At 45.4% G+C, this 72,089-nt stretch overlaps 1 protein-coding gene across 1 annotated transcript; it reads left to right on the top strand.

Moving 5' to 3' along the window:
* Nucleotides 1-16,342: 16,342 nt before the first annotated feature.
* ATP1B3 (ATPase Na+/K+ transporting subunit beta 3) lies at nucleotides 16,343-67,185 on the top strand. The gene is made up of 7 exons (XM_073576599.1): nucleotides 16,343-16,675; nucleotides 45,392-45,520; nucleotides 59,657-59,761; nucleotides 61,139-61,329; nucleotides 63,119-63,169; nucleotides 64,750-64,833; nucleotides 66,306-67,185. Exons 1-7 carry the CDS (start codon nucleotides 16,567-16,569, stop codon nucleotides 66,474-66,476), a joined length of 840 nt encoding a protein of 279 aa, XP_073432700.1. The 5' UTR covers nucleotides 16,343-16,566; the 3' UTR covers nucleotides 66,477-67,185.
* The last annotated feature ends 4,904 nt before the right edge of the window (nucleotides 67,186-72,089 follow it).

Below are 72,089 nucleotides of genomic sequence, written 5' to 3'. Positions count from 1 at the left end.
GTGCGCCCGATCAGAGTGGGGCTGCGGGTGCTGCTGATAATGGGCTTGCCCCGGTTCTCTGGCTCCGATACGCTGTTGTGGAGCTGGACAGAGCGTATGCGAGGCCTTTTCCGCATGCACCCCATGACCCCCGATTTAGAGGCTGAGGTGGCCCATATGGCGCTAGATGGGGAAGCCCGGAAGTCAGTGATGTTGAGACCCCCGGGACGCCGCAACACCTTCGCCAGGGTCTTGCAGATCCTGGAAGAGACCCACAGGGATCCAACAGACGTGAGGGAGTTGAGAACCCGGTTGTTCAGTCGGATGCAGGGGGAGGGACCATCACCCAGTATATGAACGCCCTCCAGGAGCTATACACAGCCATAGAGAGGACAGACGGAATAGGGGTAGGACCCATCAACATTACTCTGCGCGACCGGCTAGTGAATGGACTCCGGGACCCGCTAATCAAGCAGGCATTGCGGAACAGGTCCGAGTGAACCCACGTATAGCCTTCTCCGAAGTGGGGAGTCAGGCCCGGGTACGAGAGCAAGAGCAGGGGATGACGGCTCCAATGGGGAAGGCCCGGAGCATGGAGGCTTCCGTAAGCGTTGTCGAAGAGCCTCAATGGATTGAGGAAATGAGACAAGAACTGAAGAGTATCCAGGGCGAGCTGGCTGAAGTGAAGAAGAGAACGGAGCCCGCGCCCGGCCTGGCTACAATCCCAGGCCCTGGGGGCCTCACAATGCCCGGGGTGGCCGAGCCTCATCGCCCCGGTGTTATGAGTGTGGAGAACTGGGCCACTTCGCACGGGAGTGTCTGCGGCGTGGGAGATACCCACCCCGGCGGACATTAAACTAGAGGGCTCCGGGCATGGGGGACGCCGCTCGGAGCCGGAAGCCACAACAAGGGGTGGTGGAAGTCCCGAAGAACTGGTCACTAAGTGCCCAATAGTATGGGCCGAAGTCGAGGGTCGTGCTTTAGGGTGCCTAGTGGATACGGGGTCGCAAAGAAATGACCATGCCGGCAGCTTACTTCCGGCAGCATTTCCCGGAAGCGGCGAGGCCCCAGTGGGGGCCCATGATACGACTAGTGGCCGCAAACCAACTGCCAGTAGCTGTCGCCGGAGTGGTGTGGCTCCAGATGACATTGTGTGGTAAATCCCTCGGCCGCCGGGGAGTGGTCCTAACCCAAGGAGAGACTAACGACCACGATCCCACGCAGGAGACCCTAAGTCAGTGGGGTTCTTGCACGACCCAAGGGCAGGTCTTCCAGCGGCTGGTGCGGGAGGCGCGAGTGCTCCAGGAGTGCTAGGAGGGTGAGGCGCTGGACAAGGTCATCGCGCCGGTGGCCCCCCCCACTCGTGCTTCCTCCAGGGCAGACGGTGGTGGCACTGCCGATCGGCGTCCCGATGCCACTGGAGGGCGTGGAGGTGCAGGTGGAGCCATGTTACTCGGAGCGCCTGCACCCTGGCATCCTGGTGGCCCGCTCTCTGGCCACGGTGCGGGAAGTGACCGTCCTGGTGCGTTGTGTCAACCTGGAAGACAAAGATATCGCCCTGAAGCCCCGGGCCGAAATGGCCAAACTAGTAAGGCCATTGGAGGAGATGCTGCCAGACCCCGCGGTCCAGTTGAAGGTGCAGTCCGAAAATGCCTGGGCAGTAACGGTACGAACCCAACAGACTGCCGCATCCTCGGCCCAAGAGAAAGGTCGAGCCATCCTGGAGAGAATGCGGGCCGAACTTTCGGGCCTAGCACCAGCCCAGCTTCTCCAGGTAGAGACACTTCTTGGACAATATTACAGTGCCTTCACCAGCCACGAAGACGACTTCGGATGTACCACGGCCATCACGCATGGGATTCCTACGGCAGTAGCGGCCCCCATCCGGGAGGGATATCGGCAAATACCACCGCAGCTATACCAGTAAGTGAAAACCCTATTATCCCAAATGCTTCGGAAGGGGGTCATACGAGAAAGACAGAGCCCTTGGGCGGCCCCTATTTTCCTGGTTTGTAAAAAAAGATGGCACTCTGCGTTTTTGTGTGGATTATCGGAAGTTGAATGCCTGCACAATCAAGGATTCGTATCCACTGTCCCGCATAGAGGAGTCTCTGTCCGCCTTGGGGAACGCAACGTACTTTTCAACTCTAGACCTGGCCAGTGGGTACTGGCAGGTGCCGATGTCGGAGGAAGACATAGCCAAGACGGCATTTATCCTCCCCATGGCACTGTTCGAGTTTAATCGGATGCCGTTTGGGCTGGCCAACTCCCCAGGAACCTTCCAGCGGTTGATGGAGCGGTGTCTGGAGACCTCAACTTTGAAGCCACATTGATATACCTGGACGATATCATCTATTCTGCCACGTTCGAGGACCACCTGTGGCGGTTGGGGCAGGTGCTCGGCCGGCTGCAGAAGTATGGGTTAAAAGTAAAGCCCCAGAAATGCCACCTGTTCCGCACCCAGATCGAATATCTGGGACATACTGTCTCGGCGGAAGGTGTCAGACCATCCCTGTAAAAGGTCGCTGCCATCCAGGGGTGGCATACCCCCCGAAACGGTGAAAGACGTGCGGGCCTTCTTGGGGTTGGCCGGCTACTATGGTCGGTTCGTGAAGAATTTTGCACGCCGAGCCCGAGCCCTGCTGAAGGGGGCTCCCGTCAGGGTGAATGGACGGAAGTTCCAGTGGCAGCAACCGCAAGAGGATGCCTTTCAAGACCTCAAAGCTGCACTCTCGGACGCCCCGGTATTGGCGTATGCGGATTTTTCGCAACCGTTCATCTTACATACCGACGGGAGCCTACAGGGACTAGGAGCTGTGTTGTCACAGGTGCAGGACAGGTGCAGGACGGCCGGGAGAAAGTGATCGACTATGTTAGCCGGTCGCTGCACAACTCAGAATGCAACCCGGACAATTACAGCTCCTTTAAGCTCGAGCTCCTCGCGGTAGTGTGGGCAATGACGGAGCGATTCGCAGAGTACCTGGCGGGCTCCGAAGTAGTGGTGCGGACTAATAACAACCCGTTAGCCCACTTGGAGAAGGCCAAACTGGGGGCCCTAGAGCAGCGGTGGGTGGCTCTTATGGCCAAATTCAACTATAAGATCATCTACAAACGGGGAGCTGAAAACATGTATGCCATTTTTTGATCGCTGGTCTCCCGCTGGCCAGCACGCATCGCGTGTGGCAGCGGGAGACGAACGATCAGCGACACTGCATGCTGTATCTAAGGTAAACAGCGGGTTTCTAAGAGCCTCGCGGCTCTTGGATACCCGCTGTTTACCTTAGATACCAGCGTGCACGCTGGTTTCCAGGGTAAACAGCGGGTATCCAAGCGGGGATTTATGTGACAGCTCACCAGCAATCAGCCTCACGATGTCCCAGCGATTCCATCCATGTCGGATCGTTGGTGGGATCACTGAGACATCGTTGTGTGTAACGGGGCCTTTATTCATCGACAGTGACATTTTCTTCAGGACTGTATCATTTTGGAAGAATCTATATCAATTTATCCCAAACTTCTCTAATAGCAGAATTATCTGATGTTAGCAGAGGACAATATTCCTGCCTGGGCAGAAGGCTGCAATTTCAAAATTACATTTTTTTTTAGCCTGAATTTGTTGCAACGACTAGCTGCCTGACTATCGTGCCCCATCAGATTCAACTTCAGAATCAGAAATCTCGTAATCACTTTCCCCACCACTTAGGTGGTCCTCATCTTCAGACACTTTCTCCAGTTGGGTATCTTCTGGATGTTTTCGCCACCATTTTTATCCAACTTTCCAAATAATGGACACTCACCACTTTCACAGGGTAAAAGCATTGTGGAATAAAATAGAACAATATAAATAAAGAATAATAATAATTATAAAATCGCAGCAAACACTAACCGGTTTAGCAACAATAAGAGCTTATATACTACAACAATACAGACCTGTACTCAAAGCCCATCCATCTGCAGTAACTTACAAATGTATCGAGTACACGGACCGGCAGAACTGGAGAAATCGATAAACAATAGTAGATGTAATAGATAATCCACAATGATAGTATAAATCATGTACAGTGGGGGAAAAAAAGTATTTAGTCAGCCACCAATTGTAGAAGTTCTCCCACTTTAAAAGAGAGGCCTGTAATTGACATCATAGGTAGACCACTATGAGAGTCAAAATGAGAAAACAAAGCCAGAAAATCACCTTGTTTGATTTGGCAAGATTTATTTTGCAAATTATGGTGGAAAATAAGTATCTGGTCACCTAAAAACATGAAAGATTTCTGGCTCTCACACACCTGTAACTTCTTCTTTAAGAGGCTCCTGTCCTCCACTCATTACCTGTAGTAATGGCACCTGTTTGAACTTATCAGTATAAAAGACACCTGTCCACAACCTCAAACAGTCACACTCCAAACTCCACTATGGTGAAGACCAAAGAGCTGTCAAAGGACACCAGAAACAAAATTATAGCCCTGCACCAGGCTGGGAAGACTGAATCTGCAATAGGCAAGCAGCTTGGTGTGATGAAATCAACTGTGGGAGCAATAATAAGAAAATGGAAGACATACAAGACCATTGATAATCTCCCTCGATCTGGGGATTCACGCAAGATCTCACCTCATGGGGTCAAAATGATCACAAGAACGGTGAGCAAAAATCCTAGAACCACACGGGTGGAGGGACCTAGTGAATAACCTGCATAGGATCACCGCAACAAAGGCTACCATCAGTAATACACTACGCCGCAAGGGACTCAGATCCTGCAGTGCCAGACGTGTCTCCCTGCTTAAGCCAGTACATGTTCGGACCCGTCTGAAGTCTGCTAGAAGCATTTGGATTATCCAGAAGAGTATTGGGAGAATGTCATATGATCTGATGAAATTAAAGTAGAACTGTTTGGTAGGAACAAAACTCGTTGTGTTTTGAGGAGACAGAATGCTGAGTTGCATCCAAAGAATACCATACCTACTGTGAGGCATGGAAGTGGCAACATCATGCTTTAGGGCTGTTTCTCTGCAAAAGGACCAGAATGACTGATCTGTGTATATGAAAGAAGGAATGGGGCCATGTATTGTAAGATTTTGAGTGCAAACCTCCTTCCATCAGCAAGGGCATTGAAGATGAAACGTGGATGGGTCTTTCAGCATGATAATGATCCTAAGCACACTGCTAGGGCAACGAAGGAGTGGCTTCGTAAGAAGCATATGAAGGTCTTGAAGTGGCCTAGCCAGTCACCAGATCTCAACCCCATAGAAAACCTTTGGAGGGATTTGAAAGTCCGTGTTGCCCAGCGACAGGCCCAAAACATCACTGCTCTAGAGGAGATCTGCATTGAGGAATGGGCCAAAATACCACCAACAGTGTGTGCCAACCTTGTGAAGACTTACAGAAAACGTTTGACCTCTGTCATTGCCAACAAAGGATATACTGCATAACAAAATATTGAGATGAACTTCTGTTAATGACCAAATACTTATTTTCCACCATAATTTGCAAATTAAATCTTGCCAAATCAGACAAGGTGATTTTCTGGAATGGTTTTCTCATTTTGACTCTCACAGTTGTGGTCTACCTATGATGTCTCTCATCTTTTAAAGTGGGAGAACTTGCACAATTGGTGGCTGACTAAATACTTTTTTCCCCACTGTATGCAACTGAAAATATGGCAGGAGATCAGTATAAAACACTATTCGGTCACATTGATTGACCCGAACAGTATTATGTAACCATCATTATTTTATACAAAAAAAGTAAGAAACAAAAAACAGCACTCAATAACAACACCTATCCATAAACAATCTCGCCTAACCACGATTTGCAGATCCTCAGAATAAAAAATCTGCAGTTTCACAAATGCGCTTACGCAAATCGATCTCCCTGCAGTCTTCAGTAAAATGGCGCCATGGTGGGACATACGCAGATTGATGTCCCAGCGGCCTTCAGTAAAATGATGCCGTGGCGTTGCATACACAGAATGACCTCCCAGCGGCCTTCAGTAAAATGGCGCCGTAGCGGTGCATATGCAGCTTGACCTCCCAGTGGCCTTCAGTAAAATGGCGCCGCATTCACAGATTGAGATCTCGTTCCGATGTATGGGCAAGTCAAGAGAGACAGCGGTCAGCCAAACTATAAGCTATCTGATGCCTATGGGGGCCTTTAGACACAATAGTGAGGATTGCTTACACCAATGAAGTAATTCAATTATATTGACCTGCATTTGAACTGACCATGTTCCTCAGACTTTATGAAATGAAAGAATGTGCTTCTAATCAGTTGCCCAATTCTTGGCCAGTGAAGTCCTGTCATTGGCAATATAAAGCTGGCGATATTTCATTTTATAAGAATCTGATTTTCTAATGCCTGTAATACAAATAGTATATTGTGAAGAAGAGAAAAGCACAAGAGGCACGGAGCATTCCTCTTCGTGAACCTAAGCCATGTTATGCTGGCAAGATTCAATCGGCCTGAAATTACATCCTTCTGAAGAAGATCGAGGTGTTAATGCAAGATATTAATGAAATGGTGTCCTGTTCTCATGCAGGAATCCAAAGAATCGAGTAAAGCCCCCGTTACACATAGCGATATCGCTAGCAATATCGCTGTAACGTCACCGATTTTGTGACGTAGCAGCGATATTGCTAGCGATATCGCTATGTCTGACACTTACCTCCGACCGCTCCCCCGCTGGTTGTCGCGCGAGAACGTCCTGGACCATTTCTCGTCATCAGCTTCCTGCGACGCGTGGACGCAGGCGGGAGGACGTCAGAATCACAGCGTCTGACAGGTAAGTAGCGACCCCAGCTATGTCACTGGTGAGATCTGCCTGTGTGGCAGCTCACTATCGACCTCTTAGCAATGCACCAGCGATCCATATCATTGTCGGGATCGCTGGTGCATCGCTAAGTGTAACGGTACCCTTAGCTGAAACACATTAAGGGAAATTCATCATGGGAGGAACATTTGATGTCACTTTTACTTGTGGTTGCATTGTTGCTGTTTGCACAAAGTAATCAAAGTGTCACACAATAGTTGAAAAAGAGAGTCCTAAGTGGTTGATACCTTTTAATGGCTATCTGAAAAGATGGTAACAAACTGCAAGCTTTCGAGACTACTCAGGTCTCTTCATCAGGCATAGAATACAAAATCTGAAGAATCACATTTATACACAACACAGCACAGAAAAAATGCAATAAATAAGACAAGTGACAGTGAAGCAGAGCTATCATTATGGGGGAGTGATAGACAGTTATGGCCATAAATATTGGACCAGTTCATAGTTCTACTTCACATCACTTGTCTTATCTATTGCATTTTTTCTGTGATGTGTTGTGCATAAATATGTCATTCTTCAGATTATGTATTAGTCTAGCCTGATGAAGAGACCTGAGTAGTCTCGAAAACTTGCAATGTGTTACCATCTTTTCGGGTAGCCATTAAAAGGTATCAACCACTGAGGACTCTATTTTCCTATCTACTGGCTAACACGGTACAAAGATATACATCTTTCCTGTAACACAATAGTTGATACATTTACCGCATCTTTAGATATAAGAATTCTCTGCACATCTGATTCTTCACTTTTAAATCTTCCCTCTTCTACTGTAATGAGATTGACATTTTGTACAGCATCTTAAAAAAAGACTCATGTAATAAATATGTAAAAAACTATGAAAATGCCTGTTTTTGAAGAGCTCAAAATAATAAAAGAAAAAAGCAAAAACAAATAAAAAGTAAAATAGTTTAAACCATGTACTTTTATAAATGTCTTAAAGTTAAACACAACACAAAATGCACCAAAATTATGCACAAAACATTTAATAAATTCCCATCACTCACTGATTCTATGATTTCAGGGTCCGTTTACATGTTATTTTTTTCTCATTGTCTAACTAGCGACGGTAAGTTTTAAGGACTTCAGATGTTCAGTTACAGTTCCAAATATGCAATGAAATAGCATCGCGATCATACTGTTATATACAATTTCTTGCAAACGTATTCATGTCTTTATAGATGAGTGGGCAGAAAAAATGCCTTTACTTACACACAAAAATTGTAAAGCTCTTTTTGAGTTTGCCAAAAGACAAGTAGTAAACTCTCCAAATATTTGGAAGAAGATGCTGCTGTGGTCAGATGAGATCAAAATTTAACTTTTTGGCCACCAAGGTAAACGCTATGTCTGGCGTCAAATCAACTAATTTCATCATCCTAAGAACACCATTCCCACAATGAAACTGTCACGACTGCGTCTGCAGACACGGCCCAGCAGGCGCCTCCACGCCAACGGCGAGGGTGCGGGCGTCCCCCGGGGACGCAATATGGACCCTCTATACCACAGAGGCGGACCCGGGCCTACTCGAACTAGGGAAGGGCAGCGACCGGGATTCTGTGGCAGCTGAGCATGTGGACAAAGAAGACACGTAGGCTAGATAACACCGCACAACTTCAGGTATAAATAAAGTAAAGTTTACTTAAAGTAAAGTCACAGTACATAGACAAAACAGGGCTAAACCAGGCTCCCGATTCCACACCTCCCAGAAGGGTACCACCCAGTGGACCCCAAGGCACCATTGGATCACCGAGGCACTCATAAGCGGGACATCGGGACACAGGCAGGATGTCAGGACACACGAGGTCATCAGGACGTCAGGACACACGAGGTCATCAGGACACACGAGGTCATCAAGACGCAGGCAGGACATCAGGGTACACGAGGTCATCAGGGTCACAGGCAGACATCAGACGGGAGTCGTTTGGTTCCGGACATCCAACACGACCTACAGGCACCACTGCAGTCATCCAGCTCCAGGCAGCGGTCATCAGGTTCCAGACTGCGGTCGTCAAGCTCCGGGCATCGGACCTAGGAAGGAACTCAAGCGTGATGGTGCTAACACCGCAGGATTGCTGGGCCTGCATGGAGCTAGCACCGCATGATAGTCAGAGCACAGCATAGTAGATGCTCAGCAGGAACACTGGTTACAAGAGTCTCAGAGTCACTGGGTGCAGGGCTCCAAACACAGAGGGATTCCAGGAACATAACACAGCAGACAGTTCAGACATGGTCAGGTACAGGATCTAGGATTCAAGCCTGGATACACCGCCTCCAGGCCAGGGCGAATTTAGACAGGATCAGGTTCAGAACAGGTACAGGATCAAGGATTCAGGCCCGGATATACCGCCTCCGGGGCAGGGCGAGGGTACAGGACAAAGCAGGAATCAAGGCAGGGACTTTGGTACAATAACCGAGACAGACGAGGTCCAGAGACACAGACACGAGACACACATGGCAAAGTCCAGGAGCTTTGTTAGTTGTGAGTAGCTCTGGCCCCGCCCATAGGGCAGGGTAAGTTTATAAAGGGGCTGCCCCTCAGCAATTGGCTGGGGACAGCATTTCAAGTACACACACTAACCCTGATAAAAGCAGGGAAGGTGTGGCTGCGCACGCCCTAAGCACACACAGAAACCATTGCAGCACAATCAGTGCAGGAACTGCAGCTTAGAGTACCTGGCATTGTCTGCAAGCCTAGACACACGTGGAAAGTCATGCACCAGCTGCAAATGACCTCACAACCCGCGGACAGCTTCCACAGTGGCGACAAGGGACTGCACATGCGAATGGTCAAGCAGCAGAGCAAAGACCTAACACCACATGTGCAGCTACGCAGCAGAGCCGGGAACTGAGCAGGCTTCATACAGGTAACAGCCAGCAGTATCCCAGCTCAATTAGGGGGAAAGTAGTAAGGGGTTAAAGCAAACACATGCATTGTCACGCCGACAAGCAGATACAGACAGAACGGCGTGACAGCATCATGCTGTGGGGATATTTTTCAGTCTGTGATTTCAGACTGGGACGAAGGTTCACCTTCCAACAAGATTACGACCCAAAATACACTGGTACAGCAACTCTCAAGTGGTTTACGGTGAAATGTCTAAATGTTTGGAGTGGACTAGTCAGAGCCCAGACCTTAGTCCAATTGTGAATCTGTAGTCAGACTTAAAGATTGCTGTTCAAGAGAGGAAACCATCTAACTTGAAGGAGCAGTTTTGGGCAAAAATCCAAGTGGCAAGATGTGGAAAGCTCATAAAGACTGATACAAAGTGACTTGCAACTGTAATTGCCACAAAAGGAGGTTCTACAAAGTACTGACTTAAGAGAGGGTAAATAGGGGGTGCACACTGAAGTTTTCAATTATTTTGTCCTAGGCAGCACTGTGGCTCAGTGGTAACCATTGCAGCCTTGCACCGCTGGTGTCCTGGGTTCAAATCCAACCAAGGACAACATCTACAAGGAGTTTGTATGTTCTCCCCGTGTTTCTGTGAGTTTCCTCCGGGTTCTCCAGTTTCCTCCCACACTCCAAAGACATATGGAAAGGGAATTTAGATTGTGAGCCCAAATAAGAACAATGACAGTAATGTGTGTAAAGCACTGAGGAATTAATGGTGCGATATGTGAGTAAAATAAATAAATAAAAAAAGCGTTGCTTGTTTCACAAAAAAACAAAAAAGAAACAAAATGTTCACAGTTGTAGGAATGTTCTTTACTTGAACTGATGCAAACCCTCCAAAAAAGCACAGTTAAATTCCAGGTTGTGAGGTAGGAAATCAAGGAAAATGACAAGGGGTGAATAGAAGATTTATGGGGTTAAGGTCAGGCGAGTTTGCTGCCAATCAAGCACAGTGATACTGTTGTTTGTAAACCAGGTATTGGTACTTTTGGCAGTGTGACAGGTGCCAAGTCCTGCTGGAGAATGAAATTTCCATCTCCAAAAAGTTTGTCGACAGAGGGAAACATGAAGTGCTCTAAAATTTCCTGGTAGACGGCTGCACTGATTTTGGTCTTAATAAAATACGGTGGACCCAGCAGATGACATGGCTCCCCAAACCATCACTGATTGTAGAAATTTACACTAGACCTCAAGCAGCTTGGATTGTGGCCTCTCCACTCTTCCTCCAGACTCTGGGGCCTTGATTTCCAAACAAAAAGCAAAATTTACTTTCATCTGAAAACAACACCTTGGACCACTGAGCAACAGTCCAGTTCTTTTTCTCCTTGGCCCAGATAAGACACTTCTGGCCTTGTCTATTGGTCATGAGTGGCTTGACACAAGGAATGCGACACTTGTAGCCCATGTCCTGGATACGTCTGTGTGTGGTGGTTCTTGAAGCAATGACTCCAGCAGCAGTCTACTCCTTGTGAATTCCCCCCAAATTTTTGAATGGCCTTTTCTTGAAAATTATCCGAGTTGCTTGTGCACCTTTTTCTACCACACTTTCTCCTTCCACTCAACTTTCCATTAATATGCTTGGATACAGCACTCTGTGAACAGCCAGCTTCTTTAGCAATGACCTTTTGTGGCTTACCCTCCTTGTGGAGTGTGACAGTGACTGCCTTTTGGACATCTGTCAAGTCAGCAGTCTTCCCCATGATTGTGGAGCCTACTGAAACAGACTAAGGAGCTTTTTAAACGCTTAGGAGGCCTTTGCAGGTGTTTTTAAATAATAATAATAATCTTTATTTTTATATAGCGCTAACATATTCCGCAGCTCTTTACAGTTTGCACACATTATCATCACTGTCCCCGATGGGGCTCACAATCTAAATTCCCTTAACTGTATGTATTTTGGAATGTGGGAGGAAACCGGAGTACCCAGAGGAAACCCACGCAAACACGGGGAGAACATACAAACTCATGCAGATGTTGTCATGGGTGGGATTCGAACCCAGGACTCCAAAGCTGCAAGGCTGCAGTGCTATCCACTCTACTAAATTATTCTAATTTAACTGAGATAATTACTTTTGGGTTTTCATGGGCTGTAAGCCTTAATTATCAACATTAACAGAAATAAACACTTGAAAAAGATCACTCTGTTAGTAATGACTCTATATATCAGTTTCACTGTATTGATGAACTGAAATAAATTAACTTTTTGATGATATATTAATTTAATGAGAAGCACTTGTATATGGTCAAGTGACCACTCGCTCTCACCAGCAACACCGGGGTAAACTGACAGTGTGCGGTGCACATGCTGTAAGGATTCAGAAGTCTGTAACGAAAGACTGGTAAACCCGTTTAAAGGGGATCCCCAAGTTATAAATCGCATATCAACGAGACAAAACATCACTTTTTTGAGAGTGCGAATCCAACGTCTTGAGACTCCCAGCAGTAAAGGGGATGCAGTGCTGGTGGACACTACACCCTATTTCTATTTTTCCCTGAGCGACTTCACGCAGAGCAGAGCTATGCTACAACTCCCTGCACAGATGAATGGTCAGGCTCTATTGTTTAGGGAAAACCAGAGATCAGGACACAGTGCTGTCCCACCTCTGCATAATTTTCATTTTCAAGACTGCTGTTGGTGGATCTAGAGGTCAGAAGAACCCCATTAATCATTACGTGATGGCATACCCTCCCATACCATTGCTTTATGCATAATTGTCAACAATCCTGAAATGTCTGGGAAAATTCCAAATAAAGGATAGCTCTATGGACTCCTGGTAAAATTGGCAAATCTCCACTTTGACGCCTCAGCCAGAAAAAGGTAAAACTAAAAAAAATATGTTAAAGAATTCACTTTAGCACTGGAATGTCACATAGTCATGTGATCTCATTGCTTGTGTCAATGACGCTGTAAGGGTCGGCCAGGACTATAGTCGTGGCCCGAGACACTAAAGCATCAGTGTCCAGGCCTTCCCTCACAGAAATATACAATTCACTGTACGGCGTAACAGCGTCTCCAGATTCGGGTCCCCCTGGGCACTTCCCACTCGGCGATGGCCCCTCTCCGAGGCGACTCCCAGTAATTGAGACACAGTCTATGGTAACTTGAACGGTTTCTTTACTGACAACTTCACACAATATATCCACAGTTGGCACATCATAGATAACACATTCGCCTTTACTTCCTTCCTCAGCTTTCCCTACTTTGCTGACTCTTCTATACGGGACGTACCCAGATCGGACCGTCTTAGACTTCTTCCCAGCTTCTTCCTGGCCTAACCTTGCCATGATGACAATTCCTTCTGCCTGTTTCGCCCCAGACTTGAAATCATCCGGCACCTGGTTTGGTTGCCTCTGGAAAAGCATCCGACCCGTCTGTTCTGCTCCCTGTGAAGCTACAGCATCCCTTCTGTTCCTCACTCCATCCGACTCCCGCCCCAAGAGCGTCCACCCAGGCTACAAGTCGCCACATCTTCTTTACTGCTTTGGCCCACTATAGTGATGTCCAATAGCCGTGGATAACTTGGAATGACGCTGCTTAACGTTGTGTGGCTGCTGAGCTGTCCAGGTCCTATAGCCCATGTGAACACTTCAGCACCCTGGCCCCATCTCAACTAACTTCCTTCTAGTCTAACCTTAACTCCCGACAACCCCTCATACACTTAAACCTATCCTACGAAGAACTCTATATACTTGAGTGCCCCCCTCTAGTGTCCCAAAGAGTGCACTACACTTTCCCTATCTAAAACATATCATTATGCAATGAAACACAACATATTTACAGCAAATGGTAACACATATAACAGTGTGGCAATACCATTAATTCTCGGTGATAATACATGATGACATGTAGCAGTACCATCAGATCATTATATAAACATTAAGAACATTAAGAGCAAGGGAATAGTATCATTCCACCCCCTTACACTTTTTTTCCTTAAATTTGGTCATCCCCGACCAATCATTTCCCAAACTTTATTATTTACAACGCATACTCTGCGCAGGGAGATCATATAAGGTAGTCACATCCGTTACGCACCGAAGTTTGTGTCCTACGCGTGGGACAGCAGTCCTGTGGGTAAGCTCCCCCTTTCCTTGAGGGAAGTACAGTCTTTCTCTAGTTTGGCTCTAGCCGAGAAGACAGTCTTTGCTTTTCCAGCAGAATGGGCGCAACAGGCACAACAAAAACAATAAAATAAGAGTAAACAATGCTTCGCTTCAACGTTGTTAATGGGACGCAACAGCTGTGTGGCTCTTTGACTGCAGAGCATAGCAAGGCTCCCTAACCAATGGGGATGCATAACAGTCCCAAATTAATTAGGTTGCAACGTGCACAACTTTTAGCAAATGGACAACTTGCTCAAATCAGAAATGTTGAACGGGGCACGCATCACGTGTCACTCATATTATATCCGAGGACATCTCTGCGGCTGCAGAGGATGCAGACTGCTGCAAAGCAGCAACAGCGGTAGTGATGGCAGGTTCCTGGGTGCCAGCTGACGTTTGGGCCTACACCGATTTCGGGAAATGCCCCATGTCGTATTCGTCATAGTAAGTGACCGCTACCGCGAAGTATCCACGAGGGACAGTCCTCCTTAAAGGAGACCTTGGCGTTAGTCCCTTCCTCCCTGATGAAGCCATAGCCTCGCTCGGTGTCGGTATAAACCAGCCATCCACGGGTACGTCGCCCTGCCAGTGCGCCCACACTAGGCCGCCACAGCTCCGTCCAGACTTTCCTCTCCCTTTGCGTCTTATCTTTGATGACTCCTTCCACACAGGCAGAGTGGGAAAGGGACCATCTGTTGCCGGGTGTGAGTGGGTGGCTCCCAGTGCCATAACGGAGTAAGAGGAAGGCTGAACCTCCGACAGCTGGGGTTGAGGGGTGGACCCTCCTATGGGGACGCGGGGGCGGACGACGGCCTCCGGGACAGGGCTCTGCGGGGAGGACCTTCCCTCAGGGATAAAGGTACACTCACCCGCTCAGACGAGGATATGATGGACGTGGCTTTCCCAGGAATGCTGGCACCCTCCGCGGAGACGCCCGTGCGTTTGGCGGAAGAATGAAGTGCCGGCTCGTTCTTCACTTCCAGGGCAGATGCCAGTTCCGGTCTCCACTGCACAAACAGCAAGAGCTCCGGATCACCCGCTCCTTGGGTCCGACGCTGGACCGCTGGCTCTGCACGCGAGAAGTTCAGCTCCCGAGTAGATGATGGCTCCGTTGGCTGCCGACTCCGCGGCTGAGGAAACTCCGAGGGCGGACAGGTGGGAATCTCTGCCGTTTCCTCGCTTTTCTTGCCAGGCTGGGCTCCCGCTCTCTTCTGCTGCCACTTCCACTCAATGCAGCCCACTCCCTGGCAGCTACGGATGCAGTAGTGCTGCATCATGACCGGTTCAAGTTCACAAAATGGCGTCACACAGCTTCTTCCAGGATTTCCTTCTGGGCCCCACCCACTTCCAGGTGGGTCCGCCTCCGACAACTCCACCCATTTGTTGTTAGTCAGTGGAGGAGGGCAGGGTTTTCTCCTCTTCATCTGCACCCACTAGGGGCAGACTGGGGCATACTGACAGGCAGATTTTGAAACCAGGGGACAGCTGCAACGCCCAAAAAGTATGCGGTTCTTGTTGTTATCTCCTTCATCGCCATCTCCCGCCAATTCCACAGCCGCCATCTTGGTTACAGTAATGGTGTCAGACTTCATCAAATAAGCCAAGTCCAACTTGGTAATCAAGTAATTTTCAGCAGTCAAATTCATTGTTTCGTCCATATTTACAAAATCTTCTCCTTTCTTTTCTCCAGATACAGCAACCACTTGCTCCCTTTTCCTGTCATTTTTCAGGGGCACAGCAGTCGCACACACATCATTAGCTCTTCTCTTCGCGGGTTCTCCGCATTGCGAGGTAGTCGCATCCTGCCGACTGCGCCAAATGTAAGGGTTGGCCAGGACTGTGGTCGTGGCCTGAGACACTAAAGCATCAGCGTCCAGGCCTTCTCTCACAGAAAAATACAATTCACTGTACATCGTACCTGTGTCTCCAGGTTCGGGTCCCCCTGGGCACTTCCCAAGCGGCGATGGCCCCTCTCCAAGGTGACTCCCAGTAATTGAGACACAGTCTATGGTAACTTGAACGAAGGTGAGCAATTGATGGAAGAGATGAAAATAGCAGAGACTATCACTTACTAAGTAACCAGTCTCTGCTATGCTCAAGGGCATTACTTTGGGGTGTGACTTATATTGAAAGGGGTGGGGCGTTGTCAGAAAACTCCCTGGATAGAATAGGCGGGTGCCCCACACACAGGCAGCCGGTGGTCTCCAGGTGTAAGCACATATTACACTCACGTCAGGAACCGCCGCCGGTGCCGGGATGAGGACACACGTGACCAGGCTGCAGATGTTGGAGGGCAGCACCAGTTCCCGCTACACGATGACGTGCTCAGGCGGGGACCCGCACTGCTTCATTCTACCAGGCTCGTCCCCGCGTCCAGCTACACAAACCGCCCGCTAGCAGGCTGGGCGCGAGCCCCGTTATGCAGCAATAATTCTGATTGGTCTGTAGCTCTGTGACCCCGCCCTCCTGCGCAGGGCTTCCCTCCACTAGTCGTTAAAGTCACGCCCATAGTTGCCTATTACTGGGTTTCCAAAACGTTAGACTCCGCCCTAACGTTCCCTAACTGGATCCTGATTGGCTAAACATCGACACGCCCTGAATCTGCTGTGCCGGGGAATTGCGTGCTAGTGCCGCAGCGGCCTCACATTGGAAAGCGGCCGGCGGGGACGTAGTGGTCCAGGCTGCAAGTCCGCGTTATCGAGCGCATCGCAGCTCCGGGAGACATTGCTTCACCCACCCCGCCATCTCCAGCAGCAGCAGCAGCATCATCATGGCCAAGGAGGAGAACAAGGATGGGGAGCAGCCATCGTCTGAATGGAAGCAGTTTATCTACAACCCGAGAAGTGGGGAGATCCTGGGCCGCACAGCCAGCAGCTGGGGTGAGCGCTGCCGCCGCCGTCATTCATCGGGGTGGGGGAGAGCGGCTGCAGGCGGCGCTGTGAGTGCGGCCCCCCCGTGCTCGGCTGCAGTGACTGATGGGAATGGATGGCTGCGGTGACTTTCCCTCCCTGTAATGCAGCTGTGCATCCTGACTGCAGGCAGCGGTCACGGGGTAGAGTCCTGCAGAGGTGACCGATCGTCAGAGAATGCAGCCACAGAGCGGCGTATGCTAAGGGTTAATGTCAGGATGATGGGAGTCATTGTGGGAGCAGCAGTGCTACCTTCCATATTGGAGGATAGGGGATTGACTTCTTTTTTTGTATTGCTGACTTCTGATGTTTTCAATGATACATTTCCACAGGATTCATTGTGACTTTCTCCTCTTCTCCTGTCTCTGGAGGTGCTCTCCCCGGGCTGATAGTTTCTTGAACGCTTATGTGTTACCCGTAGGTGAACCCCCTTCTCCAGGAATTAATGGTGCTATAAATAATCCTAGATGTAGCGCCCGCGAGCCCCGCTGATGGCCCATGGGATGGGGGCGATGACTGCGGTGATGGCGTCTCCATAAAGTGGTGACCTCTGGTGGGTGACAATGAGGGCCATCACTAATGGGGTCTTATCTGGTGGCCATGGCAGGTGTGGGGCTTGGGATGTCTGGGGACGACTTGATACAGTGTGATGATGGGAAATGGCTCCGGAATCCTTTGGTTGGTAGATTGCGCGTCAAGGTGTGGCACAAGGGCATCCTGATAAGTGACATCACGTTCTATCCTCGTATATCTCGCGGCTGATACATTGCCTGTGACTAGATGGGTACTGGCCAGCCGTCCATCTCCAGGAGGTAGCGCCATGGTTGGCGCTGGCACCATGACGCTGCTCTGCCCATAGGCATTCTAGAGCCTCCATCTCCTCATCATTGTACAACCCTGACAATGCAGAACACCTGGCATTAATAACCATTTGTTGGCCGAGGTTAAATAATGGCAGTGGTGGGGAAGTCTCTGTATCGGTGGTGTGACACATTTCGTGGTGGATGGGAGGAGGTGGGGGGCGCTTCTGAAGTCAGCCGCATTGGATGCTAAAAATAGCGCTCTGTGTGACTGTGGATGGGAGACAGCAGAGGGGGGCTGCCATCTTATTCTACATTGGCAGAGAATCCATACACCCCCCTCTTCCCCATCCCCGCTCTTTAATTTGCAGCCCTCCTCCACATTTGATAAGGAGAGGTGGGGTGGAGGTCGGTGGTCATTGCAGCTTCACCTCCTTCATGGCTTCCCTTTTGACAGTCTTGGTGGGGTTTTTTTTCCCCATCTTCTTGTTTTGAATGAAGCTCTCAGCCTCTGGAGGAGATGGAGGCATGGGGGGATGGTCTGTCATAGTCACAACTGCAGATCTGCTGCAAGACCACAATCTGTTAACTCCTTGTCATCCTGATGGGATAACAAGGAATCCTATAGACGAGCATTGCCAGCATCCTCGGGCAGCGTGACATTTATTATTACCAGTGTCCTCGGGCAGCGCTGCATTTACTACTATTGCTAGCGTCCCCCTGACACTTTATTGCTACTTTCCCTCTAATTTTGCTGGCACAACACACACATGTTTGATGACGTCCTCGGACACACACACGTCGCTCTAACAGAGAGCCCCCCAAAGCTCAGGACAACCCTATGAATCACTGATGATTGCTTAGTATCACGGTCCCAGGAGTCATTCTGACTATGGAACGTTTGCACCATCGGTGGTAACTACATTTTCGTTATGGATTATATGAAATAATCCTTTTTGATCAGGACATGTGCACAGATATCCTGCGGTTTTCGGCCCCATAGAGGACCAAGGCTGGCCGTACACAGAAGAGTAAGCTGACATGACTCCCTTTGCTCATAGCTTGGTGATGGCAAACTACAGTGATTTGTCATGATGGACTATTGTCGGCTGAAGTGAGATGTGTATGACTAGATTGGCCAAGCGATTACCATTTTGTGCAAGCCTGACCTAAAGTTTTTCTAAAATAAATTAAAAAAAAAAAAGTGTCTTGGATCTGACGTGTCAATGGTGAGATTGCTCATGCAAAACACCAGATGTACGATTTATCGGTCCAAGTCTGATCGATCTGAATCTTTACAGAGGTTTTCTGGGACTTGGCACCCACCATCAATAACCGCTCAGTGGGATCTAGCATCTCTACCAATAGGATGACTGAAGATCCCAAATACATAGAACTTGCAATGCCATTTTTAGCCACTAGGTAGGAAAAGAACGGATGGCTGCTCTGCGATGCTGGTAGGGATCCAAACAAAGATTCAATGAAGATAACAATGCAGCTTATTTCCAGTGCGTTTCAAAGTCATCCAACTTCTTCATCAGAAAAAATTATAATGTTGAAGTTTTTCCTGATGAAGTTGGATGACTTCAAAACGCCTTGACAATGGATCGCATTGTTGCCTTCGTTGAGTCTTCACTTTTGTCCCTACCAGCAGCGCAGAGCAGCCATCCTTCCTCTTCCTACATGGCATCTTATTGGTTTTTCATCCCTTGGTGCTGCGGCAGTTTACTGTATGTTGTGTATAACAGAACTGAACCAGGAGAGCGTTACCTTTTCTCTATTATCACTACGCTTTGAATAAAACCCTATTACGCTTTTGTATGCGACTGTCGGGAGTCGGACTAACAGAAATCTGATATTTGATGGCCTATTGTTACAAATATATCTATCTGGAAAATCCCTTTAAGGCCACGTGCACACGTTCAGTATTTGGTCAGTATTCTACATCAGTATTTGTAAGCCAAAACCAGTGAACATGACCTGAGTGTACAGCCAGCTTTAAAGTGGAGAAAGGGGTCAGATTGCTGGTTTGATCTGAAGCAAATTGTTATGTGCATGGCCAGATTTAATGGATTGTTGGTGGAATATTCCCAAATGGGCAATTCTTCTAATAACCAAAATATACAGTAAAGTGGTAAAAATGTCACTTGTCACCAAGCATGCGGATTACTTAGATGAGGGCTGGTTTAGGGTCCCTCTGGTCTGATGTAAAGCTGACCGTATACAAAAGTCTAAACAATGCCTTAAATCCTTCTCATCAGACTGAATCTAGGCCACGGAGACGTGAGGTTTCAGTGTCACAGAGCTACTAATGGTAAATGTGGCCGTTTTATGACCTGTAAGTTACCTCTTCCGTGTCACGACAGCAGAAACCCCAACTCGCTGGATTTCAGCACGAGCACATTTACATTGTCCTTAGTTGCAGTTTGTGCAGCCCGCTGCTGGATTGAGGATGTGCCCAATGACTGACTGCAGCGCTTGCTTTCTTTTTGCGTTCAGTAAAATTTCTTTATTCTGGCATCTGACAATTCATCAGTGTTTCCAGCATCAATCTTCAGCGTAATGTAAAATTTCACAAGACCGTAGCAGAGTAAGGGTATGTGCCCACGGTCAGATGTTACAGCATAGTGGATGGGATTTCAAGAAATCCCATCCACTATGCATCCAGAGACTCCCGCGGCTCACTCGCGGAGACAGACACGCGGCACGTCTCTCCAGACCGCAGCATATCCATTTATATTGCGGAGACGTAAGATCTGGAAAAGCTGCAGCACGTTCATCCTGATTTTTTGTGTGGACAATTCGCCATGTATCACAGTGGCAGAAAAGTTGAGATTTTAGCTAGTAATGGGGGAAAAAAGTCGTGTAAATGTGGTACGGGTTTTTAAACCTCATCGTGTTTGTTCTGGAGATTTTGTATTCATATGATGGTCCAGAATATTTGGTGATCTGGCACATGTAATGCAGCATCATCATTGTAAGGAATGTTGCGCTATGCATGTTCCCCCCCACCCCCAAGGGTTAATGAGCCCTTATGAATCCCAGGCTACCTCTTGGACTAGGTGCACACGGAGGTTTTTGATTTGAGTTAAACAAAATTTCAAGCAAAAGCTTTCAGGAATTGACCTGTTTTGGTAAGCGTTTTCCTGTAACTAAAGCATTAACTGGAGCAGTTTTGGGAGGTGTGTTTTTTTTTTTTTTGCTTGGTAGCCTTTTGATTAAATGGTACCTAGTTTGGGAACAGATTCCACCAGAGTCCAAATGAAAGTGCTTGGCATTTGCGCGTGTGTCCTTTGTTTCATGAAGACAGTCTTAGCATTAGACAGCTTAGCATTAATGGGATTTTTCTAGTCGTGGAAAAAAGAAAACATGAATTGAGGGTGATGATGAATATTCGCTATCAGATAACGTGAACGTTATAGAGTAACCGTAGTCTAACCTTACTTAAAGTGTAAATATATATATTTTTCCATAAATCAATAAGCAACTTTGTGATATATTTTAGAGAAATCTGCTTCTTTCTCCTCCGGGACTGATCTTTCGTTCTCCATTCCCAGGTAAAATCTGTATTCAGTGAAGACAGATTACATTACTGAGAGAGGAGATGGCAGTGGCTGCTGGTAATATTGCATGTAAAAGCAGGGGTGGGAGGAGCTGTCTCCAGCTCCTCCTTTTTACTGCCCCTCCCCCTCTGCATAGAATCTCATCTGTACCAACTGTCATCTTTTAGCTCATTAATGGGTAAAAACTGTATTCAGTTTTTTTTTTTACAAGAATTGGTGAAGGAAGCCGATTTCTCTGGTAAGATATATTACAAAACTTTATTTTCATGTGTATTGTTTCGTTTCTGAAATAAAAATTGTAACATGTTACTCTTTAAGGCCCCCATTAAACAATAGATTAAAGGTGATACAAATAACTATTATTAGTCAAGTAAAATCTTAAAGAACAGATGGTCGATCATCTTGGCTGGCTTTTTTTTTTTTTTTTTTGCCTAAGATGTTTCCCAAAAGAATGGTGGGGGAAAGATTTGTCACCCATCAATAGTATTCATTGGAGGAAGGGGGGTAATAAAAATAAAGAAGAATTCTCCACGGAAACATTGTTCCTTTCCCAATGCCGCTGAACATGTGTGGCCAAGTTGAATGCCTAAACTGTTCTGCAGCGTCTGTACAATAGTCATTCAGTCAGCGACATGCTATAGCGTAATGCACGGTGGTCTTTCCTTCTATAAGACATCCAGGGTGGGTTCAAAATTGGTGCAAAATCTTAGTGCATTAGTTATAGCGACCAGTTTTCCACTGCCATTTTGAAAGGTGCTGTTCAAAATGGAGTCTGGTTGCTATGGGCAACATCACGGGTACAGTGCACCCCATGTGATAAAGAACTTCCTTTATGCAGAATTTGGCCGGGTTCATGGTCTTGGATTACAGACCGCCATATTTTGACGGGCCACGGGTCTCCTAACTTCTATATGGCTGTAAGGATGTTGAGGGGTTTTTTTTTTTTTTTGGACCAGGAGACTCGCAGGCAGCCGGTCAGTGAGCGCTTCTGTGTGTGAGAGAGTAGGATGAGATGCTTGCCAGGCTGAATGATTGTCTGACTGACATCTAAAGGTGCATGAGGGGGCTTTCGAGTTATACTTTATCCCTTTATGACCAGTTTTTGCATATGGCTTGGTCAGCCATTTTGTGGGCTACACAATTAAAACAAATGAAAACCCACTACAGTAACGTATAATTAGGCTCTCTCCTGTCTATATTTGATTGAACATGGCTGTGATTTACATGTCTGTGGTAAAGTTTCTAGTATTGCATTGCTGGGTGATTGCAGCGGTCATGTATATGTGCTCATTTAACAATAAAAAGTATGAAGTGAAAAGGACAAATCACTGCTGCTGCAGCCTTCAAAATGGCCTCCGTTAGTAGGCCACTCAGAGGTGCGTCACAGATACGACGACGCTTCCTCTTTGGGCCTGCTTTCTTTGGTCAGCAAAGGGTTAAAACCCCATTAACACTTGAACCACTGTGACCACCCAGAAGGTTTCCTCCAGGTGAGCTCTGCCGCCATCTCCTCACATATAACCTTACACTGGAAGAAACCCCATGATTTATTTTGGTGCCTCTGTGCAAGAGGATACAAATGTGGCCCCCTCGGCGTGATGCCCCTGTGTCACCGCTGCCAACAATGCTGCAGCTATGTCCGTTTCCAAGTATCCCTCTGGCATCTCCGTGATAAACGGAGATGCCCGTCTTTAAAAATAACATAAAAATGAACCCCCGCCTCTCCGGTTTGGGGGTGCCCAATCGCCGGCGTACATCACTGCTGCTTTAAGGGCTTGGGAAGGGGGTCGCTGTCTGCCCTTTCTAACTGTTCCCGGCAGCTCTTGTGATGTGCCGCCTCTCCACAATTGAAATGGAAATAAGACCCTGGTAATGCCGTTGACTGAGAGGAAGGGAAATTTCCACTCCCGCTGCTGCTGTCTTGTGATTTCAGAACCCAATCAGCACTTTTTTTCTTTCCTTTTCTCTTCCTCCCTCTTTTTATTCATTCCGTGCGTAGGTCGAATGAATAGGTGAGTGTCACAGTAACCGTTACAGAACCCGCATGAATTCGCCGGCTCTTTTCTTAGCTGTTCTGCAGCTTTTCTGGGTTAACCTTCTATCTGCCAAGTACTTGGTGTGACGCTGCCGAGTCCTGTGCCAGGGCTTCTCTTTATTACCGCTCGGATTTAATCTTACACTACTGTTTTACAATAACGACCACTGATGAAATAGTGCCGCCATATTCTGCAGCGCTTCACAAATCCGATCAACATCACTATGACAATGATGGGGAAACGGGGTGGATTAAAGTTCTCTACTTTTTCGTTTCCAGATTCGTTAAAGGGTAATCCGGCTGCGCTCACTTCCACAGAAGGGAAGCGAGCAGTGCCGGCGAAATCCACAGAGGCAGCATGGTGACTCCAGTGGTTAGCACTGCAGCCTTGCAGCGCTTGGGTCTTGGGTTCAAATCCCACGAAGGACTACATCTGCAAGTTCTCCTCATGTACTTTGCATGGGTTTCTTGTGGGTTCTTTGGCTTCCTCCCACCCTCCAAAGACATACTGATAGGCAATCTAGATTGTGAGCCCCAATGGGGACAATGATGATGTCTGTAAAGCCCTGTGGATTTAATGGTGCTATATAAGTAATAAAAATAAATATTGTGCCGGGTCACCTGTACGAGTGGGACCTGGCATATTTTAGACTTGCTGACTTGACAACGATCTGTAGCCATGAATTTGCTGTTCCCCCTTGCCAGGAAGTGAGAAGAGCTAGATTGCCAATTTTAAACCTGGCATTGTCCATTGTTCTGCTTCATATTCAGTATGGTGAATTAACGGGGCAGCCATGCTCCAACATTGGGCCAGACTTGAAGCATAGTGGTAGCAGAGTATGCATTTGAGATCAAAGTGGCTAAACTGCTAAACAACAAAGATGGCGCACTCCTTTACATGCACTTGCAGCAAATTTGGTGCTGTGAACTCCATGCTGCAGCCGCAACGTGAAAACCCAGCCGAATGTCCAGCATACAGCTAGACGCTGGTTGTACCGCAGTGATGGCTGCAAGATTGCATAAAGGCCACATATTCCTTCGGACTGTAGAGGTGCATCCCTGGGTAGCAGAGCGGACCTTGCCGGACGTAGCAGGGCAGCGTAGTGTCCCTGTGATTTGTTGGACACCTGGCAACCTCATCACAGTTAACACAATGCACTTAACGTAAAAGTAAATTGATGAAAAACTTCCTTTATTCTGCTTTACCTAGACCATAACTTCTGATAAGGCATTAGTCAGTCTGGTAATCCAGATTATTTAGTAAGCCGACGCTTTGATGTCCTGTCAGCACCAGATCATAGGAAGTATATTGACTCATACACAAACACTGGTTGCTAAACTTCTGTTTCCCCTACATTTTACAACCTTCTGCATGTGTCCTGTTTGTTGTCTTGATCGTTGAGCAAAAATAAATCACCCACTCTATAATCTTCTGATCAGGATTTTTTTTTTCCCCTGTTATTGCAGTGCTGCAGTTCTGCCTGCGTTGCAGTACAGATCTCAGTCACGACCCCTCATTAATGCACTGCAGTCATTGCTGGAGTGCAGGTATAGATCCGTGTGCTGCACTGCGCTGTTCTGTGGACGGGTCTTGGCTCTGGTACCTCTCCCGACTTGAATCCCCCTTTCCTCCCTCCCCTAGCAGAAAATGGCCTCTATTCATGCAGTATTAATTAGGTGAAGTGGAATTAGAAGGTTTTTCTAGTTCTCGGGGTGCTGCGACATTACTCTGCAGAGCGATTCTCATATTGGGCCAATGAAAGAGTTAATTGCTGCCGGCCTAATTCCGAATGTGGTTTTATTAATATGTGATATATTTTAATCTATATTGCAGTTAAGTTCAGTGTCGATCTCCATCTTTGCCGGTCGTCAGCTTGTCTTACATGCTCGCTACCTTGTAGCGCTGTATGCTGCTATCTTTCTATCGCAGTAAATGCAATGTCTCCCTGTATAATGTTTCCTCTATCGCGCTGATCTATCAGGCTTTTCTGCTAGCCCAAGGTCAGTCACATTTGTATGTAATCTCTATTTCACTTTCAAAACTGCAAAAAGAATATACAATTTGAAATCTGTTCTATATTTGTGAATGAGTTCTACAAACCTCATTCAGAGGAATGGGATGGGCACCGAAATGTCTGCAACCAATCTGTCGCATGCATGCCTACATTATTATTATTATTATTATTATTATTATTTCTATATCCCATGTGAAGACCCCAGTTCCCAAAAGCAAATGGTGTTTTGTTTATTTTATTGGTCCATTTGGGTGTCAAAAAAGAGGGATAAGTGGTCCTCATAGTGCATAGATCCCATGTAATTGAGAGCTCCCTGAAGAAGTGTCTGAGAACTGGAAATGGTGTGTCCTCCATGTATAAGAACTAGTCGGCCTTTTATTAGAATAGATAAGAGAAATAGCCTGTACCTATTTAAATTCTACACCTATCTTATCAGCTTATTCTGTCGGTAGCAATTTTCCCTGATTTATGAGTAGGGAAGGCAGATGAGTGGTATCTGACCCATGACTGGAGATGGGTAGTAGAAAAATGGCAGTTTTTCCCATACACACTGGGTACCTGGTTACATCGTAGTCCTCTGAAAAGCCCCAAATGTGTATGGCCAGCTTTAGCGATCAGAGACCTAGTATTTGTTGGCATGTACCACCACGTCTGTGGAGTAAAAGGATTTTCTCATGACAACCCCTGTGCATGTGCTATTTGGGAATATGAACGATATACATGTGGTCCTTCATTTGGGACCCCCCCACCCTAAAAGTCAGCACGGACAGTCTATCTGTGCGAGCAGCTCTCTATGTAGTGACTTGAGCTGACCTTCTGTTTCATGGGTGGTCATTTATTTGGAGCTGTTGCCATGTAATACGGCATTTATCTTGCAGCTGTGTGTGGCCCCATTTGTAAAGAGGTGTTCAGGGACTACAATATTGATAACCATACTCTTGGATATGGATTGGTTGGGGTCTAGCGTTCATCAACCCCCCACTAACCCTACCCCCAACGATTAGCAAGTTATACTATAGGTCAGAAATGGGCGACCTATCCAAAGCATAATCAATTATATGTTCTCAGAAACCTCCCAAAAGACAACAGCTTGGTCTCCCACCACCACCTTGCCCCCTATGCTGCTCCTCCACAATTGTGTAACAAGCGCTCGTCTACCTTGCTCCACTGAACGGTGTGGAAGTTGGCCAACAATTTTCAGTTTCTGGGGCAGCCTCTGCAAATAACATTAGTATTGTCAAAAATATTGCTAGCTTCCCTTTCCGTTGGTAAACGGGCACTTTCCGTGCCTACAGTTTTTTAGCGGCGGGCCTCCATGTGGCATCACAGCTGACTAAGCGTCCCATGGACAAGGGTTTGTGGGGCTATTCTTCATGCCGGAAGTGTTTACCTTATTTAGTGCAGGAGCGACGGCGGCCAGATTAGTTTATTCACCGTGCGGCCCTAGTGATTTGTCCTGACAGCTATTGTTCTGGGGATTACATTTGCTTTCTGTATTAGGCCACATTAAAATCCAACAAGTCAAAGATTAAAAAAAAAAGACTTTTTTTTTTTTTTTTTTCCCCACAGCGAACAAAATTTTAGCAATTCTCAAGAATGTGCTGCGTTGTCCCCTCCCAGCTTCACTCCTCATCTTGACAGTCTAATGCACGTGGGAGAGAAAATACCAGAAAAAAATTCTATACCCTCTATTATGATCATAGAATCGTAGAGTTGGAAGGGACCTCCTGGGCCATCTGGTCCAACCCCCTGCTCAAAGCAGGATTCGCTAAATCATCCCAGTCAGATGTCTGTCCAGCCTCTGTTTGAAGACTTCCATTGAAGGAGAACTCACCACTTCTCGTGGCAGCCTGTTCCACTCATTGATCACTCTAACTGTCAAAAAGTTTTTTCTAATGTTTTTTTGATGCAAAAAAACTAAATATTTTGGCTAATACTGTATTTAAAATAAAAAGTTTTATGACATCATTCCAGGGGCAACAGTCGGCTAAAGCGGCCACCGGAGACTGTGCTGGACCCAGGAAGGGTAAGTAATGATTTTTTTTTTTTTTCTGGGATTAGTCTGATAACCCGATAAGGGTCTAGATTTGTCGTCCTCGATGTGCTAATACTGCACTTCAGCCCCTTAGCACATTGTGAAGGTCCCATGTTGCCTGTTGTGGGCAGTCGGCTTCTGGAGGACTGAACACTTGGATCCTGTACTGTCTGGCCTCCTACATGTGTGGGGGGGAACTTGGATAGCAATCTAGGCTTCACATACTTCTGCAGTGCAGCAGGCCTGGTTTCTAAAACTATTTTAAAGCTTAGGCACTAGTAAGATGCATTCCCTAAGTTTTATAGAGTTAAATAAAAAGCTTGCTCCTGAGACTTGTTGTTTAGTGCTGGAATAACTTGCATATATTGTTAGATGGTAAAATTGGTACCCATCTGTGCTATAATCTGCTGGGAAGCGACCATGATCACTACTCCAGGCTTTGAGTATATTAGAAAGTGCTATTCTATCATTTTCCAAGCACGTGTTAAAGGGAACCTGTCACTAGAATCTACCTACTAAGTCGCCTACATGGGCACACAGGTCATAGGAAGCTGAATAAAATGACACATTGATATGTTATCTGTCTTAGGCCGGTTTCACATTTGCGTTAAAGGCCGCAGCGTCGGCCTGCGCACGCCCGCTGCTAAGCCCCGCCCCCTGCCGCGCCTCCGGGCGCTTGACGCTGCATGCGTCATGCGTCCCCTATCTTTATCACTGAGGACGCAGGCTGTGCGCTGTATGTGTTTGGCGGCGCCTGCGTCCTTTTGACGGTGCGCCGAGCGCAACCAAATTGCAACAGGTTGCGTTTGGCGCTGGTCGGCGCATCGCCAAAACACATACTGCGCACGGCCTGCGTCCTCTGTGATAAAGATAGGGGACGCATGCAGCGTCATGCGCCCGAAGGCGGAGCTACCAGCGGAGGCGCACCAGGGGGCGGGGCTTAGCGGCGGCCGTGCGCAGGCCGACGCTGCGGCCTTTAACGCAAATGTGAAACCGGCCTTATTCCAGAGAAATCCACCTTTTTTTCTTATATGTAAATGAGCTATTAAGATCTTATGGGCCAGACACTGATCTGCGGGAGAATCTGCCTCCAGAGATTATTATTGGTGATGAGTGAATGCGCTCTGATAAGGTGTTATCTGAGCATGCTCGTGTGCTAACCCAGTGTCGAACAAAGAGACATGCAGTCACGAGCACGTTCGCTCATCACTAATAAATATAAATGAAAGGAGGAGTTACCAGTTTGATGTGTAATGATTAAAGTGTTACCCGTGTGATGGCCGCTCTCCTGATCTCACTGCAGAGCTGTGTGTGATTATACCTGACACATCGGCAGCTTCCTCTCAGCTTTCATCTCACAGGCAGACAGGGCTGCAATATTGTTACAATACAGCAGAGCTGTGAGAGCTACAGCTGCTAACGCATTTAGGATAATTTTATTTCTATAGCGCCAACATATTCCGCAGCACTTTACATTTTAGATGGGAACTGTACAGACAATAAGGACATTACAGAATAACACAAGTCCACACATACCAAAAGGAGTGAGGTCCCTGCTTACAATCTGAGAAAATAGGGGAGACACAAAAGGTAAATGGTAATTGCTTGTCGTATATAGTCCAGCCATGAATATAATAAATGAGGTATTCACATAACGCTGCATGAACTGGTCACCAGCCATTATGTGTACAAGTGAAGACACAGAGGGTTATTAAAGACTTCCACTACTAGGAAAACTTCATGCCCCAATTAAATAACTTGGGGTATATGCAAACGATCAGTAATGGCTCAGTATTTGCTCAGGATTTGACGCAGGTGAAATGTGCTGCAAATCTGCATCTGAGGTCACTGGTGTGTCACCTGCATTTTTAATGCGTTTTTTTCATTGCATGCTTCTTCTTTTTTCTTTTTTTTTTTTTTTGTCACTTGAAATATAGCTAATTGAAAGTTGGCTTCTGGGAAGGAAAAAAGTGATTTCCTTTTTGCAGATATATTGGGGGTATGTGCACACGGTCAGTAAATGCTGCATGTTGGACGCTGCATACTCGTGCAGCATCCAACCCGCAGAGTCCAGATGTTACAATGTAGTGGATGGGATTTCAAGAAATCCCATGCCCCCTATGCGTGCACAGACGCCTGCGGCTTACCTGCAGAGACGGACATACGGCGCGTCTTTCCAGACCGCAGCATGTCAATTTTAGTAGTGGAGACGCTCAGTCTCCGCTGCCTAAATTACCCATACACTTTCATTGGATGCGGTAAAACTGCATTATCTTCCTACTCGCATGCTTATTAAGTGCGAGAACGCAGCTTACTACGCATGTGTACTAATTTACATAATATGGTGAATCTTGTGACACAGCTGGATGTACATGACACAGGAAGTGAAAGAAAGCACAGAGAAGGTCTCTTCTTTTTATTAAAAAAAAATTTTAAAAAAATGGCATGGGTTCCCCCTATGCTTGTTAACCAGCCAGAGTAAAGCAGACTACTGGGACTGGTATTTCAGGCTGGTAAGGATCCAATATCCATGAACCTTACCAGCCTGATAATACCAGGCCGCAGCAGTTTGCTTACCTTGGATGGTTAGCAAAAATAGTGGGAACCCATCCAAATAAAATAGCGTGGGGTCCCCCTATTCTTGTTAACCAGCCAAGGAAAAAGTAGACAGCTGCAGCCTGGTATTCTCAGGCTGGCGAGTCCCATGGATTTTGGCCCTCACCAGCCTTAAAATAGCAGTCCGCAGCCGCCCCACAATTAGCACATCCAAAGATGCGCCAATTATGGCACTTTACTGGGCTCTTCCCACTTGCCCTGTAGGGGTGGCAAGTGGGGTAATATTTGTGGGGTTGATGTCACCTTTGTATTGTCCGGTAACATCAAGCTTGCGGATTAGTAATGGAGTAACGTCAATAAGATACCTATCCATTACTAATCCTATAGTTGCATGGTAAGTAAAGACAGCCTGAATAGTCATTTAATTGAAATAATGAGACTCCTTTTAATAGATCTTAATTAAACCATTCTTGCTGCCTCGTCTATTTCACAAACGCCCTTGTTCTCCTGTAAGAGAAATAAAATAAAGCAACAATATACCATACCTGTCCACCGAGAAAATATACATCCTGTCCCAGGACAAGTCCAGCTCTGCTACATCTGGATGCCTTTGGCTGAACGGTGGCATTATGCCACCACTTAGCCTGACATCCAGAACACAGCAGTGCTTGAAGATGATTACCGGAGAACTTGGTCCCCGGTGGTCACGTGCACTGCAGTTCTCGCGGTCAGCTGATCATGAGAACTTGCCTAGTGACCGGAGATGTCCCCGGCAGTCACGTGCACGGCAGTTCTCGCGGTCAGCTCAGCTCATCGCGAGAACTGCAGTTGGAGTGAACTTCCGGTTGTGTCACAAGATACCACATTATATAAATTAGTTCACATGTGAAGTAAGCTGCGTTCCCGCACTTAATACGCATGTTACAAGAAGGATAATGCAGTTTTACCGCATCTAATTAAATCCTATGGGTAATTTACACTGCGGAGACTGAGCGTCTCCGCAACATAGACATGCTGCGGTCTGGAAAGATGCTTCACGTGTCCATTTACACAGGGAAGCCGCGGGCATCTCTGAACGCATAATGGAGGTGGAATTTCATGAAATTCCATCCAGTATGCTGTAACATCTGCGGATTTGACGCTGCAGATGTATGCAGCGTCCAACCTGCAGATTTTACTGACCGTGGGAACATATCCTTAAACTCTCCTCCTGTGCTGGCACCATTCCAGCGGTGTCAGCACTTGCTCTTGGGCTCCCGTGCTGCTGTTGTGACATGTAACCCCGGAGCCCAATCAGCGCTGGCGTCACTGCAACCCGGACTTCCTCTTTGTGTTCAATTTGGCCCAAGGTGGGGATGGTGACACTGGCGCTGATTGGGATACCGTATTTTTCAGACTATAAGACGCGCCGGACGATAAGATGTACCCCAAATGTTAAGGGGGGGTTAAAACATACTTTTTTAGTAAGATGGGGGTCCGTCTTGTAGTCAAAATTTTATGGTAGCTTACTTCTGGACCGTGGTCACAGGAGGCATGGTCTTTTCCTCAGGAAGCCAGCTGTGGCAAAAGTGGGAAATGCTGTGGACCCTGGGTGGGAGAAGACGGTGCCACAGCAGTGCTATGCCGTGGGTGCTGCGGCCCATGGTTTCATGAAAATGCACCCTGGGAAAGCAGTGCACTCTGTCTCACCGCCGACATCAGAACCACAGCACCGCTTCTACCGCCGGCTTCCTGAGGAAGGGACCCTGCCTCCTGTGATCACACTCCATCGCAGTAACACCTGGTAAGCTACAGTCGGACTATAAGCTGCACCCCCTACTTGTCCCCCAAATTGGGGTGCGGAGTGCATCTTGTAGTCTGAAAAACACGGTAGTTAAATGAGATGAGGCGATATGCCAGATTAAGAAATCCGGTTTTGGGCCCCACTGTGGATATTGGGAAATAACCGAATTGTCCTGGGTAGTGCATTCCAAAGAATTGTTGCAGCACTCAAGAAGTGTTGAATTGGGAGCTTCATACTATTGAAGATGTTAGTCTTGGGTCAATGGCGGAACAGAGGGCGCGTGTAGGGTGATAGACAGAGACAAAGGAGGAGATATGGTGTGGTGCAGAACTGTAGAGAGCTTTGTGGGTGACACACAAGATTTCCCTATTTTATGATGAGTGGGGAGTTGTACCGGGTCACGAAAATAAGAGGAGTTTGTAGAGCGTTGATAGTGCCAGGCCCCTATAGATGGAAGGTGTGGACATGGCCCATTCAGACATCTTGGGGGGACACCTGGGGGTTAAAAAAAAAAAACACTAGAATGGGTTGTGCAGAGGTTCTATTGGCCTGGGTGTCACCTGGAAGTAGTAAACTATTGCAGGTCTTGCCCTGCATGTCAGTTAACTGCCCCCACCTCTCATTTCCGGAGCCCCGAGGTGCCATTTGAGGCAATTCCCCTGAGAATTCCTCTGCGAAGAGTATAGCCCACGAGTTGTTCCATGTGTTTTCCCGGACAGGTTTGCCGCAGGAGATCCTGACTGACCAGGGGACACCTTTTATGAGCAAGGTAATGAGGGAGTTGTGCAAGGTCTTGCAAATCTCCCAGTTGAGGACTTCAGTGTACCATCCTCAGTCAGATGGCCTTGTTTAGAGATTTAACAAGACACTGAAGAGCATGTAAAGAAAAGCCATAGAGAAAGACGGTAGAGACTCGGACTGTCTCTTGCCGTATCTGCTGTTTTCCATCTGTGAAGTTCCACAGGCCTCCATGGGGTTCACGCCCTTCGAGCTCCTGTATGGCCGACATCACGAAGGTCTCCTGGATATAGCCAAGGAAACCTGGGAAGCCGAAGTCACGTCCCACAGAAGCGTCATTGAGCATGTGGCACTGATGCAGCAGAGGAATGTGAAAGTGATGCCCATCGTGAAAGAACACCTTCGCCAAGCACAAGAATCTCAGGCCAGGGTCTACAACTGGTCAGCAAGAGTGAGGCAGTTCAGTCCGGGAGACCGAGTTCTCATGCTAGTTACGATGGTGGAGAGCAAGTTCTTGGCCAAATGGCAAGGGCTGTATGAGGTGGTGGAGAAGCTTGGTGAGAAACTATAAGATTCACCAACCAGGAAGACTGAAATTAAACCAGGTTTACCATGTCAACCTCATCAAGCCATGGCAAGATAGAGAGCCAGCAGTAACTCCGTGCTTGCTGAGCAACCCACAAGGTGAGGTTGGAGGGGTTATTATAGCAGAGACTCTTATCGAAGGCCCAGAAACAGCAGTGCCGGGAGTTGCTCCAGAAAAACAGGGACCTGTTTTCAGAGTTGCCGGGGTGCACGAAGGTCATTGAGCACGAAGTTCTGACAGTCACATGTGTGGGTGAACGTGAAGCCTTGTCGAATTCCTGAGGCCCGTCGAGAAGTAATCTCCAATGAGGTGCAGCGTATGTTGAAGCTCGGGGTCACTGAGGAATCCAAGAGCGGTTGGTCGAGCCCGATTTGTCCTGGTCCCAAAACCTGATGGTGAATGGAGGTTCTGCAACGACTACCGGAAGCTGAATGAGGTCTCCAAGCTCGACGCATATCCCATGCCACGCGTTGATGAGCTCATCGAAAGACTTGAGCCCACCAGGTACATAACCACCTTGGATTTGACGAAGGGATATTGGCAGATCCCCATGGCACAAAAAGCCAAGGAGAAGACTGCATTTTCTACACCAGACGGATGCTTCCAGTATGTCCGGATGCAGTTTGGCCTGCAGGGAGCTCCGGCGATCTTCTAAAGGGCTATGGATAGAATCCTTGCGCCTCATAAGCTATACGCCACTGCGTACCTGGATGATATTGTCATCTTTAGCCTCGACTGGGAGAGTCATCTCGAAAAGGTCCAAGCAGTGTTTGATGCTCTAAGGAGGCGAGGTTTACAATAAACCCGAAGTGTGTCTTTGGTAAAGAAGCAGCCAAGTACTTGGGATATGCAGTGAGTTGAGGCGAAATAAAACCCCGATGAGTCCTTTGTCCAAAAAAAAGTCAATAAAGTGGAGGCAATTCAAACATGGCTGAGTCCTTTGTCCAAAAAGCAAGTTAGGGTATGTGCACACATTGTGGATTCAATTGCGGATTTTTTGGCGCAGATTCTACAGAATCCGCAGGTAAAATGACCTGCGTTTTACCTGCGGAATCCCTGCGGATTTGCAGCAGATTTTGTGCCTATTTCGCCTGTGTTTTTACACCTGCAGATTCCTATAATGGAATTGTAAGGCTAAGTGCACACGTAGCAGAAATTTTCTGCTGAAAAACAGGACTCCCTTCCCAGAAACCGCATGTTTTTTCTGCGCGTTTTACGCGCTTGTTTTGCGTTTTTTTCCGTGCAGTTTCTAGACACATGGAAAAAGCCAAAAACGCGGAAAAAACGCAAAATTAATGAGCATGCTGCGTTTTTTACCGCAATGCGGTTTTTTTCGCGGTAAAACGCATCAATGTGCACAAAAAGTGCTAAATGCATAGAAATGAATGGGAAGCTTCTTTTTCGCGTTTTTCCCACGGATTTTTTGGCAAATGGAATTTTCCGCGTGTGCACAGCGGTTTTGTTTTCCATAGGTGTACATGGTACTGTACACCACATGGAAAACTGCTGCGGATCTGCAGCCAAATCCGCAACGTGTGCACATACCCTTAGAGCCTTCCTGGGGATCGTGGGATATTACAGGAGGTTCATCCCAAACTTTGCCATGGTGGCTGGGCCTCTGTCGATCTTCTTAAGGGGACAAAATCAGTAATGGTCAGATGGTACGAAGAGGCAGAGTCAGCCTTCCAAGAAATGAAAGGGGCTCTGTGTAAGCAACCCTTTCTGATGGCCCCGGACTTTAAGAAAGAGTTTATTCTTCAGACAGACTCCTCAGATGTCGGGGTAGGAGCAGTTCTTTCCCAGGAGATACATGGGGGAGGAGCATCTTGTTCTCTACCTGAGTAGGAAGCTATCTTCATGTAAAAGGAATTGCTCAGTCATAGAGGAGTGCTTGGCCATAAAGTGGGTGGTGGATACGTTACGGTACTATCTGGTGGGACGTAAGTATAGGTTGATATCAGACCATGCCCCACTCAGATGGATGAGGGAAACAAAGGGTAGAAATGCTAGTCACCCTCTGGTTCTTAGCTCTGCAGGACTTCAGCTTCCATGTAGAACATAGGGTAGGGAAGCTACACAGTAATACCGATTCCCCCTCAAGAATCCCTTGTCTAGTGAGGGAAAGTGCCAAGCCCCACGGCTTTAGGCAGAGCGGGGAGGTATGTAGCGTGGCTAAGGGTCATATAGTCGATGGGAGGTATTTGTCACAGAGATGGCTTGTCTCTGTGATGTAGCCCAGAGTGTTTAAGCATTAAGGGACGTCACCGTACCTCTATCTGTGTTTGAGGACCTGCGGTGATGTCATGGTCACATGACTAGTCATGTGATAGGTTCGTGGGGGTGGTTATACCTATATAATGTAGGCTACTGCTTAACACAGGGCTGTATGTGGGGAGTGGGAAGCCTCCTGTGTGTGAGGCTTCAGGACCGAGCTTTTTTTTTTCCCATTCTGTTTTGTGGGTTTGTGAAGCAATAAACCCTGTGTACTTTAAAAGGAACATGCCTCCTGATTTCCACCCGTTGCACCTGAGCGAGTTAGTGTGTATATGTATGTGTGTGTGTGTATATATATATATATATATATATATATATATAGATATAGATATAGATAGATATATATATATATATATATATATATATATATATATATATATATATATATATATATATATATATATATATAATCTCTTTTTTATTTTTTTTAAACTTCCATCTCGCCCCTCAATCGGGGTGGTCTTTGTTGTCCTTTCTCATTCTCAGGTCCTCTTCCATAGGCCTGGACCGAGAGCTCAGATGTTGCTCCTGTGATCTGTTGTAGCCATTCTTCCAACTTAGGGGTCACTGCTCCATGTGCTCCTATCACCACTGGAATCACTGTTGCCTTCACCTTCCACATCTTCGCCAGTTCTCCTTTGAGGCCTTGGTATTTCTCCATCTTCTCATATTCTTTGTTCCTGATGTTGCTGTTACTTGGCACTGCCACATCTATTATCATTGCTGTCTCCTGATCCTTGTCTACTATGACAATGTATGGTTGGTTAGCCAACACCCGCTTATCTGTCTGGATCTTGAAGTCCCACAGGATTTTATCCCTTTCATTTTCCACCACTTTTTCTGGGGTCTCCCACCTGAACTTAGGGGGGCTTAGCCCATATGCTGCACAGATGTTCCTGTATACAATTCCCATTACTTGGTTGTGGTGTTCAGTATACGCTGTTCCTGCAATTTGCATCCTGCCACTATGTGTTGGACTGTTTCTGAGGTTTCTTTGCATAGTCTGCACCTTGGGTCTTGTCTTGTGTGGTAGATTCCTGCTTCTATGGATCTTGTACTTAGTGCTTGCTCTTGTGCCGCTATGATTAGTGCCTCTGTGCTGTCTCGGAGTCCAGCTTTCTCCAGCCATTGGTAGGGTTTCTGCGTGTCAGCTACTTCCATTATCCCATGCAGTGGCTTGTCTTTCCATGGCGCTTCATATTCCTGTTCTTCCTTCCAGAACTGTTGTTGTTGCTGCCTTAGGCTTTCTCTCAGCATTTCTTCTGATGTATTCCTGGATACTCCTTGTTTCATCCATGATGGTGGCTTGGATGCTTATCAAGCCTCGACCACCCTCCTTTCTGCCTTTCTGTTGGTATACAATCTTTGAGTGCTAGACTTAGGGTGGAGACCTCCATGCATTGTGAGGAGTTTGTGTCTTCACATCGCCGCTTCATCTCTTCTTTTGGCCAGCACACAATGCCAGCAGGGTATCTGATAACTGGCAGGGCATATGTATTGATGGGGCGGATTTTATTCTTTCCATTGAGCTGGCTCTTCAGGACCTGTCTTACCCTTTGATTATATTTGGATGTTGCTGCTTTCCTTGCTTCCTCATCATAGTTTCTGTATCCCTGTGGGATGCCGAGGTACTTGTAGCATGTGTGTACATCTGCTATATGCTCTGCTGGTAATTCCACTCTATCGGTCTTGACTACCTTGCCTCTCTCTATTACCAACCAGCCGCACTTCTCCAGTCCGAAGGACATTCCGATGTCTTCACTGTAGATCGTTGTCAGTTGGATCAGTGAAATGTAGAGGAGGTGGCTGATGGTGCCCCTTGAACTTGTATCGATAGCCAGACTCAGTAATTATCTGACTGAGGGGGTTCAAGCCTATGCAGAACAGCAATGGGGACAGTGCATCACCTTGGTATATGCCGCATTTGATGGTCACTTGTGCTAGTTGTCTTGAGTTGACTTCCAATGTTGTTCTCCATAGCCCCATTGAGTTTCTGAGGAAGGTTCTTAATTTCCTGTTGACATTGTAGAGAGCCAAGCATTCACAGATCCATGTGTGTGGCATTGAGTCATAAGGCCCCGTTACACGCAACGATATTGTGAACGATATCGTTGCAACGTCACCAGTTTGGTGACGTTGCAGCGATGTCGAAACGACATCGTTGCGTGTGACACGTAGCAACGATCAGTTGGCTGATCGTTAATCATTGCCTATTGGTCTAGGCCATAAATCTATCGTTGGTCTCCCGCTGGGCAACACATTGCTGCGTGTGACAACGAGAGACCAGCGATCAGCGAACTCCCAGCGCCATATAGCAGACTATGGGATCTGGTATCCAGGGTAAACAGCAGGTAACTAAGAGCTGCGCAGCTCTTAGCTACCCGCTGTTTACCCTGGATACCAGCGTGCTCGCTGGTCCTGATCGCTGGTGAGTCTGCCTAACTGTCCCAGCGATCCCATCCACGTCGGATCGTTGGAGGGATCGCTGGGACATTGAAGTGTGTAACGGGGCCCATAGGCTTTCCAGTAGTCAATTCAGGCTTTGCTGAGATTGGTCTGTCTGGATCTTGAGTGTCTACTCTATCTACTAGGAGCTGGTGCTAAGAGCCTTTGGTGTCGGTCCCGATGCCTTTCTGAGCTGGATTCATGTACTGTACTGGTTCATATGCTGCTCTAGCTTGGTGGCTATGATGCCTGACAGGAGTTTCCATGTTGTAGTAAGGCAGGTTATTGGGCGGTAGTTGGATGGAACTGTTCCTTTATGAGGATCCTTCAAGATCAGCACTGTTTTACCCTGGGTGGTGGCCTTCTTCTAGCAGTTGGTTCATCTGCTTTGCCATGCATTCATGTACCACTGTTAATTTCTTTAACTAGTAGGTGTGGATCATGTCTGGGCCAGGTGCTGTCCAACCAGCTCTTCATGTTCTTGACCCGATGTTGGATGTCTGCTTCTGTAATGGTGACTGGTTCTTGTTCTAGGTGGTTGCTGGGCTTCATTCTCAGATCTTGCAGCCACATTGCACTGGTGTTGTGTGTGTTTGTTTTTTTTCTTTTTTTCCTTCTATACATTCCTCCAGTATTGTTCAGTCTCTGCTATTGGTGGAGTTGCTGCCTTTGTGCTGTTGTTCTGTAGTTGAGAGTACACTTTGGTTCTTTGGAGGGCAAGGCGTTTATCTTCTTGGCCTCAGCTTCTCTAGTGTATCTCCCTAGTCTTGCAGCGAGTGCTGTGAGCCTTTGCTTAGCAGTCTCTAGGGCTTCAGCTGGGGTCATGTCTTTGTACTTGTCCAGCTTGGTCTTATTCTTGCTCTTTACACCTTTCTGTATTTCTTTTAGTTGGCTGACTTCCCTTCGTGTCACCTTGATTTTTGTCTCCAGCCTTCTTTTCCAGGGGGGTCACATACTTCTGTTATTGCTGGTTGTATAGCCAAGCATTTCCATGATTGCTGAGGCAGTAGCATAGATCAGTTTATTAATTTGAGTTATAGTGGAGGTAGGTATTGATGCAAGTACTCTATTGGCATCTTCTAGCATACTGTCTGGTGGTGTTTGCTTGACCTTGGCAGTCATCTCTGGTATTGATGGTATTTAGTTTATCTAAGATCTTCTGTTTCAGACCAGCTGCAGTGCTCTCTAGTTGTAGGATTGGATCAGGATCTTCAGGGGGTTGCACATGTTGTTCTTCCATGTCTTCATGTGGGGTGGATCTGCGTGTGTGCAGTTGAACCATCTCAAGTTGAGATAATAGCTTTCTCTTTATGATATTGAAACGTTGAGTGACTAGTTGTTTCTCAGTCAGTGGACATGCAGGTCTTATAGCCATCCAGAGTTTCCTCATACGCTTCATATATCCTCTCTCATTTGGTCTGCTGTTATAGTAGCATTTCATCAGATCCAGGTTCTCTTGCCTTGCCCATGAATGGTTTGTTCCAGTAGCCCATATATATATTAATATAATCCTCCCCCCCATCTCAGACCATGGCCTTTATGGGTTTACAGTATACAGGGTAGTGTGGAAGGAGACGGGAGGTCGGGGGGGTTGCAGTAGCAGCAAGGTTATTGTAAGTTTTCCTGAAGACATGAGGGTTTTTTTGCAACTTCCATATGTGGGAGCCGATTGGACATGTTGAGGCACTGAAATTATATAGGATTAGAGATGAGCGAATTTGTTCGGATTTTGTCCCCAAATCTGATTTTGACGTATTCGAACACTATTCGTGCCGAATGTTTGTCTTGTGATCGGCTCTGAACATATTTGGAAATTTCTACTTCAATTGACCCTAATGATGTTCGGCTGTGTTCGACTATTGCAAAAACAATATTTCAATCCGATCATATTCGGAAACAAATCTGAACAAATTCCCTCATCTCTACAGAGGATCGTTTTGTGCTAGCTTAGAAATATTGCTGTATAGCGGTGTCGTACCGACGATCAGGAATTGCTACGGGTTGGGTTGGACGCTGCGTGTTTATGCAGCGTCAAAACCGCAGTGGCCAGATGTTACAGCATAGTAGATGGGATTTCTAGAAATCCTTTACCCACTATGCGTCCACGGACGCTTGCAGATCACCCGCTGAGATGGACATGCGGCGCGTCTTTCAGAACCACAGCATGTCTATTTCTCTTGCTCTGCTACTTCTGGATCTTGGGCGCATAACCTGAGATTTCTGAAAGCTCATGCACATGTTGCTTATATTTTCCCTGTAGATTTACCTTGCTTGGCTATATTATTATTTTTTTTTTTTCTCTGCCAATATAGCGTGTGTTTGTTTTTTTTTCTCCACCTAAATTGGGGACAGGCAAGTAGCCGGGTAGCAACAGATGTTGATTGGGCCATTGCCGTGACCTGTGCTTTTGTCATTGTTGGAGGTTAATCTCGTTTTCTCCCCAGTGACTCATTCTACCGTCCAATGAGGAGTTAACTGAGAATCTATCAGTTTGCCACTATGACTGATGGGGATCTTGTGACTTTATCTTTTTTTTTTCTAAGCTCCTCTAGCTGATTTATGACCACAGATTACATCATTGTAATGGGCAGTGACACCAGGAGCCCATAAAATCAAAACGTGCAACATTTTTTTTTTTTTTTTTTTTTAAAGGCGTCCACTACTTGGACAACCCCTTCTCCACCTGTGCGCCTGCCCCCAGTAAAATAATGCTAAACCCACAGTCAAATGTTCAGTATTTGGTCAGTATTTGACACCAGTATATGTAAGCCAAAACCAGGAGTGGGTGATAAATACAGAAGTGGTGACTTGTCTTTATTCTTTTTCCTATACTGAATGTGTGAACATGCCCTTATACTCCCCTCCAGTGTCAGCGCTGGCTCTCCCAGGGATCGCATTACATTGTCACATGATCCCTACAGCCAATCAGCCCTGGCTTCACTCTTCCTGCCTACAGACAAATCATATACATCAGGAGAAACATAGTGGAACCTCAGGGATTGTTTGACATTACAATGCAATGTTGCGTGAATCTTGAGAGAGCTAGTACTGACACTGGAGGTGAATGTAACTTATTTTAGTTATTTTACATATGGATTGAGAAGGGTTTGAGTAAATACATGCATTTTAGTAAAAAAAAATTGCTCTATTTTGCAAGGAGACCTCTGACCATATCCCTCCATTTATTCTAATGATGAAAATGCTTGTATAGTTTGCATTTTAGCTAGTGCAGCTTTTGCTTTATAATCCCATGAGTTCAATGGGATTGTGTAATGCTTTGTTCCTCCTGTGGTGATGCTGCATAGGGAGGGATAGAACACTTTGCACTGATTGCTGGGGATCTGAGCAGTAAGGGTCCCGTTTCACATAGTGACGCTCCAGTGATCCCGACAACGATACGACCTAGTAAGGATTGCTGGTACGTCGCTACATGGTCGCTAATAAGTTGTAAAACAGACAGATCTCTTCAACGACACAGCAACGATACGGCGATCCATATAACTACCTCGGCGGTCGTTGGGACCTTGTCACACAGCAGCTATCTGACGACTCACGCCTGCGTCCCTGAGTTCTGCGTCGCCAACTAGGTTGCTCGTCGGGTCAAACAGCGATGCGCGCTGGCCAGCAGGACGCCGACGATGAAAAAAGGCCCAGGACATTCGATCACGATCGGCGATATCCAGTGGGGGGGGGGTTGGTCGCCGCTATGTGTCACACATAGCGAGATCGCTGGCGAGGTCGCTGCTGGTCACAAAACCTGTGACGTTTCGACGATCTTGCTAACGATCTCGTTATGTAACACGGGGCCTTTAGAAACTAACGAGCAGACGAGTCAGGAAATTTGATGAAGGTGTTCTCTTAACTACAGCTAGGATAGTTCATGGCCTGGAACCCCAATGCTTCCCTCGCCCACTGCTTGCCTTGGTCTTGGGTAATCCTCTCCTTATAGGTGATGGCTCATGAGCTATTTCCATAAATTGTTTGCCTTTTCCTGAAGATGACTATAGGGTCCGGTTGAGGATACTCTGGAGCTGGTCTGTACTTTTATGACATGTATTAAGTTGTGTTGAAGTTCAATCCCCATACTCAGACTCGCAACCAAAGCGGTGCAGCCCCGCGTCGTAAAGTGGGAGAAACAATGGGGCCAATTCATTATTGCACCTGCGCCTTTTTCTGCTAATTTTTGGTGTGGGGTTTTCTTTTCGTCCATTGTAGGTGGGATTTGGGGTTTTAGCCTGTTTCATAATTTTCAACTTTTTAAAAAGTTTTTTTTAACTAAAATTTACTTATTTTCGCGGTGGAAAGTTTCATTCCCCCTCCCTTTCTAGAATTTTTTTTTTTTGTCAATCGTTTGCAGAAATGTTGGGTCCATTTAGGAAATTAGCAACTTTCTGACCTAAAATTTTGCAAGAAGTTGGGGTAAAAAACAAACCATTTTTGGATTTGGGCTAAATTCCTGAACCCTGTGCACCCTCTGAGGCATGCAGAGCAATAAAAAAAATGCTGCAAGTGCCACAAGACAAAACAAGAAGAAACGTGACTTAGAAGAGAGTCCAAATGATGAATCTGAGGCCAATATCTAAAAAAATACTCAGACGAAGGCTTCCAATTATGGCTCATTATAGCCACTTGGCACTTGTAATGGTGCAGAGCCGCTCAGCAGATCTACAAATATAAGGAATCTCTACATTATTGATCTGCAATCTCACCATAACTAATTTTACATGAAATCTTCTTTATTTTGAATGATGGGATTCTTGACAGCCAGTAAAGTTTCCTAAAATGGATCTGCATGATGGGCACAGGGTGCGGCGGACGGCGTCCACTTCACAGCTCCCTGCAAACCTCTTCTGCTGACAAGTGACTGATGTGCTGGAACAAGAGGCCCGTGTCTTTCAGCCAAGAGATTACTTGATGGGACTGTCCAGAGACCGAAAAAAGTTTTATGCTGATGATTTCCAGTTATTTATTTTTCCAGTATTTTCACGTTATATTTTTAGGCTTCTATTATTTTTTGTAATAGTATTTTTATCTTCCGAGCTGCATAAAATGAAACAAGTATAGTTAGTTTTCTCCTGCTGATGTGACCTCAAATCCTCGTGTAGTATGCAGATTCTGGAGCAGATATGCCGAGAATTCACCCTTTTGTGTTACTAGTAATCAGTTTGATGCTATTATTTTAGGGGGGAAATCATAGCCGATCCTTTGATTTGCATCCTGGGGTGCCTTTTTTTTTCTCATTTATAAACTGCTGTCGACAAATGTTCCCCATGGTCTGAAACAAGTGGTTAGGATACTGGGAAGATTCTGTGCCACATGGCTGGCATGTGACTGAAATGAAGAGCAAAGTGTCCAGAAGGAAGGGAAAGGAGTAACCTGTTTTCCTTGTGGCAATGTCTCTTCGCTGTTTCAACTGATGGCCTATAAAAAGGTGTCACATAAGAAACTTCTCCTGATGGATAAAACCAGTGAGCTGTCTCAAGATCTTTGCAACCTTATTGTTGCAAAACATACTGATGGCGTTGGTTACAGAACAATTTATAAACTACTGAAAGTTCCAATGAATACTGTTTGGGCCACAATCCAGAAGTGGAAAGAACGTTTCACCATAAACTGGCTATGACCAGGTCCTCCCAGCTAGATGGATACAGGAGTGAAAAGAATTATCATAATTTTTGTCCAAGAGCAAAGGACCACATGTGGAGAGCTACAGAAAAGACTTGTAATAAGCAGGTACAATTGTTTAAAAAAAAAAAAAAAAAAAAAGTAATGCACTCAACCTCCATGGTGTCTATGCACGCTCACCACGCAAAACTCCATTGCTGAAAAAAAGCATGATCAAGGATGTTTAACGTTTTGCTTAACATTTAGGCTGTGTTCACAAACAGCGTTTTCCCCGCGGATTTACCAAAAAATCCGCTCAAAAACCGCTTAAAAGAAGCTTCCCATTAACTTTAATGCATTTTGCACTTTTTGTGCATATTGATGCGTTTTTGTACCGCGAAAAAACCGCTTCGCGGTAAAAAAAAAACAAAAACGCAGCATACTCATTAATTTTGCGGTAAATTCCGCATTTCTGGCTATTTTCTATGTGTTTGGGGATGCTCGGAAAAAAACGCGCGTTTTCTGGGAAGGAGTCCTGTTATGCAGACATTTTCTGCATACGTGTGCACATAGCCTTAAACAAGCTTGTAAAATGCTGAGAAAATATAGTCAAATCAGAGAAGGCCAAAAATGAACACTGCATATCACCCCAAAAAACACCATACCAACAGTGTAATTTGGAGGTGGGGACATATCATGGTGTGGAGCGGTTCTTCAGCATACGGCGCTAGCAAACTGCATATAAGGTAAAATTAGGAGGAATAGACAAATGTACAGATACATGCTTGTTAATCTGCTGCCATCTACCAGGATGATGCTGAAATGTCCTAGACAATGATCCCAAACACACAGCCAAGGAAACTCAATTGTTTTCAGTGAAAATAAAGCTGCTAGAACAGCCAAACCAATCACCTTACCTGAATCCAATAGACAATTTATGGAAGGAGCTAAAGCTGAGAATACATAGGAGCTCACGGGACCTTCAGGATTTGGAGAGTGTGTGGAAGAATGGGCCAAAATCACACCTGAGCAATGTGTGCAACTAGTTTCTCCATATAGGAAGTGTCTTGTAGCTGTCATCACCAACAAAGGCTTTTGTACAAAATATTAAATAGATTTCAGTAAGTGTGTTCAATTTTTTTTTCCTTGTCCGTTCTCATTACCACACTTAAATTAATTTATAGACACCTATGGTTTGATTTCTTTTCCTGTGTCGATTGGATGGGTTGTTAACTGACTTCTGGTGAGAAAACATGAATGCAGAGCTGAGCATTCATGTGCATGGGGAAGTCGTGAGGCTGTTGGACAAATGAGCAACACGGGCATCTTAAGTCCTGCACAGCCCCTTTTTATTACATCTCATGCTCCCACTAGTTGTCTTCCTCCATGATGGCACAGACTTTTTTTCTTTTGTGTGTGGGTTTTTTTTTTTTTAATTCTCTGGCTTGTGCAGATCTTTCTGTGCTCAGTCATAGAGAGCAAGGCTGATGCATTTTAATAGAGAGATAGTGATTGATCTGTAACAAAATTCATGGTGCAAATTTTTACAATACTTTTTTCAATCACTTTTACGTTTTGATATTTTTGAAGCAGAATCTCTCCACCCAGATCTGCGGTGGTCTTCCTGTCCAAATAAAGCTGTTTTCTTGCTGGTGCTTTACTAAAATACGTGTTTGTGTTTTGTGTTAATCTCCTCCCTTTTAAAGTGAACTTTAATAATGTGGAATGCATGTTAGGTGCTCTGAACCGCTCAGCTGGCCAACCAACCGTCTAATGTGTGTGTGCAACATACACTCATGGAACATAACCCACCACTGAGGAGGTCTGTCAGCGGCTTACTCTCCTCTCCCCATTCAGAACACATGCGCACTCGGCAGAGCATGCATGAATGGCGATCGGGAGGGATGCACGTCACTTTCTAGGGTAAGCCTGCCGTATACATGACCATGCCGAGCTGTACGTTCCCTGGATGTATTCAGGAGCCATTAGTACAGTGGTAGAGGTGAGGCACCGTGGGCTGAGCATTGTTGTAGGTTTTCTATAATGGCGGGGAAAAGAAATATCTGAATAAACTTTACACGGCGGCTCTGAAAAGATGCTGTTGGCTCTACTTTACCATGTCTCTTGCTTCCACGCCTGACTTTGGGAATGTTTGGGTTGCTTGTCCTTTCTTATAAACTGTGTTACATCACTTTTAATAGCTGCTTGTCGGTGATGATGGTGAAGTAACTGTGCTCTGTTCCCTTCCACAGCTCTGATCCTGCTCTTTTACCTGATCTTCTATGGCTTCCTGGCGGGACTCTTTACCCTGACAATGTGGGTAATGCTGCAAACACTGGACGACTCTGTACCCAAGTATCGGGATAGGGTTCCCACCCCAGGTAATGCCCTTGTGTATCTGTTTTGTAATCAGGAATAATCTGCTATTCAATATGTCAAACCTACGGCTCAACTTTCCCATTTCCGTTCCCCCAAAACCCATATGTGAACCTGACCTTATTTAAAGGGAGTATATTAGTATATTGACACATTACATTTTTTTTCTTTTAAATTGGGTTTTCCATGACTTGCAAACTATTGACCTCAGGATAAGTCATCATTATGTGATCAGTGGGGGCCAGCACCTGCTGCAGCAGCCGACGGATGGAAGGGACGAGAAATGTACAGCTATCATTACCATTTATTACCATCTGCCTCGGAGGGTTTTTTTTTTTTTTGTATCTTTATATCCTGTCTACTTTTTTTTTTTTTTTTTAAATTTATGTTTAAGCTATAGACCATGTATAAAAGATATGCAATGTGTATGTGTCAGGAAATCAAGGGTTAGTAAAATTCCTGTATGCATACATAAATGCTCAGGTGTCTGAATCAAGGTGAGTGTAATTTACATGACTGTTGAATGTGGTGTTGGAAGTGTGCGTTGATTAAATAGACCATCATATGAAAAACCTGTTGGAAAATTGCAAAGAACACAGGAGAGCAAGAAATGGACAATGTGGTAAAAATAGAATATAAAACACAAATCCTTTTACAAATCAAGTATGAAACAAAAGCTAGATGTGCAGGGTTCATTCAACAATAAAAGGAGGCTCATATCAACGTAAGGGGCCCCTGACTAAGGCAACGCTAAAACGCGCGTTGGGGTGGACGCACCTCTTGTAAGAGACTGCGGCTCACTAACAGATAAGACATTTCAAAGTGGCTCTTATAAGCATATAATAGCTTTTATTTTTTCTTCTTGACTCTGCATGCTGACATTACATGACTGCATGCAGACTTAGATAACTACTTGCAGTTATGAGCTTTTCCAGTCAGCATTTCCGTACCGTAGGCATCGCTATCCTCACTGCCACTATTTTTGATGCTACTATAACATTGCTATTAGTACCTTTTGCTATTCTTATGCTTTGACACATTTGTTTTGTTGGCCACAGTATAGGCATACACATTGCTGTTTGCAGTTTCTTTTTCATGGGTTTTCTTACACAACTTTTTGTATTTTAAGTGTTTTTTGTATTCTTATTTATACCTTATGTGCCTTTTTTTTTTTTTTTTTTTTTTTGTTGCATGCTCCCTGGACATCCAGCTTGTGATTCGTATTTGATAAATAAAGGATTTTTGTTATATTGTATTTTGATCGCTTTGTTGGCATTTGTTCTCTCCTGGGTTCTTTTTAATCTATACGTGTATACAGAGGCATAGCTAGGGTTTTGGTTCAGGGGGCGAAACTTCTGAGTGGACCCCTAACTAGGTAACCTTGATTACAACTGGGTGACGCACCCTAATAGTTGGATATAGGAGAACCTCAGCAGATGACTGCGCTGTTACTGAAAATACTCTATACAAAGACCAATGCTGATATTACCGCCATAGTTCTAGTGGTAAATACCAGTCTTACAGAACATATAAGAGATTACAGCATAGCTACGGATAGTGACTTATCGCTGACGAGCTTTCTGATGGAATCGTTCACTTTTCCTGTCTTTTCCATCTATCCAGACTGACATGACGACTTCTTCCAGCCAGGACTCTGCTGCAAAGATTACAACAAAGACACGTTTCACATCTCATATTCCAGCCCCATCACCATCTATTCCCAACCTGCACAAACTCCTTATCCTGCTAATACCCCAAATACTAAGCTGCTGCTTCCATATGTGTCCCTATTGCTGCACTTGCTGGGGGAATCTGTGTGCCCTCTAAATTCTAAAGCAACCTTCTAGAATATAGTAATGCCGGGTATAAGTGCCCTAGAAAACAGTGCCCACATTTTGTCCCCTTGAAACCTAGAACGTAATAATGCCCTGTGTGCCCCTTTGACAGTCACAGTAAACCGAGTTCCCCTATAGCAATACATGCCCACTTTACATTTAATAATGTCCCAAGTCTCCCCTATACACAGTATAATGACCCCTCGCTTTATAGTACCACCTACACAGTATACTGACCACTTAGTAGCCCCCAAACTGTTTAATGGCTTCTACACTGTATGTTGGCCCCCTCCCTGTAATCTCCACTGTATGATGGCCTCCATATAGTATAATGAACTCCCCATAGGCCTCCATATAGTATAATGAACTCCCCATAGGCCTCTATAGTATAATGCAGCCCCCCATACCAAAAACATGTTTAATACACTTGCTGCACAAGATCATAAACTAACAAGTCCAAATCCTGAAAGCAGGGAGGCATTAGCATGTCAGTCCAAGACATCATGGGCTGTTCATCTTCTACAGCCAGAAGGGTGGTCACTTCCATACAGAGCCAATAAGCCAGAGAATGAAAGCATCTTGAAGATCACACACAGGCTGTAGGTTCATCCTTCTCTGGAGTGCTGTGTTTAGCTTGCAGGCCTTGTAAGCGGCAAAGGAAGAGACGTTTACTTGGACCTCTGCTTCATCTTTCTCCTTTTACGCTTCAGTCTGCGCATGCGCTTCTTCCTCCATTTGGCTCTCCTCTTGAGAGGACGAGCCTTCTTAAGATTGCACCATTGACCAGAGCCACACCCCAAATTTTGATGAGAAAAATAAGTAATTTTTTTTTCTTTATAAAATGGTGCTTCTTATAATCCATATGTCTTATTGCTTACCGGGGGGAGGTGGCTGCGGTGAAGTGGGGTCCCAGGTTCGCCGCTGGAGAAGGCAGGAGTGGGGTGATGCCACAGGCTGGAATGAGGGGGTGTTTCGATGTGCAGTGCGCCGCTGCGGGTGTGTCTGGTGGTGCTGCGAGGGGCTCTGCCGACATTTTGTGATAGGCCCGAGTCCCTTCAGTTCCGTTGTTTCCTGTGCGGAGGACTTTGGCAAAATGGTAGCCAGGGGGCGGCGCATGCACAGATGGATATCTAAGCGTCAAGATTTCGGGAGATGAGATTTCAGCACTGAAACCAAACTTCACACATTATAGTCATGAAGTCCATAAAGTATCCATCCTGATGTAGCTCCTGCGGATGTATCAGTACCGTTATCTAGACTTCTGACTATTTGACCTCCTTTTTGAAATGTTGGCATCTTTTGAGGTGTTTTTGTGTGTTATTTTTTTATTCACTTTATTTTTGTGTACTCATATATTTTTTTTTTTTTTTCTTTTATTATAGATATTGTCACTGACAGCGGGGAGTGGATAGAAGACATGGGGAACTGAAACCTGGAGAATGGACGGCATTGATGTGTATATCATGGCTATGTTGTTTCCCCATGCCTCCTTTTTCTCTCCCAACAGTGATAATGTGACAATAAATAATATGTAGATGTAGTTTGTGGACTAATTTGTTAAACACAACTAGAGGGATTTACCACTTACACTATGGGGGTTGTATGTATGATATAGGAGATAGAGAGATATATATATATATATGTGTGTGTGTATATATTTGTTATAATATTTTTGTCATGGATATGAATAGTGCAGCTTATATTTAGATGTGGTCAGGTGACCTAATTACTATGGTGATGGTTGGACGCTCATTTATCCGCACTGTGCTGGTGCTCTGACTGCTGTGTTTGTGAGCGGTCATGTGACATTGTCATGTGGCAGCGTTCTGTCGTCAGCGGTCTACTGCACACGCGCACTGGGTGCCTGTACGTGGACGGTGGAACAGCGAATAGAAACATGTTTTAGGTACAAGATACTGGTGTAAGTGGCTCTGATTAGTCAGTAACCTCAGTGGTTTGAGCGCCAAAGGTGATATCGATATGGATTGGTTCTATATAGAGGTAAACTGCTGGGTCAGTCCTGAGTGGACTTTTTTTTTTTTTTTTTTTCTACACTACCGTTCAAAAGTTTAGGGTCATTTAGAAATTTCCCTATTTTTGAAAGAAAAACCGTTTTTTTTCCAATGACGCTAACATTAAATGATTCAGAAATACACTCTATACATTGTTAATGTGGTAAATGACTATTCTAGCTGCGAACGTCTGGTTTCTAATGCAATATCTTCATAGATGTATAGAGGCCCATTTCCAACAACCATCACTCCAGTGTTCTTATGGTACTTTGTGTTTGCGCACTGTGTAAGAAGGCTAATGCATGGTTAGAATACCCTTGTGCAAGTATGGTAGCACAGCTGAAAACAGTTTGACTGAATAGAGAAGCTATAAACCTGACCTTCCTTTGAGCTAGTTGTGCATCTGGAGCATTACGTTTGTTGGTTCCATGTGCAACTCGACAGTCTATTCTTGTTCTTAGAAATGAAGGCTATTCCATGCAAGAAATTGTGAGTGATTGGTGTGCATGTGCCACCACTCTGTAGAAGGCTGCCATTTTATGTAATGTGCATGCTTGACAAAGACCTATATTGGTCGAAACGTTGCATCATGACAGAACAAATTCACTTTGATTTTTTTCATCACCTGGATGGGATGCTGCTTTTTTTATGCAAGGCTGTAATACCGGGGAAGGACACTACTTAGGGTTCTAAATTGTACCTGGTAAGTAATAAAGGGCACGCCACATTCGCAAGAGCATCCTCATCACCACAAACAGCTGTTCAGCGGAGTGATGGGATTCTTCATCCTGCTAAAATTGATGGCGTGCCCCTTGGCTAGGCAATCACTTTAGGAAGTGGCTAACCCCTTTATATCCTAACCAGTATCTTGCATCTGGACTTTCTGGAGCTTTTATTTGACAGCATGGATGACATGTCTACCCCTTCTACATCATACAATCAATACATGATAACTTTCTTCTCGACCCTCTCCAATCTAGTTTCCGCTCTTTACACTCTACTGAAACTGCCCTCACTAAAGTCTCTAATGATCTACTAACAGCTAAATCAAATGGTCATTACTCCATGCTAATTCTCTTGGATCTCTCTGCAGCATTCGACACTGTGGATCATCAGCTCCTCCTCACTATGCTCCGTTCCATTGGCCTCAAAGACACCGTTCTCTCCTGATTCTCCTCCTATCTCTCTGACCGCTCCTTTACTGTATCTATTGCTGGTTCCTCCTCCTCTCATCTTCCCCTTACTGTTGGAGTTCCTCAAGGATCGGTTCTAGGCCCCTCCTCTTCTCTTTGTACACTGCCTCTATTGGTCAAACAATCAGTAGATTTGGTTTCCAGTACCATCTCTATGCTGATGACGCCCAATTATATGCTTCTTCTCCTGACATCATGCCTTTTCTAGAAATAGAAAACACCAGCGATTGTCTAAACGTCCATAATGTCTAAACATAATGTCCTCACTTTATCTGAAACTGATCCTGTCAAAGACTGAATTCCTTGTGTTTCCTCCCGCTACTAATGTACCTATACCCGACATTGCCATTTCCGTGTGTGGTTCCCCTATTACTCCCCAGCAAGATGCCTGCTGTCTTGGGGTCATACTTGACTCCGAGCTTTCCTTTGCCCCCCACATACGATCACTGGCTCGCTCTTGTTATCTGCGCCTCAAAAACATTTCTAGAATTCGACCTTTTCTTACTTTTGACTCTGCAAAAACTCTTACTGTTTCTCTTATTCATTCTCGTCTCGACTATTGTAACTCTCTTCTAATCGGTCTCCCTCTTACCAAACTCTCCCCCCTCCAATCTGTCTTGAATGCTGCAGCCAGGATCATATTCCTCGCCAAAGGTTACACCAACGCCTCTACCTTGTGCCAGTCATTACACTGGTTACCCATCCACTCCAGAATCCAGTACAAACGTATTACCTTCACCCACAAAGCTCTCCATGGCTCAGCACCACCCTACAGTTGTGGCCAAAAGTATTGACACTCCTGCAATTCTGTCAGATAATACTCAGTTTCTTCCTGAAAATGATTGCAAACACAAATTCTTTGGTATTATTATCTTCATTTAATTTGTCTTAAATAAAAAAACACAAAAGAGAATGAAGCAAAACATTGATCATTTCACACAAAACTCCAGAAATGGGCCAGACAAAAGTATTGGCACCCTCAGCCTAATACTTGGTTGCACAACCTTTAGCCAAAATAACTGCGACCAACCGCTTCCGGCAACCATCAATGAGTTTCTTACAATGCTCTGCTGGAATTTTAGACCATTCTTCTTTGGCAAACTGCTCCAGGTCCCTGATATTTGAAGGGTGCCTTCTCCAAACTGCCATTTTTAGATCTCTCCACAGGTGTTCTATGGGATTCAGGTCTGGACTCATTGCTGGCCACCTTAGAAGTCTCCAGTGCTTTCTCTCAAACCATTTTCTAGTGCTTTTTGAAGTGTTTTGGGTCATTGTCCTGCTGGAAGACCCATTACCTCTGAGGGAGACCCAGCTTTCTCACACTGGGCCCTACATTATGCTGCAAAATTTGTTGGTAGTCTTCAGACTTCATAATGCCATGCACACGGTCAAGCAGTCCAGTGCCAGAGGCAGCAAAGCAACCCCAAAACATCTGGGAACCTCCACCATGTTTGACTGTAGGGACCATGTTCTTTTCTTTGAATGCCTCTTTTTTTTTTCTCCTGTAAACTCTGTTGATGCCTTTGCCCAAAAAGCTCTACTTTTTGTCTCATCTGAACAGAGAACATTCTTCCAAAACGTTTTAGGCTTTTTCAGGTAAGTTTTGGCAAACTCCAGCCTGGCTTTTTTATGTCTCTGGGTAAGAAGTGGGGTCTTTCTGGGTCTCCTACCATACAGTCCTTTTCATTCAGACGCCGGACTGATAGTACGGGTTGACACTGTTGTACCCTCGGATTGCAGGGCAGCTTGAACTTGTTTGGATGTTAGTTGAGGTTCTTTATCCCACATCCGCACAATCTTGCGTTGAAATCTCTTGTCAATTTTTTTTCTTTTCCGTCCACATTTAGGGAGGTTAGCCACAGTGCCATGGGCTTTACATTTCTTGATGACACTGCGCACGGTAGACACAGGAACATTCAGGTCTTTGGAGATGGACTTGTAGCCTTGAGATTGCTCATGCTTCCTCATAATTTGGTTTCTCAAGTCCTCAGACAGTTCTTTGGTCTTCTTTTTTTTCTCCATGCTCAATGTGGTACACACAAGGACACAGGACAGAGGTTGAGTCAACTTTAATCCATGTCAACTGGCTGCAAGTGTGATTTAGTTATTGCCAACACCTGTTAAGTGCCACAGGTAAGTTAGGCCGGTTTCACACTAGCGCATTTTCAACGCGCGCACGGCCGGGGGTAGCTCCGCCCCCGATCCGGCTCTCTGCCCGGCGTGCCCGCCCCTTCCTTGTAGCGCCGCCTCCTAGCGGACAGCGGCGCCTGCGATCGGCGCACCCTATCTTTAGCATAGGGTGCGCCGATCGTGCGCAGGCCGTGCGCTAGTTGCGCTTTGACCTGCGCTGCGCACTTTTGACGGTGCGCCGTGCGCGCCAAAATCAAACTTTTCGGATTTTGGCGCGCACGGCGCACCGTCAAAAGTGCGCAGCGCAGGTCAAAGCGCAACTAGCGCACGGCCTGCGCACGATCGGCGCACCCTATGCTAAAGATAGGGTGCGCCGATCGCAGGCGCCGCTGTCCGCTAGGAGGCGGCGCTACAAGGAAGGGGCGGGCACAGAGCCGGATCGGGGGCGGAGCTACCCCCGGCCGTGCGCGCGCTGAAAATGCGCTAGTGTGAAACCGGCCTTACAGGTGCTGTTAATTACACAAATTAGAGAAGCATCACATGATTTTTCGAACAGTGCCAGTACTTTTGTCCACACTCTATTTTTTTTTTTTTTTTTTGGTGTAGAATTGTATCCAATTTGGCTTTAGGACAATTCTTCTTTTTTTTTTTTTTTTTTTCTTCATTTAAGACAAATTAAATGAAGATAATAATCCCAAAGAACTTTGTGTTTGCAATCATTTTCAGGAAGAAACTGAGTTATCTGACAGAATTGCAGGGGTGTCAATACTTTTGGCCACAACTGTACATCTCTTCCCTTGTTTCAGTATACCACCCTACCCGCGCCCTCCGTTCTCCTGATGACCTGAGGTTAGCATCCTCAATCAGAACCTCCCACTCCCGTCTCCAAGACTATACACGTGCTGCACCAATTCTTTGGAATGCACTTCTCAGCTCAATACAATTAGTCTCCAATCCCCACAATTTTAAGCGTGCCCTGAAAACGCTTTTATTCAGACTGGCCTATCTCCTGAACGCATTAACCTAATCTATCCCTGTGTGGCACAGTCAAAAGTTTTACCATAACCAGGTTCCCCGCATCATGTTCCCACATGCTTTATGCATCCATTAGCCCTCTGTGTCTCTTCTGTTACACACTTAACATTATGGCTGGTCCATACAATCAGGGAAATTGTTACCATCCACCTTTCGTGTCTACCTTTTTCCTCATAGATTGTAAGCTTGCGAGCAGGGCCCTCATTCCTCTTGGTATCTGTTATGATGTATGTGATTATTGTTATGCTGTAATGTATATTGTCTGTACAAGTCCCCTCTGAAATGTAAAGTGCTGCGGAATATGTTGGCGCTATGGAAATAAAATTTATTATTTATGGGGCAACATGAAACAGCTGATTTTTTAATTTTTGCTTAAAGGGGGTTGTCCACTACTTGATCACCCCCTTCCTTGTAAATTATCTCCAGTGCCAGCACCGTTCCAATAGTGTAGGCAATGGCTGTCCTGGGGCCCACGTGACATTGTCATGCTATCCCTGCAGCCACTACACTGCCTCCACGTTCAAACGTAACTGACATCCGGTGGAAGTGAGAGCTGTGGCGGGTCGCTCAAACCCTCCAGTGCCAAACTGCTGGAACGGCGCCATCACTGTAGGTGAATTTAGGTGTTGTTATAAGGGGGGGCGTGGGATATAATGATAAGGGGTTGTCAGAGTAGTGGATAATCCCTTTTAATCCTTGGTTTATATACTGTAATTCCTATTTAAATAGTTCCTGACCGGATGTCAAAAGTGGCCAGTTTTTTTTTCCATTTTATTTTCCCACTGGTTCTCCGATTTACTCAATGTTTTAATTTATTTTTCTCTAAATTAGCTATATGGTTCCAGATTTTTTTTTTTTTTTTTTTTTTATTTAGTGCTAACATTTAGCAGATTTTACAGAGTGGCGAAGCTCGTTGTGATAATGCAAACTGCCTAAGTACACGCCCTAGAGGATCCTGTGAGCAGAGCACCATTGAAAGAGACAATAAAAATTAGCATGAAATAAAATTGCCCATCTCTCTGGAACCGTTAAACAAACTGGAATATTCAAGGAATAAATTACAAGCCAAAAGGTGGCCACTTTTAGCTTGATGATAGGTCCTACTTATTTTACAGTCATTTTTTTGGAACATCTCGATGCTCTAATAATTTGGAGAATCCATGTTGTATCTCTCGTGAGGGAGCTTAGCATTGCGCTTTGTCTATTTGATAATGTACTTATCCTGTTACATAACCTGTTCTCTCTCCGCAGTGCTTGGTCCATGGGTCTCGGTCAATACACTTGTCGTATGTGCTATTCGTCTGTGTTGTCGACACTATTATGAATGATCACCTGATCTGAGGGGTCTGATTTTAGGATATTGATCATTAATGGATGTGTGAAATCTTTCCCTGTACGGTTTTCCTAATCAGACCCTGTGAGAAGCTGGGGTCCCTCCATTATGTGCGTTTTAAGTGTTTTGTTGACTTCCTGATAATCTGTACATGTCGTGACTGAACCCCAACTTTCTAATTTACCTCTTCTTGAATTTCTCAATCTAGTTTTCCACATTTACCGATTATCCAGAATATTTTATACTCCGGCCTCTGTCGGGTCCCATTAATTCTTGATTAAAGGGAATTTTCCTGCGAGCAGCTCACGATTACTTCTCCTTCTGCCATTTTTTTAAGGCCTTCGGGCAGGACGTGTGGCATTCTCGTGAACCTGGACTGACAAGTCTCCTTTTGGTTTCCTGATAGCCGGTGCCCGGGCCACTTCTGTTTCTGACCTTAGTGGATCTGATATTTAAGCTCCGTAATATGACTTATGATATATTTTTCTAAAACCATTGTGCCTGTGTTAATGAATATCTTGGATTTCTTCTTTTTCACCGTCATTAATGCTAAGAATCCTTTAGGGTAGATGTGACCAGTGAGTGTGGTCAAGGTTGTTGCCTGTACTTTGGGCAGATGTGAGGCGCATAACACAATACTGCACCATCTGTTTCTTCACTTGCCTCACATCCGTTTTCACACAGTTTTTATGAGCTTGCTATATGGTGTGATTAGGTCCCTTTTTCTGTGGGTCTCCAGTGGCTTTTCTTTTTTCTTACATATTTGCATATTTTTCCTGGACTTTTATGTCCTGTAGAGGAGCTTACAGAAGGAAATTAAAAAAAAAAAAAAACTCAGAAAATTATATACTTAAAGGCTGAAAAGATGCTTATATTCATTTCTATAGTAAAACAATTTGCTGGTCTTTTCAGTGATTTCCTTCTGCTTCAGGTCTTCAAAAAAAAAAAAGCTGGTGGGAGAAAAGTGCATATCACTTCTTTGCCACCGAACCAGATGGAAATCTTTCCAAACTAGGCAATGTCCAATGAGACTGCAGGATAAAAAAAACCTCTTCAAAGGCTCTTCAGGAGATAAAAAAAAAAAAAACTTCTCCAAAAATTGACCTTTGAAAGTTTCTGCTAGAAAAATTGTCGTTTTAGACCGCCTCAAAATGCCTGGTGGAAAAATGGAAACAAATGTGCATGTCGCTTCTTTTGAAGCTGATCGTGATGGAAACTGCTCCAAACTAGAATCATAGAATCGTAGAGTTGGAAGGGAGCTCCTGGGCCATCTGGTCCAACCCCCTACTCAAAGCAGGATTCAAGCGCTGTTCAATCAAAACAAAGCCAAAAAAAAGTACTTCAGGGGGATGCATGGAGGTGGGGGGGACTCAAATCAAAAATTATTCCAGGAAAGTAAAAGGTATTTCCTGAAGACAAGTGTAGACTTTACATGCAGCGATCTCACGGCCAGCACAATAATTTTTTTTATTTTTGTTGTAAATGTCATTTTTTTATATGTATTAACACAGCATCAAGCTGATGGATTGTTATATCTGAGTCACATGATTTGGTTTACAAACACCCCTCAGGTACCGTATGGGTTGATTTTTGTCCTTTTTTTTTTTTTTTTGTCTTTTTTTTTTTTTTTTTTAAGCCCCTCTGACCACAACCTTCTTTCATTCTCTAGCAAAAACTGCCAGACCACTCAGGTCACCCCCACTGTCCATACTTATAGAAACATACAGTCCATTAACACCCAGAAACTTATGAAGAACTTGCAGTCTTCATTGGCCCCTATCTCCTCCCTCTCATGTCCTGATTCTGCATTGAAGCATTACAATGAAACACTTCAAAGTGCCCTGGATGAATTTGCACCTCCTATACATAGAACACCACAACACTGACTTCAACAACCCTGGCACACACCCTGCAAACACGTTTCCTGCAGCGTTGCTCCAGGTGCGCCGAACGTCTGTGGAGAAAATCCAATCTACACGAAGATTTCATCCATTATAAGTTTATGCTTCGAACATACAATACTGCTCTTCACCTCTCAAAACAAACCTATTTCAACACCCTCATCACCTCACTGTACAATAACCCTAAACGTCTCTTTGACACTTTTCATTCTCTACTCAACCCAAGAGTACAGGCCCCAACCACAGAGCTTCGAGCTGATGATCTGGCCAATTACTTCAAAGAAAAAATTGACCAGATCCGACAAAAAATTATCTTCCAATCACCTCATAACATGCACTGTCCTCTCTCCCCCACTGCATCTAGCTCACTTTCTGATTTTGAACCAGTCATAGAAGAAGTAGTAAGCAGGCTCCTTGCATCTTCTCGCCCAACCACTTGCACCAGTGACCCATTTCTGTCACATCTACTCCAGCCCTTTCCCCTGCTGTCACCCCTCACCTAACTAAAATATTTAACCTCTCTCTCTCTTCTGGTATCTTTCCCTCCTCATTTAAGCATGCCATCATACATCCACTACTTAAAAAAACCATCCCTCGACCAAAACTGTGCCGCTAACTATTCCCTTCATCTCTAAACTCCTGGTCCACTCCAGTCTTATCCGCTATCTCTTTGATAACTCTCTTCTCGACCCTCTCCAATCCGGTTTCCACTCTTTACACGCTACTGAAACTGCCCTCACTAAAGTCTCTAATTACCTACTTACAGCTAAATCAAATGGTCATTACTCCATGCTAATTCTCTTGGATCTCTCTGCAGCATTCGACACTGTGGATCATCAGTTCCTCCTCACTTTGCTCCGTTCCATTGGCCTCAAGGACACCGTTCTCTCCTGGTTCTCCTCCTATCTCTCTGACCGCTCCTTTACTGTATCTATTGCTGGTTCCTCCTCCTCTCATCTTCCCCTTACTGTTGGGGTTCCTCAAGGATCAGTCCTAGGCCCCCTCCTCTTCTCTTTGTACACTGCCCCTATTGGTCAAACAATCAGTAGATTTGGTTTCCAGTACCATCTCTATGCTGATGACGCCCAATTATATGCTTCTTCTCCTGACATCACGCCTGCCTTTCTAGAAAACACCAGCGATTGTCTAAACGCTGTCTAACATCATGTCCTCACTATATCTGAAACTGAACCTGTCAAAGACTGAACTCCTTGTTTTTCCTCCCGCTACTAATGTACCTATACCCGACATTGCCGTTTCCGTGTGTGGTTCCACTATTACTCCCCAGCAAGATGCCCGCTGTCTTGGGGTCATACTTGACTCCGAGCTTTCCTTTGCCCCCCACATACGATCACTGGCTCGCTCTTATCTGCACCTCAAAAACATTTCTAGAATTCGACCTTTTCTTACTTTTGACTCTGCAAAAACTCTTACTGTTTCTCTTATTCTCGACTATTGTAACGCTCTTCTAATCGGTCTCCCTCTTACCTAACTCTCCCCCTCCAATCTGTCTTGAATGCTGCAGCCAGGATCATATTCTTCGCCAATCGTTACACCGACGCCTCTACCTTGTGCAAGTCATTACACTGGCTACCCATCCACTCCAGAATCCAGTACAAACTTATTACCCTCACCCACAAAGCTCTCCATGGCTCAGCACCACCCTACCCGCCCCCTCCGTTCCGCTGATGACCTGAGGTTAGCATCCTCAATAATGAGAACCTCCCACTCCAGTCTCAAAGACTATACATGTGCTGCGCCAATTCTTTGGAATGCACTTCCCAGGTCAATACCATTAGTCTCCAATCCCCACAATTTTAAGCATGCCCTGAAAACGCATTTATTCAGACTGGCCTATCGCCTCAACGCATTAACCTAATCTATCCCTGTGTGGCACAGCCAAAAGTTTTACCATAACCAGGTTCCCCGCATCATGTTCCCACATGCTTTATGCATCCATTAGCCCTCTGTGTCTGTACTGTTACACACTTAACCTTATGGCTGGTCCAAACAATCAGGGCAATTGTTACCACCCACCTTTCGTGTCTACCTTTTTTTCCTCATACATTGTAAGCTTGCGAGCAGGGCCCTCATTCCTCTTGGTATCTGTTATAATCTATGTGATTATTGTTATGCTGTAATGTCTATTGTCTGTACAAATCCCCTCTGAAATATAAAGTGCTGCGGAATATGTCGGCGCTATAGTAATGTATTATAAAGCCCCCTTGGCAACAAGTTCAGTGCGCAGCGTTCATCGGCGGTCCGCACCTTCCCCCTATAGAAGCACAAAAGCTTTTCACACCAAAATTCCACATGACATCGTCAATCCCACAGCAGGACACACACGGCTTTGTGAGACCTGACCCGCCTGTCTCCTGGGCATCGTGCACTCTGAGCACCCTATTTATAAAGGCTCTGCTCCACCTTCCACCAGATCTATACACGATTACAAAGATTGCATGGAAGACTGGCTTTGAAATGCAACTCCTTCCATGCTGGATCCCGTCACCCCATGCTGCCTTGTGTCATAAAATTCAGATGTTGATTTATTTTATGATCTCAACTTTAATATTTGATTTAAATGCGATGATGAGAAATCCGTCACCACAATAAAATGCTCTCCGCTCTGGAAGTGATTTACTTTGATTTTGTAATCATACAGCTTGATATAATTTATATGTAACTTTCCTTTTGTATGTTAGGTCTTATGATTTCTCCCAAATCTGCTGGCTTGGAGCTTACATTCAACAAGAATGAAAAGTCTTCATATGATGCCTACACTAAGGTTCTTCACTCATTTCTGGGGCGTAAGTATATGTCTGACACATCGGTGACGTCGCTTGTCCAAGTGCTTCCTTTCACAAGCCGAATGATTATGGTAACAAAGGAGAGCTGCCGCAGATTACTTAATTCTCTGCAGCTTCTCTCCAATGTTTTTCTAAAATCGCTCCCACTGTAAGGGTGCTTTCACCTTGCGTTCAGGCACCTGTTCTTTGTCCCCAGTTAGGGCTTGCATCCGACCCCCTGCAAAATGGGATTCGGGCGTATGTGCCGACCTCATCAGTTTTCGGCATTTACACCTACTGGGGTCGGACACTGATGCAGTCTACTATGTCTGTCTCCAGTAGGTGTACAATCCTGAAAACGCACATCGCTTAGACAGGCTCAGAAATTAGGCGTCCAACTGCTGCTGTTTTGCAGGTTGGCAAATACATCCATAAAACTGATATGGAGCAGCGGAAATGCTGCGCTGCCGACGTTCCTATAAATACCGATGTCCAGAAAGTAGACCGAGTCAGGTGGGTTTTTTTTCTCACGCGTATTGAAGTGCACACCCTTCATCAGGAAACCCCAAATTTTTCCTGATTAAGAAGTGAGTGCACTTCAAAACACATTGGTATAGACTTATTAAGAAAGCATCACTGGTAAGAAGATTCCACCGATGAACCAGCAGCAATAACTCATATGATTGGTGAGAGCATGCTGGCACTGCCATGACATATCTGGGCTTTGTACATGATCTCTGGAGGTTCTATATAAAAGCAATTGAGATGGAGGGTTGCTTGCTCAAACACCGCCACATTCAACTGGGGACAGAACTGCAAGATCAACCCCACCACTGGTCTAGACGGGTATGTGATGGGTGATCTCTTTCTGGAATACCCTCTTAAGGTGCACTATAATATGAAACTCCTTATTTCCCATCACCGAATACTCCAAAGCTCCCATTGGTCGATCATAATCCTATCAATTAGGACCTAGAAGAAAGGAATCCAGGATTTTTAGCCAAGATTCTTTTTTATTTTGCCAGAAAGCCCATTACTCCTAGTCTCTCGAGGTTAGAGCAGTTTCTGTGCTCGGCCTTCAAGCAGTGAAATGATTACATGTGCCTTTCTTGGGCATGCTGTGATCAGGAGGTCAGTTGTTCAGTTCTCAGCAGGGCCAAAGTGACCTTCTGTCCTACTAGAAGTGAGGCAGAAAAATATCTGCAAAGACTGCGATTTCCAACATTTCAACTCTCGGACACATAACAAGCTATTTCTTCATTGTTGGTCTGGGTCAGATTAAAGCCCCGCTCTCTGGTGTTTACTCGTGTGATGGATTTAGGAAGCATGTTCCATGTTTATTGTACTAGGGTGACCCAGCACAGTTATTTGTAAAGATGTTGTCCTTGTGTCTTCCAGCATACAACGACTCCATACAAGCGTCAAATGTGCCGTGCACGCAAGGCCACTACTATGAGCAGGATGGAGTGGAGGAAAAGAAGTCTTGCCAGTTCAACAGGTCCTCGCTGGGACCCTGTGCCGGGCTTGAGGGCAATGAGTACTTTGGGTACAATGAAGGGAGCCCATGTGTAATAGTGAAAATGAACAGGGTACGTGTGAGATCGAATAGAGAATGTGGTATAAATGGCATAGTCAGGAGTAACACTGCCCATTTCACATTTATTTCTTGAGGGAGGTTGGCACAGAGATGTAGTTTTTTTTCGTTAGATGTCCTACCATAAATTGTGTGGATGGTAGACTTATTATGTTGGGGAAAAAACTTCCCTAATCTTACAAATGTGTGGATTTGACAACCTTCTTTATTAATGTGTGCATCTGTTTTTAACTGGATCTCCTAGACCCAACAAAGCTAGTGTACTTACTATGAAAATCCATGTCAGAATGGCAGTGTAATCCTTTTTAGAAGATTAACGTGCCTCTGCCCACCTAGCCCTATTGGCAGCTCCTCAGTGTCCCTCCCTGGTGTTGTGAAGATCTCACTGCTCAGTACAAGCTGCAGCTGTCAGGTGGACGACGACTGAATAGCTCTTATGTAGAGTATATAGCCTTTCTTAAATTCATTTTCCAATTAAATATACCAGCCTCATTAACTCTAAGGGATCAATTTTATAATGTATGTTCTGTTGTATTTTGAGAGCCAAGGTTGACTAATTGGGTAGTCTCCTGATCAGATTTCCTGTCTGTTGGGCTAGTTCAGAGATTGGCAACCTGCAACACCCTAGCTGTCCGGCAACTAATCTGTCAAGACATGCTAATAGATAGAAACAGCAAAACGGCACTAAGCAGGGTCTACTCACTGGTGGAGATATAGATATCTGAATTCCGGACGTCTGGGTGATTTTCAAACCGGTTGCTCTGGTGCTTGCACGAACCACACGTAGTATCAAAACAAAAATCCAGAAGGAGAAAAAATGCAGCACTTTTCAACTCCGTTAAAAAAATAAAGTCCTTTATTGGGTCAGTTGGACAAGGTTAACATAGGGCTAGGTGCGTGAACAAAATGCAGTGACAGAACAAGACTTTGGTTTTTTAACAGAGTTGAAGAGTGCTGCATTTTTTTCTCCTTCTGGATTTTTTTTTTTTTTTTTTACATGCTAACAGTGTCTGCAGCAGTAAGGGGTCACGTAGCCCACTTGCGACTACAGCAGCAAGGGGGAAACCACAGGTCTTTTACAACAGGCACGTTCACTAGTAGCTTTGGAAGTGGGCCTGTTTTAATCCCCCGTCACACACACCGATCTCGCTAGCGAGATCGCTGCTAATCACAAGTTTTGGGACGCAACAGCGATCTCACCTGCTGGGTATCACTGATCGTGCTCGAATAGCCTGGACATTTTTTGGACCTTTGGTCTCCCGCTGGCCAGGATGCATCGCTGCGTGTGGCAGGCGGGAGATCAGCGAGCTGGAGCCTGGTAACCAAGGTAAACATTGGGTTTCTAAGCGGCGCTTAGAAACCCGTTGTGTACGTTAGAAACCAGTGCGATGGTGCAGGGAGCTGGTAATCAAGGTAAACATCGGGTTTCTAAGCGCCGTGCGGCACTTAGAAACCCGATGTTTACCTTGGTTACTAGCTCCCTGCACCAGCGCACTGGTTTCTAACATACACAGCAGATAACTAAGCGACGTGCGTCACTTGTTACCCACGTGTCGCTGGTGCTGATCGATGGTGAAGCTGCCTGTTTGGCAGCTCACCAGCGATCATGTAGCGACACACCAGCGATCCTGATAAGGTCATATCGCTGTCGGGATCGCTGGTGCATCGCTATGTGTGACTGCGCCCTTAGGTAGGAGTTTAATTGCAAATGTGGTAATCTGTGTGTGCTTTAATCATTTTCTAGTAACGCAGCGCTGAACTAATTTATGTTTGACTGTTTTTAGATTATTGGATTGAAACCCCTTGGCAATCCTAAAATAAACTGTACTACTAAGGTAAGTGTTAATAAACCACTATAAATCAGGGGAAAGGAGTGTTTCCTATAATAAGGATTCCTCATAAACCACCAGTGCGTCTATCATCTGATCACATGGCATCGTGGCACCATTTTGCTTTCTTCTTCTGCTCACTAGAGTATGTGGGACATTTCCCACAATTCCATGGGGCACTGCTGGGGTATGCAGGACACAGCGGGGCTTGTTCCTGTGTCAGCGGCTGTAAGCCAGCACCCTTTACCCCCTGTCATACAGTCACACCCATACTCATTCCCTCATGGGTTTTGTTTTTCTTCAGGCAGCTGTAACTTTGCTCCGTCCACTCAGTTTGTGAGAGCAGCTGAATACACAAAGTCACCATGTTCATCAAAAGCCGTGGAACAAATGTTCATAAATCCTTGTAGTATCTGTGCCTTGTGGTCATCCGCTCATGAAACAAACTGAGTTCCTGCTGCCTCCGGTGCATTTTATTGAAGTTTTGAGATAAAGACCTAAATGTTGGCCCCAGATAGACCTGCATTTGTTTCAACACTTTTAGTACGTTGTATACCTAGAAGTAAATCCACTGAACATACAAGAGTCTGTACCTTGCATGGTCCAAGTAGATTCACTTACAGATGAGTGAAATTGTCCAAAAGTGAAGAACAAGGATTGGGCACAATGAGAGAAAGGAGGAGATAGAGGCCTGGAATGGCAGTTCCTTCTCCTTACATTGTGGGTCTATATATTTCTGAAGACCACTGAGGCCATCAGAAGATGATCTGAGGTTGACCTGTACAGTTATGGCAGAAAAGATCTGCTCGCACATGAGATAAAGACTAGAATGGTGATTTTTCTACCTATGCTGGTGTCAAAATATTGCCAGTCTTGCCAATTTAGTGCCCATTCAAAATCCATAAGGGCTTCCACAGACCTCGGTGCATCTCTGCCTGATTATGGACAGCAATGCATAGACTATCCATGAGTCTCCTAGAACGAGCATGACGGCTTCATAGAAATATGACACTTGTGCTCCAGTCGGGAGCCAGGCAGCCAGACCATACATTGCTGTCTGTGATCAGACCGAGATCCATGGACATCTGCATGAGCCCGTAAGGTTTTCTCTGAAATATCTGACTGCTGACGTCTGTTTCAGTAGCGTCAGCCCCACACTACATGATGGTTGAGAGTCTCACCAGTGTAAATTCTCTCATCCAAGACAAATCTGTTCAATTGAGCAAATCGCACTCTACAATTTTATTTTTTTTTCTGTCTCCACCAGATGAGCTCTGTCCAAGGAAAGAAATTGGACGTGTGCATGGCTCCATAAAATAACATGGGGATGAGTGCTATTCGCGTCAAAACGACATCGCACTTGTCCGATTATTATGGTTGTCTGCACAAGCTCGTTTATTTCAGTGGAGAATAAAATGCTCAAACTATTGGGCAATAAAGAGGCTGAAAACAAGCACGGGGCACCCTACCGTAGAGATTGGCGCACCATCCACCTACTTTACTTCCAACTATCTCCTCCCAGACCTTCCTTGACTGGCAGCTTCTGCTTTACTGACCAGGACTGACATCACACTTCTTTTGTGCAGGCAGAGAACGTAAGCCTGCAATATTACCCAGAGTACGGGAAGATCGACTTGATGTATTTTCCATACTACGGCAAGAAAACCCACGTAAGTTTTGTATGAATGCTCGTTCTGTTTGATTCTTGACTCGTTACATTAACCTGAAGTGTTCTGTGACAACGCTTGCTTTGGCGTCTGTCGATGTCCATGACTTTGGTTGTAGACAGCGAGTAATGGTCTATGGGAGCTGACAGCTTATTAAACAGATGATATCACAGCAAACAATACCATTGAGTAACTTCAGTACTTGGATGTAGATCATGGCTGCTAATCTGGTGGCCTCAGAGGTCAGATGTGACTCTTGGGATCACGTTCACAGAGTGTACACGGCTGCCAACCTGTCCACATCTTACAGATTGCTGTGAATGTGAGTACCTTGGCTGCTCCATTATCGGTTTTCACAACTAAAACCCTTAATTGATCCCTGAAGTTTGTTTGAGAATGTCATTGACTATAAGTGGTGCAGCCTGTGAATGCAATCTCCAGTAAGAAGAATGACCTCAAAGCACAACTCCAATCAAAAAAAAAAAGGTCAGAGACTTGCTAGCATTTGCACTGATTTATTTCAATAAGATAATTTCTAGACCACTCTGGATGTTGGACACTTTCAAGGTTCAGAAAACCTGCCCCCACGTTTTACTCACCCTCCCCAGGTTCAGTGTTGCGTCTCTGCTACTGCTCTTAGGTGTCTGTTATTAGCTGCAGCACTGAAGACAGGAGCAGCAGTGGAAACTCTGTGCTGGACCTGGGGAGGGTGAGTAAAGGAGAGTGTTTTTAAAAAAGAAAACTACAGCGAAAACTCTGGCAGAGGACCAGTTTTCTCAGACTGATAAACCCTTTTTAATTACATGATTTGCAGGCTCTACTTCTGTTCCTATCCTGTAATGTTTGGAAACCCATTCACCCACCCAGCCAATAATGTAGTAAATTCTAGATTTTCCTGCCTATGCTTTCTTGGCATTGTGCCATAGATCATCACCTGCCTGATTGAGGCTACCTACATGGGTGGGACATAAGGACTGCCTACAGGTCTGTAATATGGAGCCATAGCCACGCTAAGTGCCTTCCTTCAGAACCTGTGCAGACATAAATGCCATGTGTTCTTTCAGTAGGAGAAGTGTTTTTGTTTTTTTTTTGTGTTTTTTTTGTATTACAAAATTGACCCCCCTTAATTCACACAGTCTGCGCTACAGACCCACTATAATTCTTCCTATGAGTCAGGGAAACTAACAGGCCTTGTGAACTCTGTACTTTCCATTGCATTGTAAGGTACGTTGCAATTTTCCACATGAAAGCCAACAAAGGCCTGAGTCTTATGGCTTCCATTCATCACCTTGTAAGACTTCTCAATGATTCCAGAGGACAACTTCTCCATGACGAGGCCCCTCGAGGCAGCACACTGTGTAGCGGTGTCTCTAGACCTGCTCTGGATTCTGCTTACTGTCTATTCTGGCTCGTCTCTAGAGTTACATCCAGTTCTTCTGTTTCTCTGGCTATAAACCTGTCTATTCTCTCTGCAGTTGAATTACGTGCAGCCGCTGGTTGCTGTGAAAATCACGCCTTCCAATTCCACCGGCACATCGGAAATAGTGCTCGAGTGCAAGGTTCACGGATCCTCCAACTTGAAGAATGAAGATGATCGAGACAAGTTCCTTGGTCGAGTGATTTTCAGAGTCCAAATTAAAGATTAAAATAGGCAGCTGAACAGTGTCCAGTTGAAGACATTAGATTATTTTTATTTTTTTTTTTTTTTAATATTATAATTTTTTTTAATCAGCCATACCTGCTTTTGTAGGACCTGAAACCATCTGGGAAGATGATGTAAATGGCACATGATTCAGGGTAGCATAACAATGTGCTTCCACTATGATGCTTTAACCTCTTCTGTGCTCAGAGAGGCAGCTTAGAGTTTCGCCGGGCCTTTCCAGCGGTGAAGAGGTTAAACTCGTCCGTGCACGCATTTCTCTGCCCCAGTGCGGAGGGGCCAGTTTACAAACAAAAAGGAATAAGTAAATTATCATTTCATATTAGGGGACCTGTAAATAGCTGATTCCGAACATAATACTGGTGGTGTTCGTCCTATTTTTGATGTGATTTTATTCCCTCCCCGAAGCCCCTCTGTGAGTGTTACAAGCTTAATGTGTTGTGCTATGTAAATATTTAATTGAGTTAACACTGGTTTAACGGTCATATCTCAAACGCCTACACCGTTTTAGGGAACAAACGAAAAATGACAAATAAGTGAATGGTACCTGACCAACATGTACAAACAAATAAAAATGGGAAAAAAAATGAAAAAAAAAAAGGAAAGATTTTATAACCTCTGCAAGAATTGTGTGTCTTGTGCAGATGCCTTAAGTCCTGTATGAAAAAGCAAAATAAAGTGGATTTTAAAAGTGAGGCTGTGTTCTGGAGTGGATTTGTATCAATAACACACTATCTACACAGGTTTGGGGAATAGAAAAACTTGTCCTAATACTTAAAGGTGTATAAGGGGTTAAAGGGACCCCTCCAGGTTTAATGGCTGCCATTAAGGGGCCTTAATCCTAATCGATGGGGATAAATTGACGGATGAAAGTGCAGCTGGTGTCGACTGTATTTGACAGCTGACGCCCTCCAAAGTTGGTCCCTATCGCGGTGCATTAACTTTGTTTTTTTTGTTTTGTTTTGTTTTTTGATGGCACTGCCAAGTATAGGCTCTCTAAACCAATCGGCGCTCCGTGATCTCGTATGCCGATACTTATGACCATCACATCTCAGGTTGTGATTAGTTTGTGGGTTAAAAAAAAATGCTTTCCGCAACCCTAGATGAATTCCTTGTGGGGTTTAGTTTCCCCAAATGCGGTCACTTGTAAGTGTCTCTGCTTCTTTTTACACCTCTTGGGCTTTGCAAATGCAACATTGCGTTCAAATGGCAGGACGAGAAATTGTGTAACACATTATGGGGTTCATTTTCTCGGTTTACCCCAAATTACAAACTTGGGGCTAAAACAATATATTTTACTGGAGACTTTTTTTTCTTTATCCTTTTAATATCCAAATGTTAAAGTTCTGTAAAGCAGCTGTGGGTTAGAAATGCTCAACACACATATGTGAATTCCTTGAGGGTTCTAACTTCCAAAATGGGGGTCACATGGGGAAGAAGATTCTGCAAATGTGTCATGACGTTCACAATCTATAGTCTGCACCATGTGCCCAAACAGTTTTATTTATTTATTTTTATCACATGTGGGATATTTCCACTTTCTGGAATAAATTTGTATAACTTTGGGGTACATTTTCTCAACTAAATGAAAAAATTGCAGCTAAAGCAATATATTAATGGAAAGAAATTGAGTGCAGTTTTGAAAAAACTGAATCTCTTAGGGTGGTTTCACACTTGCTTTTAAGGCCGCAGCGTCGGCCTGTGCCTGGCCACCGCTAAGCCCCGCCCCCTGCCGTGCCTCCGCCAGTAGATCCGCCTACGGGCGCATGACGCTGCATGCGTCATGCGTCCCCTATCTTTTGCGTTTGGCGGCGCATGCGTCCTTTTGACGCTGCGCCAAACGCAACCTGTTGCGCCACCAAATGCATACCTGCGCACGGCCTGCGTCCCCAGTGCTAAAGATAGGGGACGCATGCAGCGTCATGCGCCCGTAGGCGGAGCTACTGGCGGAGGCACGCCCAGAAGGGGTATACTCCCTGTCCCAGCCCATGGACCCGAGGTCTTCTGTACGCCTTTCCGCCTCTTTCCCTGATCCCAAGAATACTCAAGAAAATATGTGATGAGGGAGCGACAGTGATCTTAGTGGTACCGTTCTGGCCGGGAATCAGCTGGTTTCCACTGCTAAAGAAAATGGCGAAAGACTAACCCTTCCTACTACCAAGAAGGAAGGACCTTCTCCACCAGGGGCCGGTTTTTCATCAGAGTCCAGAATCCCTCCAGTTATCAGCATGGATCCTGAGATCCAAAGGCCTGTCGGATGATGTTATCTCGATACTCCAAGCAAGCAGGACACCAGTAACATCCGCAATTTACTGCAAGATTTGGAAAAGATTCTGCAGCTTCTGTGGAGAGATAGTAGATAATGACCATACAGAAATTCCCAGGATCCTTGAGTTCCTTCAGTCAGGGTTCAAAAAAGGGCTTAGGCCTAGTGCACTAAGGCTATGTGCACACGTAGTGAAAGGTGCTGTGGATTTTTCCACGCGGATTTGGAAAAATCCGCAGGTAAATCCGCAGGTCAAAAGACCTGTGGTTTACCTGCGGATTAGCCTTGCGGTTTCACACCTCTACAATGGAGAAGGTGTGAAACCGCTGCGGATTCCGCACAAAGAATTGACAAGCTGCAGATATGAACCCGCAGCAAATCTGCGCGGAAAAATCCGCAGCATGTGCACAGCGTTTTTCATTTTACCATTGAAAACAATGGTACTGTACAACGCAGCTAAATCTGCTGCGGTTCCGCAGAGCCAAAAACACTGCGGATCCGCAGCAGAATCCGCAACGTGTGCACATAGCCTAAGAGTGCAGCTTGCAGCCCTCAGCGTATTCTATGATTCCCCTCTGTCATCCCATCCCTGGATAGCTAGGTTCTCCAGGGCTGTTCAGAGACTAAAACCACTAATACGAAGGTTGATCCCACCATGGGACCTTAATCTAGTTCTGAACACATTATGTAGGGAGCTAAAGGGCGAGATTGAGATCAGTACGTTCTCTCTCAAGACTGCATTCCTAGTCGCCATTACATCAGTAAAGAGGCTGGGAGAGCTACAGGCCCTGTATATTCAGAACCCGTACATGCAGGTCTTCGATGATCGGAAAGTTTTAAGACTCAACCCAGCTTTCCTCCCAAAAGTTATTTCAGAAGCGAATATAAATAAAGAGGTGGTTCTGCCCTTGTTTTGCCAACTCCCTAAGAACCAGAAAGAGAGCGTCTACCATAACTTAGACTTTACGGAATCTGTTCTTAGGTACCTAGAGGCGACCAGGCCTTGGAGTTGGGATAACAATTTGTTCAGTACAGAGGGCCAAATAAAGGGAAAAAAGCTTCGAAATCCACAATTGCTAGATGGATCAGAACAATGACAGGTCTAACCTATAATGCACAGGGGAAGAGCCCCCCGGAACGACTCGGCCCATTCAGCTAGGGCTATGTCCGCCTCTTGGGCGGAAAAAGGGGGGGCTTCGGCAGAACAGATCTGCAGGGCTGCATCCTGGTCCAGTCTTAGTACCTTTTTCAAACATTATAAATTGAATGTGGTTTCAGCACAGTTAACATTTGGTAGAAAGGTGCTTAATGCGGTAGTCCCACCCTAGGACCTTCATCCTTTGGTACTTCTCCAGGGTCTACCTACTATAGTTTCGGGACGGGGGAATTACCTGAAGTGTGAGCCAATGGATTGATTCGGTTTTGCATGGTTGAGGAGTTACCCTCCTTTCTCAAGGACACAGACCAGTTGCTCCGTAGAGTAGATGGGTTATCCTTGGACATGGACTCCATACTAGTTGCAGCCAATGTAGAGTCACTGTATACTAGTATAAGACACTGTGACGGACTGCGTGCTGTTGAATTCTTTTTGAATATTTCCAACATGTCCTCCGGTATGAAAGCTTTCATACTGGAGTTACTAGAATTCACATTAATGCATAATTTTTTTGTTTTTAAGGGGTCCTTCTTCCTACAGACCCAGGGAACAGCAATGGGAGCGGCCTTTGCACCTTCCTATGCTAATCTGTTCCTGGGTCTGTGGGAGAGGGACCTCTTCCTGTCTGATCTGCATGAATCTATGGACCACGACCTGTTATGGACGCGGTATATAGATAACATTTTTTTTTTTTTATCTGGAAGGGTAGCATCGGGTCCTTGGAAAGTTTTTTTTCACCGGCTGAATGGCAATGATCGTAATATAAAGTTGACCTTTTTGTACGATCAGTATAAAATTGAATTCCTGGATGTGACATTGAAGACAGATTCGAATCACATGATTCAAACCAATATTTTTAGGAAACCAACCTCAACAAACATGTTGCTGCACGCCACCTCCTCTCACCCTAAACACATGATTAGGTCGGTACCGACGGGCCAATTTTTACGGTTACGCCGGATTTGTTCGACAGACACAGATTACGAAGAACAGGCGGAGGACCTTAAGAGACGTTTTTGTGAGATGGGCTATAGTCATAGATTGATTTAAAAAGCCTACAATCGGGCTAAGTACAGCATGAGAAATTCTCTACTATGCAAGACTGAGCTGAACCCACATAAATCAGAACAGCTAAGGTTCATCACGACTTTTCATTCTCAATCGGAAAACGTTAGAAAGGTGCTCGAGAAATCATGGCCTATCCTATTAACCGATCCGATTATTGCCAAATTGTTACCAGACAAGTCGATGATAATATATCAGAGGGCTAAAAATCTGCACGGGCATCTAATTAGGAGCCACTATGAGGGAAATTCTCCAACCGCTTTTTTGAATAGTGGCACTACAAGACCGGGTTGTTTCACATGTGGGCGCTGCGTAGCATGTACCAATGTCGATCACAGTGACACGTTTACAGACTCGTCAGGAACTAAAACCTATAAGATAAAGAAAAATATCACATGTCTATCTAAATATGTGACATATGCCACTTGCCCGTGCTCCCTGATCTACATAGGACTAACTACGCGCCAACTTAAGGTCCGGATCAGGGAGCTCGTCCTGGGTATATAGGCTGCAGCAAATGAGGAATATCTCTCGGTGCTTAAAACTATACCCAAACACTTCAAAATGTATCACCATTGTGACAGCAGAGTGTTTAGGGTTAAAGGGATAAATAGCTTGGAGTTAGGGATCCGTGGGGGCAAAGCTGCACAACGTCTGGCTCAACTTGAAGTAAGATGGATCTGGTCCCTAAATACGGTCCATCCTAATGGATTAAACGAATGTTTAAGTTTTGTATCGTTTCTGTGATCGCCGTCCGGCTCCACCGTTTGGTGCAGTCTGGGCATTCATGCTAATTTTGGTTGTTTTTATCCAGTTTTTAACATTTTTTCTTTTTTGATTTTAGGTTGTTTGTAACCATGTATCGTATACAACAGTGTGTTGTCGGACCCGGAGTACATCACCATTTCAAGAGGGACTGCCAATATCACGTCAATTGTCGTTTCATGTATTGATGGAGTGAAAAATTTTTCTTTGTTGCACATTATGTTCACATATGTTTGTTGACATTAGCTTGTACACTGTGAATAGATATTGTGTGCAAATATGACAGCATGTAATTTGGTGTAATTATCATTGAAATATTTGTATATACACATATGAGGGGTGGCTGT

Source organism: Dendrobates tinctorius, unplaced genomic scaffold (genome assembly GCF_039654945.1).
Source record: "Dendrobates tinctorius isolate UK_male_01 unplaced genomic scaffold, ASM3965494v1 ptg000049l, whole genome shotgun sequence".
In the NCBI taxonomy this organism is placed as follows: Eukaryota; Metazoa; Chordata; class Amphibia; order Anura; family Dendrobatidae; genus Dendrobates; species Dendrobates tinctorius.
This window is presented reverse-complemented; position numbering and strand designations above follow the sequence as displayed.

Coding starts and splice junctions, on each gene's coding strand:
- ATP1B3 (XM_073576599.1), top strand. CDS start 16,567: ATGGCCAAGGAGGAGAACAAGGATGGGGAGCAGCCATCGTCTGAATGG. Junction 63,170..64,749: donor AAATAAACTGTACTACTAAG/GTAAGTGTTAAT, acceptor TCTTTTGTGCAG/GCAGAGAACGTAAGCCTGCA. Junction 64,834..66,305: donor ACTACGGCAAGAAAACCCAC/GTAAGTTTTGTA, acceptor TTCTCTCTGCAG/TTGAATTACGTGCAGCCGCT.